Raw genomic sequence first — 53,499 nt, 5'->3', positions numbered from 1 at the left:
TTCATAACTAGTGAGAACATAATTGAAAATCTTATGTAAAATTGCAACAAATTATTTTTGACAATAAATTTCGTCTTGATCCCACACGATCTGTGAGATATTGATCTTTAATTTTAATGTATTTGAATTTCTTATGGTGTTTTAGATCTCTTGGGACACATACAATCAATGTGTTGTTCATTCTTTTCTTTTTTTTCTAACACACGCACACACACCCCCAAACACTCACGCCGTAGTGTGATTTCACCACCTGTGGATACTCGAACCCTTGACCGGGTGTTGAAACTCCTGAAAGTCTACCACCGGAGCAAGAGTAAGGATCCGATGTGTTGTATTGTTCATTCTTATCAAGAAATGACCTTTAGCAGTGGGAACAACACTTGAGGCTTGCAAAAATCTCATAATTCACACACCCTTTTGAGCCAATGCACAACATGCAATATATTCAACTTCTATAATTGAAAGGTCAGTGGCACATCCGTTCAACATAAACACCTAAGCTGAAATAGACTTGTTTCATCTTGATCATCTCTTCGAGATACTTCAGAATAAGCTTGCGCCCTCAGCTTAGTGACTAGATAACACTACATACAACCTTTTGTTTTTAAACAATAATGGAAAATTCTCTCAACTGCCTGGCAATGTGCTTGGCTCTGATTACTTTGACATTAACTCACAAGACCTACAGTATAATATATGTTTGGCCTAATACATAACATGCATACATAAGACCACTTATTATACTAACATAAGGTACAAATGATATAGATTGCTTCTTGATATTAGACTAGGGACATATATTTCAATTAGAATATTTATTGATTGGAGTTTTGGCTGGCTTGGAATTGTGCATCTAAATCGTTTTAAAATCTTCTAAATATAAGATGTTTGCAACAATTGTAAAAACTTCTTCAAGTGATCTCTTGAGATTTTCATTCGTTATATAAAGTTTGCCGGCCCAAGGTCATTCATTTAAAATATTAATGATAGGCATTCCTTGATCTAAAGTTGCATTCTCATATTATTGCCTGCTGATAAAATACCATTAATATATATAGTATCAGAAAGTGTCTTCCAAATCACTTCACTTATATATAACCGTCTTCTTCACATATGGAAAATCTAAAAAAAGTAATGCCTTCGTGGAATATGATGTACCAATTCTTGATGATTATTTCAACCCATAAATACACTTCAAAAGCTTATAGAGCTTGCTTGACTCTTCTCAACAAATCTCATGAGTTATTCCATATAACAGGTCATTTGGGAGCATGTAATCAGTGGTTGTTGGTGTGAATTAGTGGTAATTGGTGTACTTGGAAGAGTATATTTGATGTGAATTAAAATGTAGTTCACATCAAATACACCTAGAGCCTTCTTTTAAAATCACAACAAAACCGTATGATTCCATTGGACATAGATTTGATTACAACCTATTTGCAAGCTACAATCCTTTCTCACCCTCTCCACCAATGCATTCCAAATACAAGCTACTAAACACATTTACATGAATTCTGGTTGATTTTGATCATAGGCTACTAAACACAAGCGGTGATTCCAATTCACATGGATACTATGGTAATTGTATATCAAATACATGCTCCCAAACAAGGCATAAAAGTTTTCCTTAAATCTCCTTTTAAGAATGCGGTTTTTACATGTATTTAATATAATATTAGGTCAACGTATGCTACAATAGCCAAAATCATGCGAATTGATGTAAATATGGCTACAAGTGAGAAAGTTTCTTCATAATTAACATCTTTCACTTGTGTAGAATCTTTTGCCACTAAACAAGCTTTATACTTATCAATTGAACCATCCGCGGTCCTTTTATCCTGAACACCCACTTATTTATAAATGGTTTATGGCTAATTGAATATCAATTTACTTCCAAACATGATTTTTCTTCATCAAATCAATTTTATCGGTCATCGCAAGAATTCAATATTTAGAATTTGGAGATACTAGCATGCATGTCTTGATATATAAATCAAGTTTATCTTAATTTTCTATGATACAAAAGTACGATTCCCCTTTTATTTTAAGATGTCTTTTAGAAATTATACCTCACAAACTTTGTCGTATCCTAGGAATGCCATTTGATGTGTTCCCACTATTGTCATGAATCATCAGAATTCCCTGATTATCATTGTTTAATCATCAGAAATTATACCTCACAAACTTCCTTGAACTACTTCCAACATTTCAAGAGTTCGATTTTTATCATGGGCTTCTTTCTATTAGAATATCTATCTTCCACAAAGATCATATATTGGGATTCAATTTCAATCCATTTACCATTGTTTACTAACAAATATAGTTTTGAATGGACAAAATATTGAATAAATGTGCATTGAATTGTTCTTTTATCTAATTTATGTTCAGAGTGTATGAATTAATATGTAACCCAATGAACCCTAGGAATGTAAATCACCTAATAATGATTTCCTACTAGTCCATAATTCAACAGGCATTTTGAAAACTGATTTTGAAGGAACTGTATTTAATACATAAGCAAATGTGAGCCGCATATCTCCCTAAAAGGTTTGCGTTGACTATCATAGATATGTATCCATTGTTCGAGCGGTTAACCATCTCGTGAAAAAATTGGTTAACATTATCAACAATTTGTTAAGTAGGTTTTGTTCCCCTACCCTCGCAAATGTACTAATCGCCTTTTCAATAATAATCTCTTTTAAAAGAGATTATCCTCAGAAGAATTTTGAAAGAGATGAGGTCCTATGCTATATTCATTGTAGGCCCTTCCATAGTAATAGTTTGCTTCAGGGCATATTTTGTCGACCTGGAACATCCCCACAACTTTTTATTATATCTCTAGGCATATTGCATGTGGTGAGCCTTATCCTTTATGAGATTCTGACCATTGTTGGACTCTCTCATGTAGAATTTAATTCCACAAAGGTAGGGCTCCTCTATTTCACTTCCACTTCCAAAATTGTTTATGGAGTTTGATCAGAGGCTGACAATCAAGGGCCTGGAGACAAAAGCCTTATTGTTTTGCTATATAGTCTAGCCAAAGTTATTTCTACTATGGTTTCAGGTCTTTTTCTTGACGTGTATACTGAAGATTGTTGCAAAAAATCCTTATAGATCGTCTTGGTGCATGTGACTCTTTGCTTGTAATCTAAACATCCGTCTCAAATCTCCAGGAGAAATGTGATGGTTATTGGTAGGTGCAAGAGAGCTCTCATTCCAAAGCTAGCAATTGTCTCCTCCAACAATTCCCCTCGCATCATTGCCTTAACAGGATTAGATTTGCTTATTTCTCCTGATATGTCTTTAGTCATTTTTTCTTCGTTCTCAATTTTTTTCCCCTTTACTTGTAATTTTCTCTTTTTGCTGGTACAAAGGTGTAGGCTCTTTCTTGGCTAGGGGTGTGGGTTTTCTTCCTAGTCCAGGGTGTGGGCCTCTTTAGGTTGCATGCCCTTTGGTAGGAAATAAGAGTTTTTACTTACCTTTTAGAAAAAAAAATCTATTTCACCTTTCAACTATATTATTTTCCTGAGGAGTGCAAGGCATGGCATTCTGTCAAGCAATGTCAGTATTTTCAACCTACAATTTGAAGATGTCAAATGTATAGTTTCCACTCTTATTTGCCTTCAACATTTTAATTCTTTTATTCAACTAATTCTCTACTTTTAATTTGTATTTTTTAAAACAATTTAGCGCTTTTAACTTTTGAGAAATTAGATACATTGTTTCATATCACAAGTAGTCATTAATAAAAGTTATAAACTATTGACAACTATCTTGAGCTCGTACATTTAATGATTCACATATATTAGTGTGCATAATTTATAAAAGTTCTTTAGATCTAGTTGGCTAAAGAATGTTTTTTTTTTTTTTCCTTTCTTGATACACAATATTTATAAAAAGACAAATCTATTATAGTTAACATTCTCAGTAATATATCTCATGCTAGCCTCATCATTCGATTATTTTCTATGTCCCAATCCGTTATGCTATTTAATAGATTCAGATACAATACTAGCATGTCACACACTAAAAGAGATGAGTTACTCAATATTAATGAAAAATTATTTACAATATCTAGGTTAAATGTGTTTCCTGACAATTCACCCCAAACAAGTATACATTGTTTTTTTTTCCTAGTGAGAATCTGTCTTTATAAAATCTTACGTTGAAGTTTTCTTTGACCAAATATGTGACAAATATTATATATTTTTTAATCCCAAGAGTAAAAAGAGTGTCTTTAAGTTGTAGAGAGTGTCTTTATCTTTGACTCGAGACGATGAGTACCAACTTTGATCACTTCCTCCGATGTATTGTTTCCTACAAACAACTTATGACTTCCAAGCGAGATAGTATGGAAGTTTATAATTTCTTCTCTATCCTTTGTCACATGCCTTATTGCCATTCAATCCATAATCCATTTATTAAAATTTAAATCAACTATTAATACTTCTATGCAAAGAAAACTAACGAGTGGAGAAAAAATTATCGTTGTGTTTAGGGCAAGTTCTTGCCCAAATGGCTCTATTTTGGAGGTTTTATGGGTTGATATCTAGATAGATAAGGTTGACAATGATGTGGATATGATTAGTATCAGGGTGATTGTTGTTGATAACGAGTTGGGTATGGATGAATATATCTTTTCCAACTTTTAGTAGTAAAAACAAACACTACTTTCATATTGAATAGCCTTTGACTCAACTTCATGTTTTAGGTAATGAGCTACGTCCTTAAAGGTCTTGATTTCTTCTTGTGACTCAAGCAAGGTGTTCAGTAATGGTTACGGTGGCCATAACGGCCACCACCGTTACCTTTACGATACGGGGAAAAATGGCTGTTACGGCCTCTCTTTTTTATTTTTTTTATTTATTAAAAAACCCTTGAAAAACCTGTATCTGCCCAGTAGTGTTGATTAAAAAGTATGAAAAACTTGTGTCTGTCCTGTAATAAACCATTATGGGGTTATTATGGCCTTTATATGGGACGTAACGCGCCGTTAACGGCAATTACGGGTTATTTTTTTCCATAACGGCTGTTACGAACGTGTAACAGTTGCCACTGTTACCTTTACGACCCCGTAATGGCCTTTACGGCACACCATGGACTCAAGATATCTTCAATGTGAGCCAAGGAATCGAACAGAGATCAAAATGCCACTATAATTTTTTGATTTTTAGTAAAAACACAACCTACATTTCACAAATTTATCATTATTTGTTCCATCTTCCTAATATGATCCTTAATGGAGTATCCAATTAACACTCTATATGTATCAAATTCATCATTTTAATCTTGGCATCCGATATTTTAACGTAAGACTCAATAATGGCATCCGATCTTTCCTTAGAAGTCCCATAAGTTTTGTATGTGGGGTTTAGTACTTTGTGCATAAAGCTAGAAAGAATATTTTTAGCAATTCTATAAATTTTTTTCAATTTCTCATATTTCTGTCGTGCAAGCTTCAAACTACTTACCGGAACATTCCTATTTTCTTTCTTTGATCTTTTTCTAATAGTTTTTCGCATGTACAATATACTAAAAATTTACTCCCATTAAATTTCTCTGCTTTCAAGATATCACAATTATTGATTAAATGCCAATGTTTGTTACTACATTAGGTGAGAGATGGTCCTATATTAGTCAGGAAACACATTCAAGACATTTTATTTGAATTTTATTCATGTACAATCATCATCATTGGTACAAATTAGCATCACTCAAATCAGCTGACATGAAGGCAATATGGTCATTATCAATCAGATCAAAAGGTTTCAAAGTTGAGAGGACAATAAAGTAATACGAATCTCTTTATGGCAATAGCTACGTGAAACTCACAATAAAATTACAAAATTATAGGCTATATCCAAATGTTCGTGTAGTGCATAGCAATTTTCATGTTTCATGACATACAAATGTTACAACACTGTTGGCCAGAGATTATAAATGCATCGCATGCTGTATTTTCCATGTGTTGTGACTTGTTCGGAGCAATAAAAAGTCATTCCAAAATTCATTTTAATGTTTCCTTCCATTGGAATCGTGTTGAGCAGGCCCAGCCCTTTTTCCTATTTTCTGCTTCCTCTGTCTCTAAATAATGAGGGAGAGAGCCAGCGGTGGAAGGCTGATAGTCCTCTACAATGCCACGTGTGGGAGGGCCCCACTAGGTTGTCCTTCATGTCAACCGAAACCGATAATGGGTTGGGTCGGGTTAGGGTTGGAGAACTTAAACCGGTTTGAAATCAGGTCAGGTTCGGCCGTTTCGGATGAACATTTTGGGTTGGGTTAGGTCAGGTTGGGAATAATTCCATGTATTTGTGTCAGGCTGGGTTGGTTAGGTTTGAGTAAATGGTTTTCAGTTGTACGAGTAGGACCCATACTTTGAGTGAACCAGATTGTCCAATTGATGGGCCCTGCCATGGATCAACTATGCCCGGAAATTTCCTTGATTATTTATTTTCCTTAACAATGGAAATACACTAACCGTCCACATTCAGCTTAAGAAACGGCCAATGATTAGCTGGATAAGATCTTCCACTCCGGAAAATTTCCTAGTGCATGGGACCCATCAAATACCATGCATTTCCTTGAGTTGAGGATCATAAAATTCCTCTGTTTAATATATTAGTCTTTTAGAATATCATTTCTTAAACTACACTTTTTCAGTAGAGAATGGATCACCTTCAGGATAAATCATTGCCCTTGTGGCGCCATACCATCTTTCCTGTCAACGTGAAAATGGTAGGACCCATCATGAAGTTCACCTGGCACAAAAATCAGGACAGTCTACTCATCAGATGTGCCAAACTGTTGGAATCAATAGACAGACGATGATCTGATTTGACATATTGGTGTGGCCCACCTAGAGCGCAGATCAGCAAGAAGGGTGGGGCATACCATGTTCACAGTTGGATGTTCTACACGAGTGGCAGGTTGGAGAGAGATCAAATCAGTTCTCTTTTTCAAACTCATGTCAGTACCCAGATCAAGAAAAATTCCGACTTCCAAATCACTGTTTACTTGATACAACAACATGGGTGTGGAAACCATGCAAAGCTCCTCACCTTCCAAATTCAAGTCCATCAATGAATAGAGATTGGTATCATACAATAAAAGAAGAAAAGAATAATGGGGGACCCATCCCCGGAAAGTAAATAAAATCTGAGGAAAATTAGATTTCTTACTCCTCGTCCGATTCAAGGCCTGGTATGTATTCCAAGCTCACATCAAAAATCACTGGACTGTTTGGAGCCACTCTAGGCCTTCCTGGTGCTGAATTGAGACCTTTCGGAAATGCCAACTATCCAAAAAAATAAAAAAAGAGGTTATGACTTACAACATAACATTGATATGATGGAATTGGGTGTGTTTGGATAAACTTAATTGTGAATGTTCCCCGTTCAACAATATGGAACAGATTGTAATGGAATGTTCTTTTTCTTTTTTCATTATTTCATTCTTTCTTTTTTCTTTTTTAAAAGAGGAAGCAGCCTCAAATTGCGGTTGTCTTCCTTTCACGTCTTAGAAGAAAGCAACATAATTGCAATTTGGAGCCTATTTCATTCATATGAATAGTAAGGGAGGTAGTTGCAATATTGATTTTTTCTGTATTTTTTAAATGATCATCGAGAACTTATGCATCCAAATGCAGCAATAGTCAATTGTAAAGGTAAAAGATTGTTGGCCACATAAAAAAAAAATTCTTAAAATAATGCATATTAATATTATTGATAAAATTTGATGACTTACAGTTTGACGGTGATCCTTGATAAAGTGGAATGACACAATTGAATTCGTATAGCTGGACTCATCAGTTGGGATAAGGCTTATGTGATGATGATCATGATCATCGTGAAAATGCATATAATCATGGTATTAAAAAGAGGTTATGAAATGGCTATTATGTAATAGTAAAAATGGGACCATTATGCGATAAGATGCCTAATGCCATTCTGAAAGAAAGAAAGAAAAAAAACAAAAAAAGGCTATAATGAGCTGATACATTTTCTTCCTTTCTACCAGGCAACAATGAATTACACAATTTTTAGTTGTTTGTATTGATAAGGTAAATAGCCATGCTAGGCAAGTGAAAAATCTCAGGACAATGCATTTGTCAGACATGCATACAACTGTTGAAAACCTGACAGCTTACACATCCTTAAAATCACATGATAATATAGAAACATGTCCTAGTATTTATATATCTGGGCAAATATGGGAAAAACTAACTTCCACCACCTTTAGGGATGTTAGCAATGTTTCGAGAGCTTTTTACATGACAAATTGGGCACCTAATCATTGATCTGGACCGTCCATTTGTCCATAACACTATTGGCAGGCCATGATGCCAAAAGATCACACCAACTGGATGCTGGTAATCCTCAAATGTTTGTGATTGTTATAGCTACCCATTTTTTTAAAATGAGCCATAGATCAGATAGTTAGCATCATCTTATCAAAGTGCTTCTTTATAATCATAAGCAATACAAGGTGGGGCTATTGGATGGATGCTTCAAGCTGATGATTAGACCCTTTTTTTAACTTGTTTTTTTTTTCCCCTTGTTCAATCTGTCTATTTTTCATGATATTGATAGATGGTTTGGATTGTCTAATTGGCGGTTTTTTTTTTTTTTTTTTTGCATCATGGATTCCTAACAGTGGTGTAAGTAACATACAGTCCGGATCTATGATTGCCTGCACCATGTGTCATTTAAAAACTTTACAGACATAGCTAACGTCCCACGAAGGTGGGGATCTTTGTAGCCATCAATATGTATAAAATTTCATTTGAATAGTAACACGTAAAATACTTCATGGAAGCATAAGATTTAAAATATATACTTAAAACAAAAAATACTAGGAAAAAAAAAGAAGAGAGAGAGCGAAGGATTGTTCCTCATAGTTAAAAAAAAGAAGGAAAACTGTGAGGAAATGAGGACGTTGAGATGGATGAGTGGCAGGCTGAGGAAGGATAGAATTAGACATGAATGCATTTGAGAGAACTTGGAATACCAACAATAGGTAATAAGAAGATGGAAAGTAGACTTAGATGGTAATGTGCAATAGAGACCGAGAAGCGCACTGGTTAGGAGTGACTTGGCACAAGTTTAAGGCTCTAAAAGGGCCCGAGAGGAGGATGTGTTTGGAGGTAGTGAGAAAAGACCTAAAGACCTATGGTCTACCTGAAGTAATGGCCCTTGATAGAGTGGAATGGTGGAACAGGATGCATGTAGCTACCCAATTAATTGCGATAAGTCTTAGATGATGATGATGATGATGATGATGATGTTTCTTCATAGTTGTGCCAAGGTGTGTCCACTGCAGAAATTGCTAAGAGGATTAACAGTCAACTAAATTAGTTTTAATATCAATGGAACATGAATTATGAACGAAAGAGTATAAGAATGGAATTTGCAAATATGCAATATTCCTTGTGTGTTGCTTATTACGTTAGAACACTTACAGAGCCTGGAATGTATATCCGACGCTTTCCCCCGATTTTCATACTCAAAATCCCTTCGTCAAGTCCCTTGATCACCTATTCTAGTCACAAAGAAACACATTTCTATTAAGGATCTTTATATTGAGAGGATCTATATGGCCCTGCTCATAACCAAATGCAAAGTTTGCTGACAAGTTGGATTTCATGCATGTGGAGCCCATGGGTTATGATCCAAAAGTGCTGATTTGATTAGACTCACCATGGATCGGGGATATCTTCGAGATTTCCAAATCAATGACCCCAACCCTTAGGTTTCTTTGAGATTTTCAAAAGTGCTGATATTGTTTCAATCTGGGAGATTTCCAGCCTACCATCAAGAAACTCATGATTTGGGGAAACATGCATTTCCATGAAGGCTCAAGGCTATGTAACTTAATCATAAAGCCATAAACACAAGGTCCCATTCAGGCAACCAGGGAAAACATAACACACCAACACACATGGTGAGTTGGTAATGATGAAAGATATATTGTCATAAATATAAGCTCATATATGTATGAATTCCAAATATATAATATGAATCCAGACAACTACAAATATATCAAAGATACTAAATAATAAATTAAACAACACTTTGAATAACCATGAAAGGAAAATATAAACTGGGGTTTTCTTTGATTGAAAATGAAATTCTTTAGGGCCTGTTTGGGAGCTGGAACGTATTTAGGCAAAAATTATTTTCCAATACTTTCCAAGAAAATGATGTTTTCCCCTGATTGGGAGTTCACTTTTTGGTGGAAAACATTTTCCAAGAATGTGTTTCATAGCAAGAGTCCAATTTTTTTCCCAGCCCTACTGTTTTTATTTATTTTCTATCCAAATGCTTTATTGGAAAATAACTTCTACTCTCTCCTTTTATTTTCCCTGCTCCCAAATAGGCCCTGAATTTCAAAATGAAGTACAATATCAAACTTTTGTCATTAGTCATTACAGACATGTGGATATGTGCCATCATGGAAGATGTGTGTTCTTGTTGAATAGCTTTAAGTCATATATTATGTCGGTTGTTATTGCTAATTTAGTTTACAAGAATGTGATAACAGTTGAAGCTTTACAAAGCTAAGAGTCTATTGTTCTCTGTGAAGGCTGTGAAGGGCCTCAAATTTGCCAAAGCTGAAAGTCTATCTACTCTTTGTTTTAAGGTGAAACCCCTATGATTGAGTTCTAGCAACAAATCTTTCCCAACCAATGAGCTAAGCAAGAGAGATGGATAAGTCAAGAAATCTTTCAAACTCAAAGAACCCATGTTCAAGTTTGAATCGGAACTTGGCTGAGTGGATTTCTTTAGGCTGGGCCAAGTTCTGAATCTGTCTCCAACATTATAATAACATGGTTCGAATTGTTCCAATTTCTCAAAATGTCCAAGTTCTTCAATTGTGAATCAGTCAAACTCAGGTATTGAGAGGCCAATTCTCAAAAAATTACAAAAACCAAGTCCGAGTCACCTCCATAGCTTACCTGACCTGAACCAACTCGAAATATATAGGGCTGGCCTTTCTCCAAAGAACTGGAATCCAAAATGAAAAGAACTAATCATGAGCATAAAGCAATATTACCAACCCACACACATTTTAAGCTATTTTGAGTATTTTGCAACCATTAGCGTTTCCAAACTCATCACTTGACAACTTTAACATGCCCTAAATACCCCTAAAGTATGTTGGAAATCCCTTCTAATGTCCTTTCAAATCTCAAGGTTTGGGGTTCCCCCAGGGAGAAGTTATCCAGAGCTACTGCCATTGTATATAAGATAAAACCTATTCTTAGATATTAAATAAACTGAAGATATAGTTGAAAGTTGAAACTACCAGTTGGTCATGTTAATACCTATCAAATACTTGTCCTGATGGTACCATGGCAACATAATTTGCAGCCACCTAAAATGAGGAAGACATCAGTATCAACATGAATCAAACAAATGTAAAACAATACCACAAACAATATAGTGACAGATTTAGAAACTACATGATGGAAGATTGTTTTGTTTTCTATTGAGAATAAGCTGAACATATACACGAGGAGAACATCTTGAAAGATAACAAGAAATAATAAGAAATCTGTAGGGAAGAGCGGAAGGTGAGCCCTCAAGATCTGACGGTCTACACGAATTTTGGAACCGTTACAAAGCAGAAGATTGACGCTCCAACGGTCCGCCTATCTACTACTGGAGCAGATGGATCTATTCACACCTCTGATCCTACGGTATAAGTGGCCCCGGATTGCGATCTATGGATTAGATCGTCCCAAGGACAACCCAAAATGGACAGACTACTATGCACACTATATCTCTCTCCATATACTCTCGGTATTTCGTATATGATGATTTTAACGAGAGAGAGTCTCATCCATTTTATAGGAAGACATGAGAGTTTAGATGAGACCATATTATCCGATCTTATCCCTATCTCCTATCATAAATCAAATTCAAAGTTGAATTTGAAATATAACAGAAAAGGAAAAGGCCAGAAGAAGCATGGGACGTACCCACTAGTGATTGCTCAGCAGTGGGCCCCACTGGTTTAGTTCCAACATCTCCCACACAATCACATTGTGGGATAGGCACAAAAATTTGTCCATTTAACTCGCCTAATAGCAATCAAAGACTAAACATCGCGATCAAAAGAATCAGAGGCGTGGAACCAGCTGGATCACCATAATCTTCTCACAGGTGCTTAAGTACTAAGTGACCACCTAACTAGTACTCAATAACCCAAGCTTTGCAATGCCTGTCCTAGTCCGCATGACCACACCGGATGGAGCTAACTCCCGATCTGGAGTACTCGGCCAACATATGCACTTATCCAACTTATCGAGTTATTCTGAAAACTTGATTTTTCACAAACTTCAACTGAAACTGATTTAAAGCAATACTTATACACACACACACACACACACGTGTGTGTGCTTTTTAAGAAAAATACTGTTTGTAAAAGTCTAATAAAAACAACTCGATACTGCCGGCGGATAAGTCTTCAAGTGGGTATTTATAATTCTAGAAACTTGGTGTAGCTGTCACGGGATCTTCCCCATGCAGATGTGTAATTTGGAATTAATCAAGCCGCTTTCCTGGCGTAACTGAGTCTGGCCAATCAAGAACCTTTCGTCATAGTATATTAAAGTAGCGACACTCAATTTCATCCTCATATACACAAGAGGAGGGTAGTTAAGGACATAAAGAGTCACCTACGGGACTGGCTACTCGCACATTACAATGATTGGATCGAATCAAAGCAATCTGTAGGTAAAAGGTCCCAGCATTTGGCTACAATCCACATCGTAAAGTAGACAATACTAGGTGAATGTTGGGTCTACAATACGCAGGTCATTGTACATGAGGTACGACTCATCTCATAACCTCATAACCTGGCTTTACATTCAGGCCATGACATTGATTGCATGTTAACGGGATGGTGTGATTATGTTATTCGACTTTATCAGTCTCATCTTCAATCTTTATAAGATTGTAGGCGGATACAACTCACTCATATTCTCATCCTTTATTATTCAAAATAAAAAGAAGTTCATACCACAATGTATAAACATGGCCCCAAATGTACCTCTCTTGTACATTCAAGGTTAGTCAACCCGTCCAAGTGGGTGACCGGCCTGCCGACATATATAGAAATCCTACATGATCTCAAGGTAGATGCTGATGATCTACTTACCTAGTTTATATTAGTGTTCAATACTGAATAAATGGAATATATTATTCATTAATGAAAGATCGAATGTATTACAAAACAAGAACATCTGTCAAACTTTCCTTTATCCCATCCGCCTAACGTAAACCTGAAATAGATCTCTAGTTATAGGTTTCGTCATGGGATCGGCCATCATCTCCTTAGTAGGAATGTAGCTGAGGGCGACCTTCTTATATCTCACTTGATCACGGACGTAATGATACTTGATCTTAATGTGCTTAGACTTCTGGTGGTGTTTAGGGTCCTTTGCCAAGTCAATGGCAGAAGTATTGTCTATCTTCAGCGATATAGGCTGACGAACACTCGGTACAACACCTAGACCCAATAGAAATCTGCGAACCCATACACACTCCTGAACTGTAGCACAACATTCAATGTACTCGGCCTCCATAGATGAAAGAGCTGTGGATGTCTGTTTCTTACTCAACCATGAGATAGCTCCTCCTCCGAGTAAGAATACATACCCTGAAGTAGACTTTCCCTCGTCGGTGTCATTACCCCAAGCAGCATCAGAATATCCTTTGAGCTCGAGGCTTGTGCCTTCATAACACAACATTAGGTCTTTTATTCCTCTGAGATAACGGAATATATGTTTGACGGCTTGCCAATGAGATTGTCCTGGGTTACTCTGATAACGGCTGACTATGCCAACTGCATAGCTAATATCCGATCTGGTGCAAAGCATAGCATACATTAAGCTCCCTACTGCGCTTGTATAAGGTACTGAGGACATAGCCAATTTCTCGGCTTCAATCTGGGGACACGATTTTCCTATCTAGCTTGGTAGCTTTATCCATAGGGGTTTCAACAGCTTTTGAATTTTCCATCCTGAACCGCTCTAAGATCTTTTGTATATAGGTTACTTGAGACAAGCCTAAAAATTTCTTAGGGTGATCCCTGATGATTTTTACCCCAAGAATAAAGTTGGCTTCACCGAGGTCTTTCATCTCAAAGTTTGAGAATAGTTAATCTTTAGTCAATATCAACAATTGCATATCATTACCAGCTAACAGGATATCATCTACATATAGAGATAATATCAGAAAAGTTCTTCCAGACCATTTCAGGTATACACAATGATCTTCTTCACTCATTATGAATTCAAAAGTGGTGATGGCCAAGTGGAACCTCATGTACCACTGTCTTGAAGATTGCTTCAGCCTATAGATAGATTTCAACAATTTGCAGACTTTCTTTGGATATTGTTTGTCCACATAACCCATGAGCTGTTGCATGTATATTTCTTCATCTAAGTCACCATTTAAGAATGCGGTCTTTACATCTATCTGATATAACTCTAAGTTTAAACTTGCGACAATAGACAAGATCAAGTGAATTGAGGAGAACTTTGCAACAGGTGAAAAGGTCTCCTCGTAATCAATGCCTTCTTTTTATGTAAAACCTTTAGCAACTAATCGTGCTTTATACTTGTCCACTGTACCATTTGTCTTTCTTTTGATCTTTAGTACCCATTTGTTACCTATCGCTTTGCGATTGAAAGGCAGATCAACAAGTTCCCAGACTTTATTCTTTTCCATGGAAGAGATCTCTTCGTCCATAGCATTCACCCAATCGGCTGAGTTAGAAGATAATAATGCATCTTGATACAAATTAGGTTTATCATCATCAACTGCGACGCAAGAGAATGTTTGCCCCTCAATATCTTTGGGGAATCAATCCTCTTTCGCTTCGACGTAACTCAGGAGCTTGCTGAGATGTCCTCCCACTGTCCTGACGAATTATAAGAGCATCATCATCTTGAGAAGAAGAACTCCCACTCTCCTGAGATACATCGGGTATTTCAAAAAGTTGTATTGGAACCTTTTGCTTCATTCGGCTTGGGTATCTATCTTTAACGAAGGTCACGTCCTGGGATTCTATCTCAATCCATCGTCCATGGTCCTCATAAACTAGAATGTATCGTTTTGAATGCATAGGGTACCTTATGAACACGCATTCAATAGTTTTACTATCAAGTTTACCTCTATGCGGAGTAGGTTGCAAAACATATCCCAAAGATCCCCAAGGGCGTAGGTTGGCTAGAGAAGGAATCCTCTCAGACCACATCTCATATGGGGTCTTAGGAATGGATTTAGATGAGACTCTATTAAGGACGTAGACGGCTGTTAACAGTGCGTCTCCCCAGAAAGTGGTAGAGAGATTGGCTTGTGCTATCATCGATCTAACCATGTTCAATAGTGTCCTATTCTCCTTCTCTCTACAACACCATTTTGTTGTGGAGTGTAAGCCATTGTGTACTGCCGAACAATACCAACGTTTTCATAATATGATTTAAACGTTTCAGATGTATACTCGCCACCTCTATCAGATCGAAGGATTTTAATCTTTTTCTCAAGCTGATTTTCCACCTCAGCTTTATATTTAAGAAAACAATCAAAAGCCTCAAATTTGTATGAGATGAGATATACATATCCATAACGCGAGTAATTGTCAATGAAAGTGACAAAATATTGACATCCGTTTCTGGCATGTACATTAAAGGGTCCACAGATATCTAAATGGATTACCTCTAGTGTGCCCTTGGACCTAGCCGCTTTGAGAAATGGTTTCTTCGAAGTCTTCCCGGACACACAATGTTCACAAAATGACAAATCAACTTTAGATAAGGAGTCTAACAGACCAGAACGTACTAGTCTTGTCATACGATCCTTTCCTATATGACCTAACCTCGCGTGCCATTTTTAAGATTCAGATATTACAGATTTATTCGACATAGCAGATAAAGCAAGAGGGACAGTATCATAATCTACGTCCAGAATAAATAAATCTGAAATTAAATTTTCCCATACAAAGATGAGGTTATTCAGTCTCAAAGAAACTCGTCCCGGAAAATCGAATATCAAAACCATCAAATAATAACCTAGAAACAGAAATTAAATTCCGACGCATCCCCGGTGCATAAAGAGTATCACGGAGGATTATTGTTCGCCTTATGCGTGTACGGAGATGAAAAACGCCAATCCCTAGTACGTCTTCAACAACGTTATTGCCCATGTACACCTTGTAACTTCCCTTGGCTACAGGCCAGAATTCCTCGAGTCCTCGACGACTCCATGTCACGTGCTTTGTTGCGCTTAAATCCAAAATCCACTCGTTAGATATAGTATCAATGGAAGGATTTTAGAACAAACGCTTACATACAAAGTATCTAGTGATTGAGAAGTTACCGTCTTTTTATGGGCACACTGCCGAGCATAACGGTCGAAATTTCCACAGACAAAGCAGACTATATTTGTCTTCTTCTGCTTCTTCTTTTCATTCCCCTTCTTGAGATTTGGATGAGGTGCTGTGGTCTTCTGTCTTGGTTATTCTTTTTCACCTTCTTACGAGCTTTGAACCATTTTTTGTTAGCTTTTCGCTTATGGTTCTCTGCTACAAAGGCCTTGGCCGAACCTGGCTTAATTGCATTCATTTCAACCTTACGTACCAAGTGGCCACAAAAGTCTCTAAACGTAGTGATAGAATCAATATGGTTCAGAATTCTTTTGATTTGGGCTCAAGAATCAGGCAAGGAACGGTGCATGGTTATAATCTTTTGATTTTCGGTCAATTTACACCCAACATTCCTAAGGGCACCTATCATTTGCTTCATCTTACGGATATGATCTTTAATGGGGCAGCCGACTGGCATCATATACTCCTGGAATTCTAATTCCATTGCTCGAACTTTCGCATTTGACTTTTGCGCATAGGCATATTTGTCAGTGCTTCCCAGATTCCCTTAGCGGTTTCATGCACTTCATACGTAGGTATGAGTTCTTTGTGCATAGTGCTAAGAAGGATATTACGAGATGAGCGATTATGTTTTTGCCACTTATTGTAGCGAGTCATCGCAACCCTATGTTCTTGCAAATTCCTATTTTTAGCCAATATGGGTTCATCTTGAACTTCATCAAGTGTGTGCGATATGCCGTCCTCGTTCAAAAGGTATCGCACAGCGCGGCATCAGTCTTCGTAGTTGTTACCGTCGAAATGTTGTCTTTTCAGCTGTTCAGCGATTAATGCTTTGGTGGCTACCTCTACGTTGCATAAGTATCACTACTTAGCTATGATCTAATGTGTTGACTCTAATCATCAGCATTTCTACGTGTTATACAAATTTTCAGAGTATAAAAGTAGTCAACACATCTTAACGAGATCTGAAAGTCCACATACCCAAATGGGCGGTGTAGAACAATCAAGTTCTCTATTTAAGATGAGATTGATGCTTTTATAAAATTATAATTGTATAACTTACAACCTTTCATTACTTGGTTGCATGCATCATTTGGTGGAGGAGAATAAACTCCCACTCAGGTTATGCACAACCTATTTTTATGTGTATAGGGAGTATCTAAGCACTAAGTTTTTCTATATTTTCTAATGAAAAATTAAGGAGGGCTTAGATCTAAATACATCAAGTTGAATAATATCACACATATATAAACATTATCATAAAAAAAATAGAAAGTGCTTAAATGTGAAGAGAGTTCAATCTTCACTAGTGATCATGTCCATTAGAGATGGATCCGATCATCACCATCAATGATCATTGTTGATGATGGATCCTTTCATCAACATTGATCATCATGGTAGATGATCATTTCGATCACTAATGATCTCTTGATCAACAGTGAAGAAAATGTTTTAAAGGAAACAACATTCATATGCATATATATGTACATGTCATAATGAAGAAATACAGGAAATATACATAACCACACGTATGTATATATACATGTATATGAGCAGTATGCCAATCCTAGGGCCCATCATGTCACAAGCATATATGCATCCAATGCATAGAGGACTTCACTTGTCCGTTCTTGCCTAAGTTACAAGAGAAATCCACTCAGATGGTTGTTTTCCACCATCGGTTCGAAGGCCACGCCACTCTTCAGTTGGCATGGATTGCCAGATCTGTGTAACTCTCAAGCTGTGGCCAATGCAAGGTGGATCTTGTGGGCCGCTTTTTTTTAGTGCAACATCAATAAAGAGTTGTATCTTATGAGTGGAATATATCTCATATACATGTGCCACGTTGCCACAGGCTACATGTAAATTGTATTGCCTACTGAGTAAACTCTTTTGGGCCTACCTCAAATGTATGTGTTTTATCCATGCCGTCCATCCATGTGGCCTACTTGATAATTATATCTTTCGCCAGATGGATGGACGGTTTGGATATAACACGTACATTGTGATCAAACCCACGTGAATACAACAGCTATAGTTAGTGTGAGAATGCAAACAGTTTGCAAGATAGATATGTACGTCACCTATACAATAGCTAGATATAGATGTGTATGTCAGCTATACAACAGCTAGATAGAGTTTTGTACGTCAGCTAAAACAGCTAGCTATTGACCATACACATATTAGCCAATGTACACTATATTAGCTACTGATAGGTGGAGTTTGCAAGACTCCGTAGTGAAGTGACGTCACCCACTAAGATGTTGGTTTTTGCATCCTGTGGGTCCCACTCAAAAAGGTCTTTTAAGTTATGTGTCGATCGGGTCCATCCATCTAGTATGGAACCATTCAAGGAAGACTACATTCTCAAGGTGAGAAACTAATGCTAATTCACGACTATTAACAGTCGTTGATCTTTGATCTTGTGGTGGGTACATGAGTATCGACCATCTGACAAAGATGTGGTACTCAACCAATTTAAATGTCGGCGGACTAGAATCCTCTGCAATAACCAAGTCTGTGGGGTCCACTTTTTATATGTATAAAATCTACTTGGTCCATCAGATTGCATCGTCAACCTTACATCCTAAAGCCATTATCTGATGACTGTACTGAGTTGATTTCACATATATAACATGGTGGTCCACCCCTGTTGTATATTGGTCTGGTGGTCCTCGCATGCCACATCTGCCAATGTGGCATTTGGGTTGGAGAAAAAGACCATTGATCAGGTGGGTCCAGCCAGTTATGATTTATGGTCTGAAAATAAGGTGTTGCGGCAATCAGATGGCTTATGCGAATGGGCGTTGAACACTTTTTACTGTGGTGTGGTCTACCAGATTAGTGGATCTGCCTCATTTTTAATCCCATATCATGACATAATACAGAGAAAATAATGAATGGAGCAGATCTTGAGAAGGCATCATAAGTGGACCCCACCTATCCAACCCAAATTGCATGGCATCTTTCCACGGACAACCAGAATAGGCTGTGGCGTGTTGGCGGAAAACAGGGAATGATACTTTGAATCCAAAATTTCCAAAACACCTGCTGTGGCGTGTTTGTGGAAAAATGGTTTTTGATATCACGGTTCGGCAATCCAAACAGTTCATGTAGTGGGCCACATAATGCATGAATAATCCAAGGTATGAACAACAACTCTTGTTCATACCTCATCCGTTTCTATCGCTGGTATCTTGTATGTTGCACATCAGCCAACACATGTATACGTGCACATCAGTCAACATGGGTACATCAGCCAACACATGTACACGTGTACAGTAGCTATATTTCTGAGTGCGTGATATTTCAATTCAAGTACGGTGAGATACGTCACTAACAGCTATGTTTAAGTGTTGTGTTTAATACAACAACTATTGTTGTATACTTTGTGAGATGTACACGCATGTATTTCTATACAACAACTATTGGTGGATATGATGTACACGCATGGGGTACAGTATGTGGACCATTCCATAAACCAATAAGATGGTGTACATTAAGGTGTATGGAATCATAAAGATCTACATGATCATCTTGGTCCATCATAATCGGGCTTGCATGCACATGGCATATGTGTATACAAAATCATAATTTAATCCACCGTACTCATGACTTTTCATGTATGGAATCAAGATTATTGACAGGTCATGGATTCCAATCCAAAAAGAAAGGATGGGCCACTAACCTTTTTAGATGAATATAATCGGAGATCCGCTGTTGAATGCTCTGATACCACTGTAGGGAAGCGTGGAAGGTGAGCCCTCAAGATCTGACGATCTACACGAATTTTGGAACCCTTACAAAGCAGAAGATTGATGCTTCAACGGCCCGCCTATTTACTACTGGAGCAGATGTATCTATTCACACCTCTGATCCTACGGTATAAGTGGCCCCGGATTGCGATCTATGGATTAGATCGTCCCAAGGACAACCCAAAATGGACAGACTACTATGCACACTATATCTTTCTCCGTATACTCTCGGTATTTCGTGTATGATGATTTTAACGAGAGAGAGTCTCATCCATTTTATATGAAGACATGAGAGTTTGGATGAGACCATATCATCCGATCTTATCCCTATCTCCTATCATAAATCAAATTCAAAGTTGAATTTGAAATATAACAGAAAAGGAAAAGGCCGGAAGAAGCATGGGACGTACCCACTAGTGATTGCTCACCAGTGGGCCCCACTGGTCTAGTTCCAACAAAATCTACCTAATCTAAGATTACCCCAGTCTAGGATTACACAAATCTACTCTAACACCCCCCTCAAACTGAAGGTAGTACACAGGAAGTAGAGTTTGAAGGCATTCACGGTTTTATTCAAACAAAATAAAACTTCCAAAGCAGTGAAGTAGAAGCAATGACATCGGTAATGGTTCAAATGCAGGTAGGGGCGGCAATGGGCCAGGCCGAGGTTGGCCTTGGCCCAGCCTTGGAGCCCTAACGGGCCGGCCCTCATGCTAGAGGGTCGGGTTAGGGCTAATGCCGGCCTTGTAAGTCAAAGATAAGTTACATGTATGCTATGTGTATAATTAGTGAGTGCATGTTTATGAACTTTCATGCTCTTCTAGAGAACCAAAGTTTTTCAATAGCATAGCTGTGTTGAATAAGATCATTCATCAACCAAGAATATGCCCCACTTAATTATCGACTAAAGTAAGTGTATCAATATACCGTTCACCATCTAAAGTGGGATTCACAATTTGGCAATTCACAAGTGTCAGTGTATCATCCATCACACTCCACTTGCGTATCAAAGTTCTTCATGTTTCTATATACACTAGTATACAAACTCTATAGTCTATGTTACTAATACCTATGTACTATTTAATAAACGCTAGGGAAACGGGCCAGGGCAGGTTGGGCTATTCATCATTGGCCCTGGCACAGCCTTGTCCAAACAATGGGCCTAGATTTTAAGCCCTAGCCTAACCCTCGAGACAAGTTTAGTGGCTCAAGCGTTGGCCCTTCAGGGTGGGATCACTCTTGAAGGGCGGGGTCACTCTGATTGTGCCAGGCAGCCAGACCCATTGACACCCCTAGATGCAAGCAATGCAGGCATGGCCAAATGAACATGCAGAATCTTAGAAGATTTTGGAAACCTGACGATACAATCAGCATGGCCACATGGGCAAGCATGTCGAAATAGATTTGCAAAGAGCAGTTACCAACCGCTTCAGGAGCACAAGGTGCAAGTGCACAACGGTTCAGATTTCCGTATCTAGTCTACTAATGGCAACCAAATATTAGATCTAATCAGAATTGGATAATAAAGAAGAAACAAATCTAGCTCAATGACAACTAGATATCAGAACTAATCGAAATTGGATGGTAGAGAATAAACATGAGATTAAACCTTGTACCAGAGATAAAATCTCAAGGAATATTCACCAGAAATACATAAACAGGTCCAGCTAGAAAAGACTCGGTTCAACAATAGGTCCAATTAGAAGGTGTGACACAACAGAAAATAGGTCCAACCAGAAGGCCGACACAACTAAAAATAGGTCTGATAAGAAGACTGGCACAACAGAGAAAAAATGCATCCTCAAAAGAGATGCATGGAGCATCAACTGGAAATAGCCAGTGATGGTAGCGGATTGGGATGGTAGGATTTCCAATACTAACAGGACAAAGGTAGTTTGCAAGCAGCGATGGTGGGTGTTGGAACTAGAAACTCCAAATCTAGTGTTGTGGCAGTGGTGATTCGAGTAGACAGGGTGGGGATGCGTTCAGACTCGCCACATCTGATATAGAAGAGGATGTCCGTGATGAAGAAGACAACAGTGTGGTTGGGTGGGCTCAGGGTTAAAGCAATGATGAAGAAAAGAAGGGCAAAGTCGTTTGGTGATACAAATTTGACGGTGATGGACGACGGAAGTGGTGGATCTAGTGTAGATCAATTCAATTGTAGGGTTAGCATCTGAGTGGTGACGGGTTATGGATTGGGGCTTATAGTGGTGGTTGCAGTGCGAGGTGACAAGTTGTAGCGGGTGGGCTTCGATCAAGGATCGGGGATGATGATGGATTGCCGATCTGACGTGTGGTAGGTACTACGATGACAAGATGGAAGATTGGTGGCAAAGACATACTTGGATTGGGCCCAGAGCAGTCGAAGAAGATGGGTTTCGTGTGACAGAGGTGGTATTTGTAGGTGGTGATGGGTATGATTTTGACAAGGTCCAATGAAGACAGATCTAGATGGAGTCGAGATAGTTCGAGATCAAGCAAGGACTAGCTAGTGGTTGCTGCATCTTGACAGGAAAACAACAATGGGAACCAAAAAAATACTCGAAGGTGATGAAAGTGGCACTCAATTTGCCAGATCTGAGGAATGGGCGGTAAACAGGGAAGAGGAGAGGACCTGAGATGCGAATGGGGATTGGAGGTGGTGGCGGTGGCGACAGTCAGTGCAAGATGCCACTTCTGATATTTTTCCAGTTTTGTGGTTGCTGGAAATGGCAGATGGGTTGTCAATCTGAGAAAACATATATGAGTCAAAGCTCGTCCAGCTGCAAAGATGGAACGCGGATGGTGATCAAGGCATTGGAGATAGAGATGCAACCATAGTGAAGATAGAATAGAGTGGTTCTGACAGGGTTGCTAAGTTAGTGGCGATCATGGGCTGCTCTCCCATATCCCGTGCTACAAAAATGCACAAATTCAGGTTGGCAATGGTGGTAAACAGTGGCGCAGGAATGGTGGTGGTGATCAGGTGATTGTCTCGCGGGATAGAAAATGGTCCGATTGAGAGGTGACCAGGATGGTGGTCGGGCATAGATCAAAGAATGAACATGGCAAATCAGAACCGTAGCTCTGATAACATGATAGATTTAGAAACTACATGGTGGAAGATTGTTGTTTTTTCTATTGAGAATAACTGAATACATGCGTGAAGAGAACATCTTGAGTGATAACAAGAAATCACATGAAATCTACCTAATCTAAGAATACTCCAATCCAAGATTACATTAATCTATTCTAACAATAAAGGGAAGTAACTGAAATACCCAACAAAATGAAGACTGATAAGATGATCTAATGAGTTACTATTTACTAGTATTAGACCACGATCAAGGAATACTTTAGTCCAACAATTATTTCTAGAGATAGTTGCATGGTGGAATTGGACAGGATCTTTTAATATTTGGAAAAAGATTGTTAGTTGTGAGAATTATAGTCCTTGCTTTGCCATTGGTGGAAGGCATGGGAGATATGTGAAAATGACGGGACCCATCATATTTTGTGCAGGTCCCCTATTCGACAGCCAGTATGAGGCTGCAAAAGGTGAGAATTTAGTTCTTGCATACTCTAAATTGGTCTTTATTTTTATTTTTTTTCATTGCATTGAAGAAGAGTTAAAAAGAAAAAGAAAAGAGGAAACAAAACAATTTTTCAAAAGAAGAAACATACATATAATGAGAAAGGGAGAATTTTTTTGAGTGTTTCTGCATGATTTAAAGTGGTGAAATTTGTTTTAGCGAAGGGACATACACTTGGGTGTGGTAAAGGGTACAAGAAAGGCAAGGCAACTGTATAGGACAACGAGAAATTCCTTTTATAATAGCGTAGGCACTCAAACACATGCGCTTGGAAACACGCACGCACACACATTCAAGCTCATGCCCACACTCATCGGCATATTACGATACCATGAGGTGTGAAAAAATGTGTATAGCTTATAATAGAACATTACACATGAACTAGCACCAATGAAACTAGTGGCTTCATTCAAAAGGACAAGGAAACATGACCATAGGTCACCCATCATGATTTCTATTTTGGTTAGCATTTACCACCAATAAACAACTGAATAAGGGGTAAAAAGCCATACCTGAAAACCAACCGGCGGACTAGGACCTTGGCCTATTTTAATATCCTTGTACTGCAGTCCGGACTCTGTAGTTATCATAGGTACCTACATTCAGAAGAAACACTCCAATCAGTTATATCGATAAAAAGGCATCAATCAATGTTGTCCAAATGTAAATCTAGGTTATATTCATGAACTTCACTGGTACAGGTTACAAGATTTCTAGAAACCCACTTTTTTAATCGGTATTCTAGAAGCCTTCATTACTTTACTATAATTTCACGTACTTCAATTTATAAGAACTTAAAAGATCAACACCATGTTTCACTAGTCCATCTAGCACAAATCACCAGAACTTAGTAACAAATGTTAAATTATCTAAAAAAAGTAACAAAGGTTAAAAGGAGAAATTTTGTAACCCTATTGTTAAGGAGATTTTAAAAACTTGACCAACTACTCAAAAACTCATTAGCTTGATTTGACTTGATCAAGAATTTGGTCAGATTAAGGAGGGTAGCTCATATTTTACAAAAGCTGAAAAAATCAATCAAGTACTTGAAACTAAAAAAATTCAAATAAGAACATAACCATTTCAAACTCCACTTCGACTGTTTAGTATCCAGCTGAGATTTGAGTCAGATAGCACTCATGACGACAATGAAACCTATTTAGGTTCAAACTCAATCAATTACTACCCAGCCAAGTTTCGAGTCAACCAGTATCAATCAATTAGTACCCAGCCAACCATTAGTCGAGTTTTGATTTTAAACCTTGACTGGAACACAAACTACATAAATTACGAACATTTGAGAGTTCATTATTTCAAATTTGATGTACCAGTGGAAAATAAAGAAGATCTAAAAAGTGGGCTTCCTGTTACAAGTAACTCTAGGACAATATCTTCCAGTTGGTGTACAGTGAGAACAAAATAAACACAACTACTTGATAATGGAAGCAGTGCAGATTTATACTGGGCAGTGAAGATCACAATGCTCATACAGAAGGAGAAAAGCCAAAACGTAGACTATATAAATGTCTAATTGAGAGCAATGCTCTTTCCAAAGGCCATATAAACCATTGTTTGAAGTATCCCCGATATTATTTGTACCTCCCGCTCGGTGATACTGATACCAATAACACTGGTAGTCTCATAAATTCCGGGTATTGGCAATGTATCACTAAGCATCGCCAATGTATCACCACTATTTTCGACCATGTAAATTCCAGGTGTCGCTTGTATCACCAATGTATTGATATCGCCAATATTTTCAGCTGTGTAAATTCCGGGTGTCGCTTGTATCGTCAGTGTATTGATGATATTTCGATAATATTGCTAACGTATCGATATTGCCAAAAATCCGTGTATTAAAAAAAGTTCATTTCAATTTATTTTTTTTGGGTGCAAGGTTGTATGCTGTGTTCAAATTGTTGACAATATTATCGATCATCTCGCGATATTATTGTTATTGCAACGTGGGGGAATTCAAGACCACAATGTTTCATTTCCTTTCTAGTTTTCGATGATTTCTAGGCAAAACATCATATGTTGTAAATATCGATGGATGTTTGGATAGAAGGTTAGATGGACAGATGGGACAACTAGATGGATAATGCAGGGGCATTTTCACACCGGGCTCGAGTGGGGTCGCCTGTGGGATGCAGGGGCACACTCGGGGTGGGCAAGGCCCACGGGGGAGGTCTCATATTCAAAACTCCTCACCGGGGGTGATTAATAAGCATTTTACACCGAGCTTGAGTAGGGTAGCCGGTGGGATGCGGGGACACACTCGGGGTGGGCGGCCCGTGTGAGGCGGTACCCATGTGATTTGGGGCCCACGAGGTGGGTTCGGCCGAGGTCTTAACCCATGAGATGTGGGGCCTGGGCTATGAGATAAAGGGATTAATTTGCCATGCTCTAATAGTTCGAACTTTCAGAGCATATGGTTAATTGTCTTGCATCAAATTGGTATTAGAGCGGGAGGTTTCATATTCGAGACTCCTCACTAGGGGTGATTAATGCAGGGACATTTTCACACCGGGCTTGAGTGGGGTCGCCTGTGGGATGCAGGGATACACTCGGGGTGGGCGGGGCCCACGGGGAGGTCTTGTGTTCGAGACTCCTCACCGGGGGTAATTAATGCGCATTTCACACCGGGCTCGAGTGGGGTAGCCTGTGGGATGCGGGGACACACTCGGGGTGGGTGGCCCATGTGAGGTAGTACCTATGTGATCTGGGGCCCACGAGGGGGGTTCGGACGAGGTCCTAACCCATAAGATGTGGGGCCTGGGCTATGAGATAAAGGGATTAATTTGCCATGCTCTAACGGTTCGAGCTTTTAGAGCAAGTGGTTAATTGTCCTGCATCAATGGATAGATTGGATGGATGGGATGGTTGGGCTAGTTTTTTACGACGACACATGCCTTTAGGCCCCCATTAAATGAAAACTTATTATATATGCATTCTTTTTGCTATTTTTTTTATTCCTAAATATGCAAATATGTGTATTTTGAAATCTCCTGAAGTTTCACTGAAAAATTCCACCTTTTTCCCCATGTTTCTCCATTGTTTCCCCGCATTTCAGTTATTGATTGTATTATCAATGATATCAATATTGTTTTCATATCCCTGGCCAGTGAAACTTACCTCGATATCAATACTTCGAACACATATATAAACATATGTACATGGTTCTAAAACTTTCCCCAATTATCCAGCTCTCAGTTAATGTTAACCTTAACAAACTCCAAAAGCAAATTGCCATCCTCACACATTTACGGATCGTTTGGATGCTCAGAATCTGGGGTCCCATTACTAGAATTCCACCTAGACTCCTGACTTCATGCATTTGGATGTCTTTTTCTGATGGGAAGTTTCTGCCTGAGTGAAGCCAAATTCGCTGACAATCAGTAAGTTGGGCCCTAGTGTGGGTTGTGATGCATACTTATGCAAAACTCTACTTCCACTTGTGGTGATCTCTTGCACGAGACAAGCCCTCTTCACATTTTTCTTGAGTGAGGAAAGGAGCTAGAGGTTGAAGAAAATCTCTTTGCTTGGGCTTGGTAGTTGGGCTTGCACCGGGCCATGCAGGCCTTGGTCTACATGGGCCAGATGTGAGGCCCAGATCCACTTATCGTACCCCCAAGTCATTGGAGGATTTGGACCCACCTAGTAACCTACGACAATAGCATTAGGCACTGCTCACAGGATGCTCATGTAATGGGCCTGGTTTTGGGCATGGGCCCAACTATAAATGGATGATTTTGAAGATATAATTAGCTGCAAATGGCTTGTGAGATCATCATCAAGTGGGCCACAGTGTGGACATTATAAAAAAGGGGGGGACATTCGGAAAAAAATGACCAATAGTCCAACAAAAAATGCTTCACACGTAACGAACATCCTAGATATTTAGGCTGCTAATGGATGGTTAGTAGTATCCCACACAAGAATTGTGAGTCATGGACTATTCTTCAATATTGTACACGTGTGCCGCAACTCACACATGCGAGAATCAATCTTCTGTTAGATTTGGGTGGTGATCGACATTCAAATGCAAAATCTCTGGTTTCATGCAGCTCTCAAGTTATCGTACAAACAAATTAATCTGACTTCCCAGAAATCTTTGTTCTAAAAGTTCAGTAACAAGGATCTTAACATCCCTTGCGATTTCTAGGAATCCAAACAACCCCTTAGTCTTCTTGGATTTGGCAATTGGGAAGAAAATAATATAGAAGGAGCATAGATATTATCGACAATCACACAATCTATCCATATGCATAAACAAGAAAGTATGAGACCACTGCTAAGAAAATGGAAATCAAATAATGCAAATATAGCATTGCAAGGGTCATTATCTGTGAGAAATTCTACAGCAATGCTTATTGTATCTTCTATCTGCACAAGTAATAATTTTAATCAACAAGGAAAAAAGAAGATGTAGGGTTATGTAATCTCACCATACATTTTCAAGCTCCTTCTCACATTCATTATCACATAGTTTTGGCTTTTCCTCTGGGGGCAAGCCAGCTCCCTTGGCATCAAATGGGATTGCTACATCAAGACCCCACATTGCGAAAATTAAGCCAATTGCAGACCGTCGATTGGTAAGAGTGACATCCTCATTGTACTTTGTTGTGCTCACAACTCTAGCTCCTTGTTCGGAAGCTGAGCATCGCACTACTGGACTTTGGTTTTTATGAACCGGTAGTATACAATGGTTGGGAGATGTACTTTTGACAAAGATGGAACCTACAAAAAATGCATGCTAAATGGTTAGAAAACAGTGGTTGAATCCAATTGAGATGGATTGTTTCAAAGGAAGTTTGATGAATTCATCTTTTAGATCGATCAAAGTCAACCAACAGATTGAAACAGGATCGAGTTCAAAAACTCTAATTCGAGCACGGAATTGGTCTCATGACTATTAAGTAAATTGCTCAAATTGGCAGGTTGATTGATTGTGAAACAAGGCCTACTTTTTAAACATCAGAGTTTATAAGCAGGAGCCCATATCCACCAAGCCAACTCGACTGGCTCCAAGTTGATGGGTGAGTCTTTCAGGCATTGATTGAGACAAATAAAGAAAGCTGACATTCCTCATGGCCTGTTTGGATGCTCCGTCAAACCGAATTCAAATTACCCAATTCAATATAAAAGCATTGACCCAAATTGGGGGCGGCACCATTTCGATTCATCATGCCAACTAAACCTCAAATTGAAATCCCATGAGTTTCAATACGAGGCCTCAAACAATCTTAACTGCAATTCAGGAGCTAGAAAAGTCTTAAATGCAAGCTCCAAATTCATCACTTCCACTTCGCTCAATAGAATTATTGCAATTCAATTCAGTTGAGCACCCAAACACAGTCATGAAAAACAACAGAATGCACTTTCCAAAAATTCTGCCAGCAGTTAGTTATTGAACTTTGTAGGGAATTGACATTGACATCCAAACTGATGAACAGACCCCTTTTTCTACTTTTAGTAAGATATCAATGCAAATCTGTAGTGGGTGTATTTATCAGTGGGGTGATTGAAAATTAATAAAACGATTCCAGCAGAAAATGCCCAGTAATCTCCCAAAACACCCAAAAATATTTCTGGATTCGCATTTGAGCCCTTTTTTGTGAAATGAGAAATAATAAACAAAAAACAAAATTATTATTTTTTTTTTTCAAAAAAAAATCTCGCTTACATGATATCCACTCTGTAATTCAACAACATCCAAGAAGTGATAAATGTTAAAATGCGCATGGATACGCAATATGCTTAACCTGCGCCCGTAGGTGCGCAGCTTAAGCCTGCAATGCTTACCTAAGGGAAGAAGCAGGGATGATGAAGAAGAAGCCATTTTGGAAGAGACGCGTCCGTTTGAAGTGGATAATGCTCTATGTGGACATATCCATGTAAAAAATAACCAAAACATCGCTATCTTTTAGCAAATTCACAGAAAGAGCCTATTTACCGGACGCGGATTGCGTCTTGCGCGCCCGTCTCCAGCTGGGAACGCGCAGGAGCTTTGAGTGGCCACCGTGATGTATGAGTCTTATCCACACCGTCCATACACATTTTAGTATCATTTTAGGCCACAAGACCAAAAATGAGACAGATCCAAGGCTCAAGTGGACTAAAAAATGGGGATTAAAATATTACCGTTGAAAATTTCTTGGGGGCCACGGAAGTTTTGGACGATGCTGATATTTGTGTTTTATCTTCATCTAGGTCTATTTAACTTTATGAATAGGTTGGATGGCAAATAAACATCACGATGGGCCCTAAAAATTTTCAACGGTGAGAATCTGTGGTGTGGTCCACTTGAGCCTGGGATCAGCCTCTTTTTTTGGGCTTATTTCCTAAAATTATACGAAAAAATGTATGGATGGTGCGGATAAGACCCATACATCACGGTGGCCACTCAAAGCTCCTGCCCGTTCCCAGCTGGAGACTTTAGGACGCAATCCGCGTCTCTGATTACCCAGGGGTTCGCTGGGTGGGCACTAGGCATGGCCTGGGCCCGGTCGAGTCGAGGGTCAATTGGCCAGTGCCCGGAGGCGGGTTCGGATCGGACCAAGCTAAATGGTTACGGGTCTGGTTCGTTTATGTCTATTTATGCTTGCATGTGTGGCCCATTTGATCAATGAATGGATGATGAACATTCAAGTGGGAAATAGGGGTTCTATCAAATTTTGGGGCGGGTCCTGTGGCCCCCCCAATTTTCGGATTTCTTACTTGGGTTGCTGTGCTAAGGGCTCGGGCTTGCCGGTGTACTCTGGCCTGGTACTAAGCCCATCGGATACATGCACATGATGTTTGTTTGTATATATCTACTAATTGAGCTGGCGTACATGTATCCCATGTTCTATTGTCGAACATGGGATCAATAGAACATGTTATGCCTTGAATATGGAGATCAAACAAACTAAATAGCATACCCAATTAAGATGTCATCGTTGTAGGCTTGATGCGGTAGTCTTCTACAACTTACACTCTTAGAAAAGCACCGTAATGAGAATAGAAGCTTCCGTTGTATGTAGATTTGGGGACCCAGTTTAATTTATATATTCTAGAGGATTAAGGAGTTTGAAACTCATCAAAACTCATCTCTATAAGGCTCCATAATTGTGTGACACAATTGTAGTGCATCACCCCTTACACAATTTTAAATGTATTACAATTGAGTAGGGTCCACTGGTACTCCCAATCACACTATCCAACCCTTAGGGCAATTCAGACCGTTGGTCAATGAAGCCCACGTTATAGAATTCTTACAGGTTGAACCTGACCCGATTACAATTCAATGGGTCAGGTTTGGCTTGGAGCCTTGGCGTTGAGGGTCGGGCTGAGCCAAAAGGTAATGAGTCATGGATTCAGCCAGTGATAAACGAGTTGGGATGGTTGATCTGACCTATTGCCGTATAGGCACTCCCTGCTCTATGCATGTGTTAACTTGGCACATATAGTCAGGGTAGGCTGCAAGTCATTGGCAGTAGGGCTAAAAGTCGGGTGGGTTGGTGCTCAACCCTGACCCAACTCAAGATTTCTATACCTCAACCCAGCCCAACCCAACCTCGGGTTGGAAATTCTCAACCCAAGCCGGCTCGGCCGGGTTGGTCAGGCGGATACATGCTAATATTTTTGTTATTACATTAGTTTATTATATTTTCAATACGTGTCTTATTTTTCTTACCTATAATTATATTAATTATTTATGTAGTTATCTATTGTAAAGAACTTTATTTTTTTTCTAAACCGATAAGCAAAAATATATGATAACTATTTTAAAAGTCGTGTTTTGCAGCACGCGCTCTATTTGTGAGATAGAAATTTGGTATATCTTATTACCTTGAGTCATTAGAAATGATGTGGATCAATGAAACCCATTGGTCTTGGAATTTTTTATGCATTTAATACAGGCGATTTGCACTCAATTATAATTTATAAGTAACTTATATATTGATCAGGTTTGAGTTGGGTCGGACAACCCGAGCCTGTCTCAAGTTTTATCGAGTTGCTGTTTGTATAACTCAAGCTTGAAACGGAACCTGATATATCCTGCTGGAGCCCAACCCAATGTCAGATTGGTCACCAACCGGTCGGATTGAACCCACCCGACTTTTAGACCTAATTGGCAGTCCAGCCGAAGAGTCTGCCAAACCACGGGCCAGATCGATTTCTATTGTATTAGTATATCTTAATTCTCTGTGTGGCTCACTTGATGACCGCACAATGCTGATTTTTGGCAAAGGCAGAAATGCGCGTCTGCCAGATGGCGTGCCGTCCATCATAGGCGCATCATATGTTGGCGTAAAAAATAATCGGGGATTTCCCAGAGATGGGTCCGCCGGAGTGTGTTCAAAACTTCAAATGACACAGATACATCCCTTTCAACGTTCTATTTCTTCTTCTCTAGGTGTGGCCCACTTGATATCTAGACCGTCCTGATTCCGAGCCATTGCTCACAAATGGCGTGGCTCAAATCATGAACCGTCTCTCTTACACTCTTAGGACGCAATCGTCCTCTCACTATATGCGAGAGTGCCGTACCATCTTTGCCTCTGACATGCAATTGTTCAGGAAATCAGTACCACGAAAACGATAGGCACCAACCATAAAGATCACTTCTCTCTAAAATCAGGATGATCCACTCACTAGGTGGGCCACACCTATATGTTGAGTCGAATTGCTGACCCTCCATCGATTAGAGTATTGTCCACCTGCTGAGGTAACGGCATGATTTTGTTCCAGATGACATGGTACCATAAGCTGTAACGGTTGCCTGCTTTGGGTGCGTTTGGTAAACTGAATATAAAGAGTATGAAATTAATTTAAGTACTGATCAGTTCTTGAATGCCTGTTTGGTAAACTATCTGGAAAAATTTCTGAACACTGAAGTTTAGTACTGAATTTAAAATTTTCCGTTTGCTAAAAATGTCTAAAATTTAATAATTTTACCTAATAGACGTTTGTCCTGACATTGTCTGAAAAAATGGAATGGAGTGAATTTCTCACGCATTACAGTAGGCCTAACCTAGCTTCCCATGGTAAAAGTTCCTGCTACAGGCTTTTGTTGGTGATGTGCATCGGATCAAGGGTTACTGGCAACACGTTAGTAGATATTGTCCTGAACGTGGTGCCCACTTTGATGTATGTGTTGTGCATCTACGCCGTACACCAGTTTTTACAGCTCATTTTATGCCATGGTTCTAAAAATGAAGAAGATCTAAACCTCAAGTGGATCAACAAGTAAAGATTGAATGCCCACCATGAAAAAACTTATTGTGGGCTACAAAAGTTTTGGATCAAGCTGATGCTGGTTTTTTCCCTTCATCTTGGTCTCTGGTTGGGCCTTAGTAAGTTTTTAATGGCGAACGTTTAATCATCACTATTTATTGTGGTGTGGACCACTTAAGATTTGGATTGAATTAATTTTGGGACCATGGCCTAAAATGAGCTGTAAAAACTGGACTGCGTGGATGTACAACACATATATCAAGAAACCATGATATCCATGCTATCCCATCATTTGCCAGCTTATTCTAGTGCATGAGTTAAAAAAAACAGAGGCAAATTTCAGGATGACCCGGCCACAAGAAACTGTGGTAATTAAACGCCTACCATTAAAAACTTTTTGGAGGCTACTAAAGTTTTGGATGAAGCTGATAATTGTGTTTTCCCTTCATCGAGGTCTATGTGACCTAATCAATAGGTTGGATGGCAAACAAAAATTACAATGGGCCTAGGAAAATTTTAATGATAGGCATTTAATCACCACTATTTTAATGTGGTGTGTGTTTACACTTATTTTCGGTGCCCTAGCGTGGACCCAGGAAAAGCCGCCATGCATTGGCACTACTACAACTTTGGTACTCATGGAAATTATACTCATGCTCAAAGACATGTTCATCTGATCTTCCTTCAATGATATGCATTTCGTTATTAATGCAGTGGCACTGACACTTACGAATGCCTTTAGGGAAGCGAATTGTCGGATGCCACATGGCCACGATTAACGAGCTAATTAACGAGGTAGCATTCTCAACACATATACAAAGACCCATTGAGAGAGGACGAATACTATCATGGATCTAGATACGATATACTAGATAAGGCCGCCTCTCACCGTTCTTCTAAAATGGAAAATTTTCCCAGACACGTTCGGAGAGTCTACAAAGGCTATGAATATTCTAAATATTTGAAAATCAGACCAATACTAAGAAAATTTGGTTGTGGCTCAAACCTAAATAAGGAGAAAGCAAACATTAGGAGCATCAAGTCCTAATTTGTACAATAATCGAAATTAAGAGAATGAGAGAGCTCGACAAAAAATTTGATCCGAACTTTTCAATAATATATCCGAATCAAGTCTCATCAACCCCTCCAAATTCTTGATCAGAAGGGAGACATAGTTCAAGATGAATGCATTGGGTGGTTTGATTGGGACTTTAAGATGCATGATCATGATCGATTTGAGGTCCGAGATCAGCGGTATAAGTTCTCCTGATTGATTCTAAATTTAGATGTAGTTGTTTCCCAAAGGGAATTAACTATGAGAAGAAGATTCAAAGAACCAAAAGTTTCAAATATATTTAAAAATCTTCATATTCAGAATGCATGCCAACAAAAATGTGAAAGATTCAAGATCAACAAAGAAACCTAGGGAGGGTTTAGCCACATCAACTACATATTAAAGGAGTATATGAAGAAGAGCTTAAGGTCCATGCCAAACACAAATCTATCTTTTTTACATTGCATTTTATCTTTTCACTTATTCTAGTATAGAAAGTCTAGTCTAGTCTTAGTATCAATCGCTATTGTCTAGTGTCCACCACTATAGTACAGTAGTATTAAATCAAATGTCCACAACCCTAAGTTGTTAGATTTTAATCAACTGAGTTCTTATTTAGGTGATCACACCTTTCTGGTCACATCCTACCGACCATTCGCCTTAATTATCTATTCTTACACATGAATTAGATATTAATAAAATTGACATTGTTCATTATTTCTTTTATTTATTTGTTCATCTTCATTCTTTGAAAAAAAAATTATTGCAATTAATGTGAAAAGAACAAGTCCTTAAACACATGGTAAAAAAAATTCATCAGAAGAAGCTAACCCCCACCCTTTCGCAAATCGCCTGATCGCTTATCACGGCTAGTGGTTGAGAGGATAACTCAATCTTACATCTAGTCTCTAATCAATCTTACTTAATGTGGGGGCACTAGCGTTCAACCAAACAGTGTGGTCCACCAATATATTTGAATCTACTTCATTTTTAGGACCATGCCCTGTAATGATCTGGAAGAAAAACTAATGAATGACTTGTATATACAACACATAAATCAAGGTAGGCCCCATGATCAAGCAATGCCCACTAACATTTTACATGGTAACACATAACACTCCTGATTCTTTGGTGCATAACACAACGTGTTGGGTGGGGAAAGTTTTGTAGGGCACCATGATGTATGTGTTATATCTAAATTATCCATCCATTTTTTTCATATCATTTTAGGGTATCAGCCCAAAAATAAGACAAATCCAAAGCTCAAGTGGACCACATCACAAAAAATAGTGGGGATTGAACATCGCCATTGAAAACTTCTCAGGGCCACAAAAGTTTTGGATCAAGCTGGTATTTATGTTTTCCCTTCATCCATGTCTCTGTCACCTAATGAATAGGTCAGATGGAAAATAAATATCATGGTAAATATAATAGTGGACCCCAGAAAGGTTTTAATGGTGGATGTTATTGTCCCTGCTGCTTTCTGTGGTGTGGTCCACTTAAACTTTTGGATCTGCTTCATTTCTCAAGTTATGCCCTACCGTGATCTAGAAAGAAAATTGAATGACCGGTGTGAATGTTACAAATACATCATAGTGGGGCTCACAGGACTCTGTCTCATCAAAATGGACTCTGTTCATGCACGAAAGGGGCAAACTTATCATTTTTAGAAAAAAAAAATTAACCCCAAAGCACTTACCACATTTTAGCCGCATCGCTTATCACTTTCGGTATACATACCACCAAAAACGATAAGTGATGTGGTCCACTTAGAGTTTTGGATCTGCCTCATTTTTCAGGTTATGCCCTACGATGATGTAGAAAATTGAATGGATGGTGTGAATATAACAAATACATCATAGTGGGGCCCACAGGACTTTGTCAGATTAAAAGAGAGTCAGTTCCAGAATCGGATCATGTACGGAAGATGCAAAGTTGTCAAGCATCTCTTATTTCTGTGTATACACCACCCCTGAATTAATTCCATAATTAATTTAATTAAGGACTATTTTTAAAAGTGTTAAACAAACACCCAAAATAATATATTACGTGGCTGAAATCTGATTTTAAGATTTCAGTGACATAAGTGGTAAACAAACAGCCCCTTACCATGGTTATGGTTTAAAATAGTTTTAAAGTCTCAGATACTTGGATAGGTTGGGCCATGTTGCCCCCTTATCTCTCAATATAAGTAACCATGAGGCTATCCACGTCCATCCATTGCGTCAGCTTATGTTAGGACCTGATTTTAAAAATTAGGTAGATCCATAACTCAAGTGGGCCACAGCACAAGAAACAATGTAATTAGATGGCCGCTATTGAAAGTTTCTTAGGGTCCATGGAAGGTTTGGATCATGATGGTGTGTTTTCCCTTCATCCTGGTAGGAACGACCTCACGACAGGATGGATGGCATGTAAACATCACCATGCCATTGGCTTCAATGGCTGGTGAATCCATCCGCAGTATTTCCCATGGTGGGGTGCGTTTGAATTTTGAATCTTCCTCATTTATTCAGCTGTCCTTACATGAACTAGCGAAACATAATAAACACCGGACATCATGATGGGCCCGACAAACTATCCAAAGAGATTTAAAAAATTGAGATTAATTGAGGGGAGAGATTTAGGAGAGATCCAACTAAATCAGTTGGACAAAGCTCACTCAGGCCAGTCCGGACTATCACCTGAGTCACATGATCAAATGAGTTGGATCACGTTGGCCTACATCACCCCACAAAACCTCTACTCGTGGTGTTGAACCAGATAGGTGTCTACTGAGTCTGAGTTACACTAGTCTTAAAACCATACCCCTTTGCCATTCAGGTCGTTAGTCAATAAGGATCCCTCATGTGATGGGGTTAAAACATGTGTCAAAGTTCCCAGCCATTCATCATGTAGATATATTGTAAATATGCCGTGGGCCAGAATTTTAATGCCCAGCTGCTCAGGCAAGTCAAAACTTGTAAGAGAAAAATGTACCATTATAAAAAAATAAAATAAAATAAAAAATCCCAACCTATCCTTAAATTTTAAGGCAAAAAGTGCTTTTTGAAGACCCGCTTTTACCACAATAATATAAGGAAAATGCACAATGATTACAAATTACTTTACCGGTCGGATTCCTATTTAGTTTACTGATGGTAGCATCATAATGATAATATTTTTAGATTAATTCAATATCAAATCAACACCAAAATACAATTATATTGCTATTTGGATTCAAGATTTTTTCAATAATGCCATGTAAAATTCATTTACTTATTGATGATAAAATTATGATGATGACACATTTTCTTTACATTACTGCAGCAGTTGATGAAACAAATAGACCCTAACTAATCCTTGCACATTTGATTTAACTGGTCACATATTTGTTATTTTGAGAAAACCATGAATGGTAGTCAATTTCCATCCCACAACTAAAAAGCAACTCCCCTTTTATGCAAGTAGCTAATGTGCATCCTTTGTGCAAGTAGCAAAATGCACACAGCATCTGGATCATTGAATTAATTCTAACCCTTAAGATTGGTGGATATTTAAGAGATTAATGTTCAAAGGAACTTTGATCTGTCTCTCTCCATGAACAATAACGTATAGAAAGTAAAATGGTGTTCTTTGCCTCTCCAATCCTTCCTTTTCAAGTAATCCTTGTCTATATCACTCCATCTTTACTTAAACTTTCACATTCTACTCAATTTTATCAATGTGTTGTGACCATCAATCTTTTTGTTTTAAATGACCCCAAAAGTTTTTCCTTTTTAATAAAATAAAGGTGTTTTATTTGATCTGCCCAAAAAAGCGATTCTTTTTTTATCTTCTTCTTCTTATCTTTCAAAAATACAGAATTTAAAATGGTTTATCAATAATGCAAGTACTTTTTGTTTTTAAAAACTAGAGTTTAAAATGGAGTTTAGCTAATTATGTTCATACACATCCTCATCAATTATTTCTTTTAAAGATATCTTACCATCAATTTTCTTTACCCCACAGTCCAATGGGGATCCTAACGGTTGTTAGATTTGTGTGATTTTTAGTGCATGGCCCATCTAAGGTATGGCCCACCTGATGATTGGTTCTGGTCCCACGAGGTTTACCATGCATATGGAAAACAAGACAACATAGATTTAGCAAAAGAAGGGCACCATTCTCTGGCACAGTCATGCTTCTATATTGAATTGGATGACCCCAATTCACTTGAATCCAGCATCAACCGCACCAATTTCCATTCCCTTTCAAGCAAAATCCACCCATATATTTTTCCACCAGTAAGATATACATCAAGCTATAGTTCCCAAATTCAGCCAAGTTGAACTTGACAAGAAAGATTTCCAGCTGAGTCTCTTGAAACTCGCTGACAAGAGTGACATGGTTGAGTCTCGACAGGACTTATTGAGTCAGCTCGTAAACTCAGTCTCCTCCACATGACTGGACTGACTCACTCACTGGATCGGCTGGCATATTGGGAAAATACCAAAAATGCCAAACTCAAGGACCAAACCTATGAACTGTTTCCACAGCAACCAGTTCGCCAAATACTCAAAGAGTTGTGGCAGAATTTCAGTCTTTTTATTCAGTTTATAATGTCAAAACAAGTTTTAACTACCAGAAAAAATGATTTATATTTAATAACTAATATATCAAATCGAGTCAATACCAGTAAAGACTCAGTCGGGTCTTCTAATCGACCCAACCTGATTAGGAATAGAGTCGAAGTTTTTGGGTTTTTGAACTACTCATCAAGCTCAGCATCAGTGAAATGAAGTCCATCCAAGCATCAACAAAGCTTACGTGTAATAGCTTTGCTACAAATTTCACTAAAAATATATTAAACAAGATTAGTTTGAAGCCTTTTGCATTTGGGCGTGTGTGAGTTAGTTTGAAGGTAGATGTCTACTGCACAACCCGTCAAAAAATTTCCCAGTCTATCATTTAAAAGCCGACTGCAAATTATAGTTCTAAAACTTTGGCGAGTCAACTCAAAACTTGACTGAGTCAATTCAACTTGACAGGATTTCGAGCCGAGTCTCATGGAAAATCTCTGAGTGGCATGTCTCAGTCAGGTCTCAAAACTCAGCCGACTTGATACGAGTCGGCATGACTCACTTTTGACTGGCCCACATTGCACACGAAGCAAAAATGAGCTTATAGCCCAACCTTCCATCTTTGGAAGCAAAAACATCATTGAGAGCTGACTGAAAACTCATACACCTAACAATAGTACCATGTCTTCCAAGAAGAGGAAGGTGCATTCTACTCAGACTGCTCTAAAGTAGAGAACAGCCTGAAATCTAAACTGGCTTCTCTAGGAAAATCAAGCATTGAGAATCTTCAGGCAGGTTATGAGAGAGAAATGAGAAGGGTGAATGTGACTTCTGAGATAGGTGAAGCCTTGAGCATAGAGATGGGACATTCATCAGGCCGGCCCAAATGAAAGATCATCGCATGTTCATTGAATGTGGATCATTGGTAGAATATTTAACTAGTCATTTCTATCTTACACATTTTGGATGAGTGATGAATGGACAAGCCTATTGTCTACCCAAGGGCACATACATGGTGGGGGCCTGCCTTTTTGATGAGCAGTGCAGATCTGGTGAACATGTGGCTTTGGGCAGGATTCTACTCACTGAGGGCAACCTTAGCAGGGCCTAAGAAGAGAATACAATGATTCTTCTCTCTTATTTCTCAATATCTGGGTTACCTTATGAAATGTCATAAGATGGTTAGGTTTTGATTTTGGGGACTGTAGTGTCTTTGATGGTAGGATATGAGCAGTATCAGGCCTTGCATCTGTGCAATTGTGAGCATGGTCGAGGGATCTAAGGCTGCTCTGATGGCCCACAATGGATGAGGATGCCCTGGAAGGCTCACCAATTGGAAGGTCCTAACCTTTCAAAAAGCATCCTATGGAAGGACAGTTAAAGCCAAATCGTGCAACGATGATCCAAATTTTGTAAGGCAAAAAGGTCAAAGAATAGATAGATGCGAGGTTTTCAAGAATGAATCATCGAGAGTATAGCCCATGAGATCAACAGTCTGGATCAGATTGTTATAGACTCCAGTCACTCAACATATCCTTGAGCTGAGGATCATAATATTCCACACCAAACATGAAAATGATGATAATCAGACTGAAAAAATGCAAAGTAATACAACATTGAGATGATTCAGTGGTCTGAGAGCAATAGAAGTTATAGTGCCTTTAGTTGCTTTGAAACACTTGGACAGTCGAGCTGATCAATCTGGTCTGTCCATTAGCTCCATTACCAGTTCCATGAATTCCATGTGAAAGTTAAACTGATCAGATTATTCTAAGCAGCTGATAAATATCATGTTAAGTGAACTGTAATGATTACTATGGGGTGTGGCAAGAGCGAAATCAGGGAGAGGAAGGGTTTGGTGTAGTGTTTTGAGAGATAAAAGAGGATTATTTGCCGCATATGATGCTTGACACACAGGCACTTGGAATCATAAACATGGAATATATTAACTCAAATTAAACTGATTAAATTGTGGTACCCACTGTCCCCAAGTTACTATCTAAGAATCATATTGTATGAACAATCCTAACCTCTTATTCTTGGAAACTTGTTTTTCAAAATAAGATCATTGGATATTTATCAGTTTCAACTGACCAATAAATGTCCAGCAATCTAATAATCAGATGACCAAATAAAAGTAGGCCTTGGGTCATGACACATCTAAGCTGGTAATAGTTTTGATAGTTTATGTTGAATCGCATGTACAACGTATGCAATTTCTCAATAATTTCTAACTCCGATGAATAAATACATCACACCCTATTTGAGCATTAAAGTATTTCTCAGGAGTTGGGAGGAAATGTAGGAATTCAAGGGTGGTGGATTATGTGAGACCCCAGACTCACCCAAGATGGTGCGGCCCTTACCATGGGCTCACCTTGATGTATGTATTCTGAATCAGTATGCACGCCATCCATCCACTTTTCCATATCATTTTAGGGCATGACCCCAAATATGAAGCAGATCCAATCATCAGGTGGACCATACCATAGGAAACAGTGGTGATTGAACTCCCTACCATTAAAAATTTCTTAGGTGCACCTTTATGTTTCAGTAGTGTTTATTTGTCACCCAATCTATTGATAATATAAACAAAGAGAAAACGATGAAGGCTTTGACGAAAATGATTCTCCTTTGTTTTCTGTGTATTTGAGACAACCCTGAAGGGTTGAATATATAGAGCTTTACAACAACTATACAAGGTAAAATGATAAATACAAAATCTTCTATTTATATATCGTCTATCTATAGAATCGGCTATACAAGGAATGTGACCTGTCTAACATCCCCCCTCAAACTAATGCTGGCATCGACAAGTAATACTTTGTTAACTAGAAATGAGTGATGTGCAGAAGTGAGGCACTTCGTGAGAATGTCTGCAATCTGATCATGTGATGTGACATGTGGAAGCGAAATCAGCCAAGACTGAAATTTCTTGCGGATGAAGTGACAGTCAACTTCAATATGCTTTATTCGTTCATGAAAAACCGGATTAGATGCAATCTGAATGGCACTTAGATTATCTACATGGAGTAGAGTAGGATCTTGTAGATGAACGCCCAAGTCAGAAAGAAGTCCACATAACCAAATAATCTTACTACAAGCAGCTGAAATAGCTCTATACTCGGCTTCTGTGCTTAATTTGGAAATAGTGGTCTGCTTCTTACACTTCCAAGAGATGAGAGAAGTACCGAGAAAAACACAATAGCCAGTGGTAGATCTGCGTGTGAGAGTATAATCAGCCCAGTCAGCATCTGAATAAGCACGAAGGTCCAAAAGGGCCGTGGAAGAGAAGAACAGAGATCGATCCAAAGTTCCACCTAGGTACTGTAAGATGCGTAATACTGTAGTCATATGAAGAGTCTGAGGAGCAGAAACAAATTGGTTGACAACTTGGACCGCATAGGCAATATCAAGGCAAGTCATTGTTAAGTAAACCAGACTCCCAACCAAACGGCGAAATAGTGTGGGTTCCGCAAGGAGTTCACTATCGTCACGGCCATATTGAACGTTAAGTTCCAAGGGAGTCTGAACTATCTTCTGATCCGTTAATGAGGCCAAGGTGAGAAGATCCTTGGTATATTTACGCTGGCTTACCAGGATTCCACGTATAGAACGCGAATATTCAAGTCCAAGAAAGTATGTCAGATGTCCCGGATCCTTCATCTTGAAGGAGGACTTTAGAACTTCTTTAATGCCGAGATGTCAGTATCATCACTACTAATCAGAAGTAGATCGTCAACATATACGGGAACAATGACGATTCCACGCGTAGTGGTGCGCAAGAATAAGGATGGATCATGACCACTTTGAGTAAAGCCATCTCCTATAACAACATCATGAAATCGTTGGAACCATGCCCGAGGGGCCTGTTTGAGGTCGTATAGAGCTTTCTTCAGGTAACAGACCTTATTGGCAGGGATTAATGATCTAGGAGGAGGTTTCAAATAGACTGTTTCTTGGAGGTCTCCATGAAGAAAAGCATTTTTCACGTCCATTAGAGTGGGTGGTCAAGAGCGAACTGATAATACTGTCAGAAGAGTGTGAACAGTTTTCATCTTGGTCACAGGAGCGAATGTTTTATCATAATCAATTCCGTGTTCCTATTTGTATCCCTGAGCGACAAACCGAGCTTTGTATCGAACCAATGATCCGTCAAACTTGAGCTTCACAGAATAAATCCATTTACTGCCAATTAATTGTTGGTCAATAGGTCGAGTAACAATGTCCCACGTATGGTTATCATCCAATGCTGCAAATTCTTCTGCCATAGCCTTCTTCCAACAATCATGATTGGCTGCCTGATGGCATGAAGTAGGAATAGATACAGTATCCAGGGTAGTTGAGCTTTGTAATAATCAATTCCGTGCTTTGTATCGATCAAATGATCCATCAAACTTGAGCTACACAGAATAAATCCATTTACTGCCAATTAATTGTTGGTCAATAGGTCAAGTAACAATGTCCCATGTATGGTTATCATCCAATGCTGCAAATTCTTCTGCCATAGCCTTCTTCCAACAATCATGACTGGCCGCCTAATGGTATGAAGTAAGAATAGATACAGTAGCCAGGGTAGTATTCATAGCAGACATAGAGATATTAAGCGATCAGGCTGTCGATGTACACGAGTGGAACAACGTACCAAAATAGGATCTGGATCGGTAACAGATTCAGTAGGGAGAGGAGTAGGTGATAGATTTGTACGTGGTCGTCGTGAATAAACCTGCAATGGACAAGGAGGTGTACTCAAGGCAACCGAAATGTCAGGAAAAATAGTAAGACCAGGAGAGTCTGGTGTGGGCGAATGAGGAACAGATGAATAAAATGCAATATGCTCAAGAAAAACAACATGTCGTGATACCCGTACACAATGAGAGACCGGATCATAGCAACGAAAACCCTTCTGGGTTTCTCCAAATCCCAAGTACATACATTTGATTGATTTTGGGAAAAGTTTGTTACGTTCACGTGATGCCAGATGAACATAACATACACAACCAAAAACACGAAATGTGAAATAGGTACGAAGTCAAACGGTGAGAACAAAGTAGAGAGATTTACTATTCAGGACTATGGTTGACAACCGATTAATTAAGTAGACTGAATGCATCATAACTTCCGCCTAGAAGAAATGAGGAACACTCATAGCTGTCATTAAGGTATTGGCAGTTTTAACAATATGACGATTTTTTCGTTCAGTCACCCCATTCTGTTGTGGAGTATTAGAACAAGTGGTCTGATGAGTAATCCCATGACCCTGAAGATATGTACGAAAATTTGTGGAGAGATACTCTCCCCCTGAGTCAGAGCGGAGAGTTTGAATTTTTACTCGAAATTGAGTGTCCACCATAGAATGAAATATTTTGAATTTTTCAAAAACCTGTGGCTTAGAGTGTAGAAAGTAAATCCAGATGTAACGTGTAAAATCATCAATGAATATAACATAATATCGTAGTCCAGAGAGAGACATAATTGGTGAAGGGCCCCAGACATCCGTATGCACTAGTTCAAACATAGATGATGATTTTGTAGTACTTAGAGGAAAGAGAATACACTTACTTTTTGAAAGGCAACAAGAAGAACAAGAATAATCCAAATTACTTTTATTAAGAAAAATATTCCCTAACATGCCAGAAGAAAACAGTTGAATCAAATGATCAGAATGTAGATGACCCACGCGAAAGTGCCAGAGTTTTCATATTTTATTTGCCGAACAAATATCTGAGGAAGATGGAGAGAACAAACAACGAGCTGGAGTAACGGATGGGTGAAAGTCCAGCACGTACAAACATCCATGCCGCCTACCCTTCCCAAGTACCCTCTCCGTTGCCAGATCCTGTACAAAACAACAATTTGGAAGAAATATGACTAAGCAGTTATTGGATGTAAGTTGACAAAAAAAAATTAAATTTGAGGAGAGTTTAGGGACATGAAACACATCACGAAGGGTAAACTGGTGATGGTCAGAAGGAGAGAAAGTTAATGAACTAACGGACTGAATGGGTAGTTTAGTGTCATCCGCAGTAGAAATAGCCTGACTTCCAGTGTAGGGACGAATATCGCAAAGATGTGATACATCACCAGTCATATGATTAGAAACACTTGAATCGAAGAACCATAGAGAAGATGAGGCTATACCTGACATACCGGCCGCAGAAAGGGCCTGCACAATCTGCTGGAGCATCGCAGAAGTCAAAGGTGAGGAAAGACCTTCAACAGAATCAGTGGATGCAGTATCACTAACAAAAGACTCGGAAGAAGTAGTCGCAAAAGTAGCAGAAAAAGTACGACCACGACCTCGACCACTACGTCCACGGCCGAATGAAGATGCATAGGCACGTGAACGACAATCCTGAATACCATGACCAGTCCCTCGACAATAAGCGCACCAATCTTTGTACTGAGCGACGGCATGTCCCACTTTGTTATAGCCGCGACAAGTTAAAGGAGTGGAACCATGGTTTGGTGTAGAGGTGGATACAACAAGTGTCATGTCAGATGGTCCTTGAGATGTCCCCTGAGAGAGGACCTGCAGTCGTTGTTCCTCAGCTAATAAATCATTAATAATCGAATTCATTGAAGGAGTTGGGTTACGGTTCAGGAGAGCAGCCCTGCAATGCTCAAATTCCGGACGTAGTTTCATAAGAAACTGTCTAACGTGCACACTCTCGTGCATTGTGTGGAATATTTTAAAGTCAGGTGAGAATTCCAGATCCATCATAGCCATCTCTGTCTAAATTGTAACCTAGAGTAGAAAGTTTAAATACTTTTGTCACCCTGAGTAAGGTGAACCAGATCTTGTTCCAGGCGGTATAACCTAGCCACATTACTCTGTTGATATATCGTCTGGAGATGCTCTCACATAGCCTTAGCAGTGCGATGTGACATGAGGCCAACAGCTATTGATCGATCGAATCAAGAATCCAGGTAATAATTCGTTCATTTTTCATTTCCTAATCAGCCACTCTGTCGGCATCGGTGGAAGCGGGGACAGTAATAGATCCATCAATCAGTCTCCACAAACCACAACCCTTAGAAAACTCTGAAAATGGATGGCCCATAGATTGTAGTTGGTGCCATCGAAACTATATCGAAGGGGCCTCTGTACGGGAGTCTTTATCCATAGATAGGAAGAGATAAGAACAATGCTAAAGAAGAAAGTACCTTGTAGTCATAGATCATAACAACAACCAGCAAGAGACTGCAGTAGATCAGAACGGCAGACAGCAACAGATCAATCAGACAGAGACAACAGGACGTGCAACAGTAGGTGCAGCGAGAGGGATCGGAAGCGCAAGGATGTGCACAGAGACGTGATCAAGGGCGTGCATGCGCAGGGACGTGCACAGGGGCGTGCGTTGGGTTGTGCGGATAGGCCTGGGGAAGATCGGCGTGCGGAAGTGCCTGGGGATGGCCAAACGAGGGTTGTTGATGCAAGGCAGGGTCGGATCTGACAGGGGATAGCAAGGTAGGGTCGGATTTGATAGGGGAGAGCCGAATCTGACAGGGGAGGAGCCAGATCTGACGAGATGAGCCAGATCTGACAGACGGTGGTGCCGGTGATGAAGAAAATGCCGGATTAGGATCGGTATTGCTCTGATTCCATATAAACAAAGAGAAAACAATGAAGGCTTTGAGGAAAATGATTCTCCTTTGTTTTCTGTGTATTTGAGACAACCCTGAAGGGTTGAATATCTAGAGCTTTACAATGACTATACAAGGTAAAATGATAAATACAAAATCTTCTACTTATACATCCTCTATCTATAGAATCAACTATACAAGGCATGTGGCCTGTCTAACAGATAAAGCCACATAAGCCTGGATGAAGGGTAAAAAACAAATATCAGCTTGATCCAAAACTTTTTTGGCCCATTAATGGTTAATCAGCACTGTTTCCTATGGTATGGTCCACCTGATGATTGGATCTACTGCATTTTTTGTATAATGCCCTAAAATGATATCGAAAAACAGATGGACGGCGTGGATATAGAATACATACATCAAGTTGGGCCCAAAGAACCGCTTTTATCAGACAATTCTAACCATTCTATCAATCTTGGAAAATGGATGGTTTCAAAACATAAGGCCAACTTATGAATGGATTGGATCATCTGATCACTGTAATTTGCACATAGAAACCCATAAAATTCAACTGATAAACAGTCCAGATCAATCAACTGGACCATCCAAGCAACCAAGGTGGTCTCTTTTTTAATTGAAAAAAAAAAAAAACACCCAAAAACCTGTATCTGCCCTGTAACGGACTGTTACAAGGCCGTTACTATCTTTACAGGGGAGTAACGGTGGTTATGGGTCATTTTTTCCACAACGGCCATTATTGACCCTGTAACGTGTAATGGTTTGCGGCACACCATGCAAGTGACCCAATGCAACTAGAAGCACTACAACTCAAGTGCAATGAGAGCACCGGATCATTCTCAATATAAAATGCTAAACAAACGCCCACTAATCCTAACTCAAAAACGTTCTGATTTCGTTCGAAAATTCAAAATTACACAACAAAACATTAAACCAAAAAATTACAAAAAAAAAAAAAAAAAAAAAACACCAAACTCTCTCCACCGAACCTACCCAACTTCAGAAATAAATAAATAAAATCACGTTTTTTTTGGTTTTTTTTTTTTGGTGGAATTTAGGGTTTACGAGATTCTGAAACCTTTGAAATCCCCAATATCATTTAAAAAAAAAAAAAAAAACCCTCTTAATAGATTTTCAGAAATTAGGGTTTTCTTTATGGCTCAGAATCAAAGGGTTTAAGGCAGTTTCAAGCATCAAAACCTACCTCTAAGTATCGCAGTCCACCAAACTCGATCTTCGGATTCCTCAGAGCTGTCGATCGGCTGCACTCGCGACGAACGGCAAGTAGGGCGTCTTCCCGAGGATGCAAAAACCGACGCTGTACAAGAAGCAGGCGACAATGAAGACGAAGAGGGCGTCGTACCCCATCACGACGAATCGAAAACCTAACCCCCTCTCGGGGCTGAAGATCCTCTGCAGCAGTAACGGGATCGCGAGAAGGACGTCCAGGACGACGGCCTGCATGGCATTGAAGCGGATGTAGCGGCTGAAGCTAGGGTTTCGGACAACACCGAGATAGAGGGCGAAGAAGGCGACGAAGCTGGCGTAGGGGATAGAGCGATATAAGCTCATGACAGGGAGGATAGGCTGGAAGAAGAGGGCGAGAGAGGGGTATTTTGAGAAGAGGAAGCGGCCGTACTGGATGCCGTTGAAGAATGGGAGGAAGTAGGATGCGGTGGAGATTAGGCGATCGGACGCTGGGGTTGGGTTGTAGGACATGGACGTTGGGGCCCTTGATGGGGTGAGTTTGGGGCGGGTGATCTTGGCCGTTGAAATGAGGGAGTGCGGGATTCGGATGGCTGAGATTGGATATGGAGAGTGGGGTTTTGGGGATGGAAGGAGAGAGAGACGAAGGAGAGGCAGGGAGGCCATTTTTTCTTTATTTTCTTCGGGAGTGTAAAAAGAGCAGAGAGTGTAGAGGCGTATATAGCAGAGATTATTTGATAGTCTGGCAGCGTATGACACTTGACACGCAGGCATTTAGGAGTGTACACGTGGCATACGTTAATTCAAATAAGGACCCCACTGTTTCAATGTCAAACACACGAGATGAGCCTGCTTGAACAATCCCAATCTCTGATATGTGGTAAATGGTTTGGTAAATAATACCGTTAGATGTTTTTAAATTTTTTCAACCGCCCCTTAATATTTTGTTCGTAATACGTTTAAATTAGGAGAAACGGATTGGCTACTCCCCCTGCCACCAGCCCCGTGGCTGTGGTCGGTACTCTGTGGGCCCCACCATGATGTATGTTATTCATCCAATCCGTTTATCCATTTTTACAGATAATTTTAGAGCTTTTTCCCAAAAACGATAGGGATATAAGTCTCCACTGCACCGCACCATTTGAAAACAATAGTGATTGGATATCCACTATTTAAATACTCCTAAGGCCCACTGTACTGTTTACTTGACATCCAATCTGTTGATTAGGTCATACAAACCCACCCAGATGAAGGGAAAAAAACAAAGATCAACTTGATCCAAACTTTTATGGCCTCCAAAAAGTTTTTAATGATTGAGGATCATTCAACACTGTTTCCTGTAATGTGGTCCCTTGAGAGTGGAATATACCTCATTTTTGGTCTTATATCTGATCTAGAAAAATAGATGGACAGCATGGATGAAACACGTACATCATGGTGGGGCACACATAGCACCGACCATCACTCATTGGTTGGTGGCAGGGGGAGTAGCCAATCCGCTTCCTAAATTAGGACTGATAATTTGGACAGTTTAAAATTCAAATTAATTGAATGCTAAATGCCATTTCTGAAGTTTGCGAATAATTTCAAAGCTCTATCTGTCACGCTGCTAAGGTAACAATTGTTTTTCTCAGTTAGCCAATAGGCTAACAAGGCCGACCGTTTTACTAGGACACTATTACGGTGGATCCCTGACGGTGGGGCCCACCTTTATCTATATGCCCTATATCCATTCTTTCTATTTGTTTTGAAAGATAATTTTAAAATACGATATAAAAAATGAGGCAGATCCAACTGTTAGCTGTACCACACCACAAAAAGAGTGGTGATTGAATACTCGTCATTTAAAACATATTGGGGCCACCATAATGTTTATTTGCCATCCAATCTGTTGATAAGATCATAAAGACCTGAAGGAAGGGACCAGACAAATATCAGCTCGATCCAAAATTTTGTAGCCCACAAAAAGTTATTAATGATCAATCACCACTGTCTCCTGTTGTGTGGTCCACCTGAGATTTGGATCTGCTTCATTTTTGGGGTCATACCTTAAAATGGGCTGTAAAAACAGATGAACAGCATAGATGTAAGTCACATACATCATGTTGGGCCCTGCACTTAGGGATCCACCAAAATCGGGCCAATATTATTAGGGTTGTGATTAGCATGTACTTCATAATTGGAATGACATACCTATATTATTTATATAGCTTGATCAACTTTTGGACATTTTTTTACTCCATAATCAATTTTATGGGTTTTTATTACTTATATTTACTCAATGTTTTGTAGGAGCGTTGCTGTTCAAAACGTATTTTTCTATACATTTGTGCATTAACTCCATTTCCTTACAAAAATGCCCTTATGGAAGTAGTTCTAGAGAAGGAGGATGAGAAGAAGAGAAACAGTTGTGAGAGAGGTTCAAACCACTCTTCTTTTATTAAGAAAAAAAAAAAGTGTACAATGCATGTCTAATGTCCTTGTGTGATTGGGCTCAACAATGTTAGGCCCAAACATGCTACCTATTTAGCCATTAATTTATTCATGTTAGTGCATATACACTTTTCTTTCAACACTTCCCTTTCTTTGATTGTATCTTCTCTCCGATGAAGTGACAATACATCTTATGTGCATGGCCCCTCGTGAAAAGTTGGGATATTGGCTATGTGTGAACTTGCGTGATTATTGCAATATAGAATCATTGATTCTCGATTAAAGAGTTAAAGTTTTTGAAGGAGTGATTGTATCCATAATAGTTCATAGATGGCATGACACATGGCTTTGTACTTGGCTTAAACTTTTGATTTGGCGGCAACTATTTGTTTCTTACCTTTTTAAGTCATCAAGTTTCCTCCAACAAAAAGTACAATATTTAGATGTAGACTTCCGATCAACAATGAAGCTTATGTTGGGGGATCGCGGAAGCACACAGATATGAATCAAGTAGAGTAATCCAATCACACCAAGCAAACATAATGCAAACACAGCAATTTTAACATGGATAAATCCTTGCGAGAAAAAACCACAGCACAAAAACGTCAGTAAGCACTATGAAAAGTAGAAAATTACAAGAGAAAAGAAATTACCTGATCCGAACAACCTCTAATCAATCCCCAAGGAACTCCCTTGAAACCCTAAAAACGAATTTGAAAGCCCTAAATACCTCCCAATCCCGATTATACCCAAATATATAGCCTTTGGAAGAATCTCAATCGAAATCGGTAACAAATTCTGCAAATTCGCAAATCTGTGATACGCTCGATGACACCTTTGATGGTACTTTGATGTCATCGAACCCACTTTGATGTCATCGGAATAACACCAAAACATTCAAGCGACCAAACATGAAAATTCGAATTTTATCGATGGCATCGAACAACCTTCGATGACATCAAAACTTACTTCAATGACATCGAAAAGGGCACCTAAAGTGTTGAACAACCAATTCGATTATTCCGAAAAATCTCAATGGCATCAAGTCGACTTTGATGCAATCGAAATCTGCTTGATGACATGAAACTTATCATCAACAGACTGTTAAATTACAATTTAAGACATCTATCAACAATCTCCACCATGTCTTCAATCGTCATCCTTCATAACTTATTTTTCTCTTCTCTAATCCTACCTTGCATCATAGCTCTATCATCGCTTTTCGTGTACACTTCCTCCTTCTTTTACAGCTTCGCCAAGCCCATAGAAGTTGCATAAAACTTCAACTTCTCTGCAGGAACCACCTTGGTGAGCATGTCCGCCGGATTTATGTTCGTGTAAATTTTTTCCAAAGTCACGCCTCTTTTCTTAAGCACATGTTGGATAAGTCGAACATCTATGTGTTTAGTACGAGAGTGATAAACAAAATTCTTAGCTAGATTAATAGTGCTTTCACTGTCATAATTAACTGGCACAACCTCCTGTTGAAGCCCTAACTGATTTATCATGCTTCTCAACTAAACATCTTCCTTGAATGCTTCTGTCACTACCATATATTGAGCTTTGGCTGTGGAAAGAGTCACCACTGACTGAAGCTTCAACATCCAACTAATTGCTCTACCTGCTAGCACAAATGAGTAACTTAAAGTCGACTTTCTGGAATCCACATTGCCTGCGTAATCTGAATCCACATATCCAACTAACTTAGCCTCTGTTTTTTCAAAAGTTAAGACGAAGTCTTTTGTACCTCGAATGTATAGAAGTAGACATTTCACTATTTCCCAATGTTACTTACCGGGGTTTGACATGTATCTTCTCACAACACCAACTGCTTGTGAAATATTCGGTCTCGTACAAACTATGACATACATTAAACTGCCCATAACATTCGAATAAGGCGCACGAGACATCTTGTTTTTCCTCATTTGATTTAAGACATTGTTGTGAGGAAAACTTGAAGTGAGCCGCGTGGGGAACCTTAACTGGTTTTATCTTGTCCATACCATACTTAATCAACACATTTTCAAGGTATTCTACTTGTGATAACCAAAGCATGCTCATTTTCCTATCTCTATGAATATCTATGCCGAGAACCTTCTTTGCAGCCCTCGGATCTTTCATCTTGAATGTCCCTAACAACTGAGTTTTCAATACATCGATTTCAAACATGTTATGACTGACGATCAACATGTCATTGACATACAATACTAGGATGATGAACTTGTCATCATTTGTTGAGTGTGAAATATTGCATATTTCCTCCTATTTATTCCTTGATTTTATAAACACGATAGTGCCTAATCGATCTATTTTTATTTATTTTCTCTTACGAGGTGATTTCGAGAACTTTAGAGAAAAGAACGTTAAAAGTTGTGAATTAATGCTCAAGGGATTACCAAAGTAAGGGTTGAAGATTTGGAGGTCAAGAATGAAGAATTTACATATCAAAGATCCAAGAAAACTAGGCGCAAAGGAGGAAGAAACGATTGCAAAGATTGCAAAGTCCACAACAGCAAATAGTCTAGTTCGGTGCTCAAAATCGCACAAAACAGTCCAGTAAAGAACAATGAAATTCAGAGCTAATTCGGTTTGACTGAGAGATAATTCGGTGCGACCAAAATTGGGCAACTGCAAAAGACAGAATCCAGTTACAATTTGAACTTGACTTCGGTCTTACCAAAGGTGACTTCATTGCGATCAAAGCGCGATCTGCTACGTAAATTTGAGGCGGTTTCAAAGTCGGTGCGATCAAAACTTATAAATATGGGTCTCTTATTTGTTTCAAAGCACAAATTAAGGTTCAAGGAGTGGAGCAAAGGGTGGAGCAACCTTTCAAGAGTTCTTTCTTCTTTCCTTAGTTTATTTTTATGTTTTCCTTAAAAGTTTTTAGTTTAATCATGCCGATGGTTAAGTAATTTCTTAGATAGAGCTAAGAGGCAAAGCTTGTAGTTTATTTTAATACCTTTCTTACTTTGATTCACATTCATGAAGTTCATGTTGAATATTTCATAGTTATGGTTTGAATTTAAGAAGTGTTTTTCATTATTACTTTGATCTATCATCGACTGCGGGTACGATGGATGCTTAGGAACTACATGAATGTTTTATATTCTCTTTATTGTTGTTTGATCTGTGGAATTCTTTGATCTACCATTGACTGCGGGCATGGTAGAAGCTTAGAACTATCCACAATCAGTTCAACAAGACTCTTATATATGGATCAATACTATGGATGTTCATATCTGTTTTGGAATAGTATATGATATTTTAACCGCGTTATCATCCAACTGGATAGATTATGACTTCAATTATAGCTGCAGTTTTGTTGAATCAAGTAAGGATACATTAGAATAACTATGAGTGGATCATTGGTGCTCTAGTTCTCATATTCTCATAGTTTTAATTCACAAACAATAACTTTCAATCACTCCTTTAAGTTTAATTCTAGTTCTAATTCCTTAATCAGTTCAGAAAAGTTATGTCCTTTAATCCCTGTGAGTACGGCCTCAGTCTCACCGAGATTATTACTACATCACAACCCTGTACTTGGGGGTATAAGTGAACATCACTTAGTGTCTTATAATAAACAAGTGATCGTATTCACTCTTAGTATATTTCTAACTCAACATAAAAGAATTAAATTTTTAATACTATTGCCTAGATGATTGTTTCAGGCTGTACAACAATCTTTTTAACCTGTAAACTTTGTTCTCTAC

At 38.9% G+C, this 53,499-nt stretch overlaps 3 protein-coding genes across 4 annotated transcripts; all 3 read right to left on the bottom strand.

Moving 5' to 3' along the window:
* Window positions 1-6,965: 6,965 nt before the first annotated feature.
* Window positions 6,966-29,656, bottom strand: LOC131240155 (peptidyl-prolyl cis-trans isomerase FKBP16-3, chloroplastic). Of its 2 annotated transcripts, none has more exons than XM_058238227.1 (7): window positions 29,528-29,656; window positions 28,176-28,462; window positions 24,235-24,318; window positions 11,324-11,373; window positions 10,955-11,003; window positions 9,458-9,532; window positions 6,966-7,294 (listed from the first exon to the last, which is right to left on the bottom strand). In XM_058238227.1, exons 1-7 carry the CDS (start codon window positions 29,637-29,639, stop codon window positions 7,175-7,177), a joined length of 777 nt encoding a protein of 258 aa, XP_058094210.1. In that variant the 5' UTR covers window positions 29,640-29,656; the 3' UTR covers window positions 6,966-7,174. The 2 variants fall into 2 exon arrangements, with proteins under 2 accessions (XP_058094210.1, XP_058094211.1); XM_058238228.1 differs by lacking the exon at window positions 29,528-29,656 and adding an exon at window positions 29,409-29,507.
* A 14,469-nt stretch (window positions 29,657-44,125) lies between these two features.
* Window positions 44,126-45,258, bottom strand: LOC131238616 (uncharacterized). The gene is made up of 2 exons (XM_058236260.1): window positions 44,681-45,258; window positions 44,126-44,378 (listed from the first exon to the last, which is right to left on the bottom strand). The coding sequence occupies exons 1-2, from the start codon at window positions 45,216-45,218 to the stop codon at window positions 44,344-44,346; spliced, it is 573 nt and encodes a 190-aa protein (XP_058092243.1). The 5' UTR covers window positions 45,219-45,258; the 3' UTR covers window positions 44,126-44,343.
* Window positions 45,259-47,242: 1,984 nt separating this feature from the next.
* Window positions 47,243-48,060, bottom strand: LOC131240154 (protein TIC 20-II, chloroplastic). The gene has a single exon (XM_058238226.1). It carries the CDS (start codon window positions 48,014-48,016, stop codon window positions 47,390-47,392), a length of 627 nt encoding a protein of 208 aa, XP_058094209.1. The 5' UTR covers window positions 48,017-48,060; the 3' UTR covers window positions 47,243-47,389.
* Window positions 48,061-53,499: the final 5,439 nt, after the last annotated feature.

The sequence above is a fragment of the Magnolia sinica genome, chromosome 3, assembly GCF_029962835.1.
Source record: "Magnolia sinica isolate HGM2019 chromosome 3, MsV1, whole genome shotgun sequence".
In the NCBI taxonomy this organism is placed as follows: domain Eukaryota; kingdom Viridiplantae; phylum Streptophyta; class Magnoliopsida; order Magnoliales; family Magnoliaceae; genus Magnolia; species Magnolia sinica.
This window is presented reverse-complemented; position numbering and strand designations above follow the sequence as displayed.

What these genes read in the sequence shown, in the direction of transcription:
- LOC131240155 (XM_058238227.1), bottom strand. Translation starts at nt 29,639, where the DNA reads ATGTTTTGGTTATTTTTTACATGGATATGTCCACATAGAGCATTATCC. An exon ending in GTCCGCCGGTTGGTTTTCAG is followed by an intron (nt 11,374 to 24,234) that starts GTATGGCTTTTT and finishes TCCTCATTTTAG; the next exon opens with GTGGCTGCAAATTATGTTGC. An exon ending in TCAGGACAAGTATTTGATAG is followed by an intron (nt 11,004 to 11,323) that starts GTATTAACATGA and finishes TTTGGATTCCAG; the next exon opens with TTCTTTGGAGAAAGGCCAGC.
- LOC131238616 (XM_058236260.1), bottom strand. Translation starts at nt 45,218, where the DNA reads ATGCACGAGAGTGTGCACGTTAGACAGTTTCTTATGAAACTACGTCCG. An exon ending in TTCTGCGGCCGGTATGTCAG is followed by an intron (nt 44,379 to 44,680) that starts GTATAGCCTCAT and finishes TGTTTTGTACAG; the next exon opens with GATCTGGCAACGGAGAGGGT.
- LOC131240154 (XM_058238226.1), bottom strand. Translation starts at nt 48,016, where the DNA reads ATGGCCTCCCTGCCTCTCCTTCGTCTCTCTCTCCTTCCATCCCCAAAA.